This window comes from Castanea sativa, chromosome 8 (genome assembly GCF_040712315.1).
Source record: "Castanea sativa cultivar Marrone di Chiusa Pesio chromosome 8, ASM4071231v1".
NCBI classification, from domain to species: domain Eukaryota; kingdom Viridiplantae; phylum Streptophyta; class Magnoliopsida; order Fagales; family Fagaceae; genus Castanea; species Castanea sativa.
In genome coordinates this window covers 33,340,458-33,412,546 of record NC_134020.1, presented here as the reverse complement: position 1 = coordinate 33,412,546, position 72,089 = coordinate 33,340,458, and the positions used below count along the sequence as shown (strand labels likewise).

Sequence of the window (72,089 nt, the reverse complement as noted above, 5' to 3'; positions counted from 1 at the left end):
GGTCTAGCATCTGTCTCATCTTCACAACACTTGAGAGCCAAAGTCAAAAATTTCACCACACATTCAGAAGGATAAGACCCCATTCGATCATCAATAACTGAAAAGATCATACCAGATTGATATGCGACATTAACCTGGAATGGATAAAGACAGTTAAAAACTACAAGAGCTCATTTTATTACACCAAATTTAAGCCACTGTTGCCTAGAGGATGATATGATAACAACATTATGACAAAGTGATCTTCACTGTATAAAATTCTGTTTGGCAGAGGATTGAAAAAGGATTTCAATGTTTTTTTGAAGTTAAAAACTGAAACTTGTAACTCAAGATCTCACTCTTGACTATTACACCTAGTATAAAATGACATATGGCAGAGGAGAATTTTCATTATGGATTAAACTGCAAGGGTAAAATAAATTACAGAACAACAATTTCTTTCATGCCCAATCACCTAATGTACCATTGGGCTCCTATTGAGTCTAAGGCAAACAAGTCTATAATGTTTTACCTCTCTAACAATGTTTTTGCCATGTGAGATCGGATGCATCCCTGTCAGGAGTTCCAGAAATTCAACACCAAGTTTATAAACATCACTCTTGTCCGTCAGTTTATGAGTTAAGAAATACTCCGGATCTAGATAACCCTGCGAATTTAATACATAGAATGAGAGAATAAAGAAATAGGTATCAGTTATATCTACTACCACACACTATTAAGTCTTTTCTCAACAAAAAAAAAGTCTATTTCATCTAGTTTGAGTTTGACTTATTTATTTTAATAAAAAATATAAATTGTATAAATTTATAATTTAGACAAAAATGGAAATGGAAGACACTATTATTGTTTCATTTTTATTTGTTGTACCACAAAGCATTGGAAGCCCAGGCTAGATTGTCAAATGTAGAAAGATAATGAGAGGGTAGGTAATTGTAACTTAATCTTATAGCTGGAAGAATATCACCCCATCATTAGGCAAACTCCAAATTTTGCTGTTCAAAATTTTATACCATTCCTCTTCATCTAGTTTACGGTGCAACAGAGCACCAAGTGCTTTTGCTGTTAATGGTAGGCCATCACACTTCTTAATTATTTTTCTACCAATTTTATCTAATTCTGGATATGCATTATAGTTTCCATTTTCAAAGGCATGATTTGTGAATAAACACCAACAATCTTCATTGCGTGTTGTCACAATAATTTTACTTCCCAATGTTCCGTATTTAAAGGGATTCTTCAAGAGCTCCCAGTCGCCATAATTTTCATTCCATACATCATCAAGAACTAGCAAAAATTTCTTTCCCATCAAACCCTTCTTCAATCTAGTTTGGATCATAAAGTCTGTAGTGTCACATTTCTGTGAAGTGACAGCCTCAAGAATTGATTTTGTGATCCTAACCACATCAAATTCTTCTGAAACGCAAACCCAAAAACTAATGCTAATATGTTCGGTGATTCTTTGGTCGTTGTAAATAAGCTGAGCAAGGGTAGTCTTGCCAATCCCACCCATGCCCGCAATGGGAATCACACACAGGTGTTCATTGCCTTTTGCATCATTTGAGAGCAGCAAGTTGACTATGGGCTCTTTAATATCATCCCTACCAATAATTCTAGTTTCTTTTACCAGAGAAGTGGTGGGCGATCTTATTCTTGGTAAAGGCTTCCCTCCGAGTCCAACACGTTCTCTCAGACCTATAAGATCCATTTGCCTTGCTAAAACATCTAGCCTGACAAGGACTTCTTCTATCTTTGATTTCAGTTTTTGTTCAGAACAAGTAAATGTACAAGTGATGCAATTCCTTACCTTGCTCTTAGCTTCCAACTGGCACTGCAAAGCTTCAGCAATCAGCAGCTATATCAAAAGGTCCTCTGCGTCGTAGACAGCATCTTTAAGCTCATCAAGCCACTCTTTGATCTGTAGGATTGTGAATTCCTTTTCCTCTGCGTCATTGAGCACTGTATGAAGGGCAAGACACGTTGTCTTCAACTTCTTCAGCAGTGTATCGGGGACTTTTCTTCCCCGGATGAAGTCAACGACCTCCTGTGATGCCATCTTGGCAAACAAGACTTTTGAGGGCTGCAGACAGAAATGCTCCTCCCACTAGGCTCGCAGCAGCCATGTCTTTCGTTTTTGCAATGGAAATAAATTGGGCAAAAGAGCTCTAGGAAACTAAAAGAGATGAGTTTGTTTGTGGTGTGAACTGCATGTGAAAGGCTGAAAGCTCTTTACCGCTTCTTTCCTGCTGATTTAAGTAGATGCAGTCCTTGTCCTTAGCTTAACTAGTCGCAGACCCGCCAGTAGAGCCTCAATAATTTTTTTTTTTAAGGTAATCTCAATAAACATATATATATTTTTATATTAATATTATTGTTTTTACTTTTCTTTATTTTTTAAGTTAATAAAAACCTTTTATATATATATATATATGTGTGTGTGTGTGTGTGTATGTGTGTATGTATTAAGATGGCGTTTGGTACAGGATAATGTTTTAGGATTCTCAGGAATGTTTGAAGATTCTCATGTTTGGTTGAAAATCACGTTAAGAAATTAGATGCCAAGAGAATGTGGATTCCCCTCTTAGTAGGAATGTGGATTCCCTTTAAAACAGGTAGGAATCCAGATTTTCAAGCTTAAAGGAAATTGTATTTTTCATAAATTGACAGTTTTAACCATTTTTTATTATCATTTAAGCAATTAAGATAAAATATAAAACAAATTATTATGGATTAAAATCTTTTAAAATTATTATTAAGGATAAAAGCATTTGAAATTTAAATAGTTATTTTTGTATTGTACCTATCATTTTGAAATATTAGACTATAATTTTAATGAATTTTTTATAATTAATAGTTTATATTTAGTTTTTCATTATTTATTTAGAGGAAGATTTTTTTTAAGGACTTGGTAATTCACATTCAAATATAAAAATAGAATAGAAAAAATAAATAATTTATTTAAGATTCTTGGGAATAAACTAAACATTATCATCTCACATTCCTAGGAATCTTAAGATATTTCCAATGAAACCAAATATAGGAATAACTACATTTTTTTTAATTTAATGTTTCTAAATTGGCATTTATTTTGTATTCCATGTTTTCTTTGATGCATTGGGTGTGAGAATGAGTATTTTCTAAAGACTACAAAAATTTATCAACCTAAAGCAGGAATACAAGAAAAAAAATACACCAAAAATTGGAGAGAGAAAGAAAGAGAAATAACTTTTTTTTTGAGGGAAAATTATGCATAAAATGAAAGAGAGAATGACAAATTTATACTAAGATGGAGAGTGATATTAAGATAAAGGGAAAGATGGAGAGTGATATTAAGATAAGGGTAGCAAGAAGATAAAAAGATAAAGGGAATGAAAAAGGTCAGAGAAAGTGTAAATGATAAAAAAATGAACACAATTTTATGAAGATAATTTTATTTATTTGAATTTAAGTAAAATATTATATGTTTAGTTTTTTTTAAATAAAAAAGGAGAGAAAATATGAATAATTGAATGATATGGAGAATGTAGCTAAATTTAAATGTTGAATAAATTAAGATGAGAAGAAAAAAAAAAGATAAAACAATAAATATCGAATTATCCAAATCATGCTATGTAATTGAATAATTGTGGGTTCCAGTTAGCTTAACTGGTAAAATTTCTGATTATTGAATAAGAGATCTGGGGTTCAATCCCCACCTACACCAAAAACTGATTGGTGTCTTGGTCTGATGACAAAGAGCGTTCATCAGAAATGGACGCCATAGGTTGTGACTCTCTTAAAAAAAATTGAATAATATTATATTCTTATATACTATCTTTAATTTTTTATAATGCAATAAAATAACATTTAACAATCAAATAGAATAAAAAAAACTTAAAACATAAAACTAAGGCAACCCAAAGTAGAACAAAAAAATTTTGTTAACCTAAGGCAGAGATGCAAAAAAAAAAAAAAATCCACCTAATAATTGAGAGAGAGAGAGAGAGAGAGAAACTATGCAAAGAATGGAAGAGAGAATGATAAACTTATAGAAAGAAGAAGTAAACAAGAAAAGACAAACTAAAGGAAGACGAAAGGAAAAATGAATAGTAATATTAAAGTAAACGGAAGTGGGAAGATGAAAATGTAAGGAATGATAAAGGATAGGCAAAGTGTAAATATTAAAAAATTAAAAATAATGGAAAAATTAGAAAAAAGAAAAAGAAAAAGATAACAACGTAATGTGACTCAACTAAAGGATAACAATAATAAATATTACATTTTAGTTTTAGATATATATTGAATATAGTTTTATTTTTTATTTTTTTATGTATATATAGAATATAGATATATAGCAGTGGAGTCAATCTCGTATCGTACCGGCCGGTATGGCCGGAATATTTCGTACCGGCGCCTGAGACGGTACAGAAATGTGTTTGTTTCGTAACGGTTTAAATACTGGCAATACCGGGTCATTCTGGTCATAGGAAATAAATCGGATTTCGGCCGGAAACTTCATACCAGTCCGAAATAACAAAAAAAAAAAAAGAGGGAGATGAAGAAGAAACCCAAAAAAACAAAAACAAAAACAAGTTTTTTGAAAACACAAAAAACACTCTTTTTTTTTTGGTTTTTACAAAACAACACAATGACACTCTCAAACACAGCCACCCTCTCAGCCAAAACCTTGTACAGCAACACCCACGCGTTCTCACACCAGCAACAACAACCCAGTTTCACTCTTGTCCCCACCGCCAACACCAAGCCACGTTGCCTGTAGCATCTCATTTGGCGATCTTCTCTTCAGCTCCTACTGCTGTTGTTGCTTCTTCTTTGTCTGCTCAGAGTACATATGTTTCTTCTCCTTTCTTTTCCTTTTTTTTTTGGATGCAGTTTCTTCTCTTTTTTGCCTTTAATGTTTTTTTTTATTTTAATCTTTAAGTTTTTGTTGTTTTGTGTGCTTGACAAGTGACAAGTCACTGAACCGACGTGAACATCAATCAAAAATTCAAACTCTACCTTCTTCTTCTTTTCTTTTTTTATTTTTATTTTTAATATAACATTTTAACCATTTATACGTGTTCTGCCCACACATCAGAACACTACCACTAAAAGTACAGTGACTAAGACTACTTATTTGAGGCCTATTTTAGTATTATATATATATATATATATATATATATATATATATATATATATTTAATACTTAGCGATAAATCTGAAACGGTACACCGGTATTGACCGGTATCCGAAATATATCATATCGGTGGCCAAATCGGTACAGCCTCCAATACGGTATTGACTTCCTTGATATATAGATCAGGTTTATATGCGTTCATAATCATAATTGCACATGAGACAACCTTGCGGTGTGGCTGACTTGACTTCACGTTGCCAATCTTGAATTTTTCAGTTTAGACTTTAGATGAATTCAAGCACCAAAGCTGTTGAACAAGATAATATAAGCTACAGTAATGGCAGTTGGAGGTTTGACCAACGTAATTGGCGCTACTCTTTGAACTAGTCCTACTCTTTTTTCTTTTCTTTTTTTTCTGAAAGTTATTGGAAATTCTATGAATCTTATTCCAAGCATCTATATGCTTTTATCGCACCAAATTTTTTTCTAACTCATTGAGAAGGGTGTACGGCAAAAGTTGTTGCAGAAATGATATTAAGTTGGAAATGATATTCTTTCTTCTTCTTCTTCTTTTCAAGTTCCTCCAGGTGAACCGTTTCATGACTGATAGATTCAAAATAAATCTATTCATTATTTTTCACTTCCGTGTTGAAAGTTTGACTTCAGACCCACAGGGTCATTGAGCACAGGAATATATGTGGGGTGGCCCAAGAGTATTCTTCGGGCTAGAAGCCTAATCCGAGGACACTGAATGGTCTGAGGATGTATGAATGTTAACTCATAAGGCAATACTAAAAAAAAAAAAAAAAAAGATAATGTCTGAACAAGTATGTCCAAGAAGTTAGTTTGATGAAGATTATGTCATCGGCCATGTGAAGCCGAGGTAGGAGAAGGGTTGGTTAACATCCACAGGCTATGTTCTCGAAAATCCTACAGGTAAGGGTAGACACGGTAAACGTGGAGAATAAGAAGAAAGGCGGTGAAATATCTGAAATAAAGCTGTTACCACCGCTCCCGCATTGAATGCTCTGCAACTGCTATTTTGGCCGCATTAATGGGAAAGTGAGACCTAAACATCAAAGTTGAACTTTGCTCCTATCTCCAAAGACTTCAGAGGAGGTGGATGGGATAAGCATCTAAACCAGCAATCTAATCCTGATGTGGGGGATGAAGAGGAGAAGAAGGTGGGAGTATAAAGGAAAGAAGAGACCTTCAGCAATGGGGGTCCGAAAAAGGAGAGAAAAAACACTGTAGACCTCACTATCCATAATTGTAATCTATCTTGGGAAGAAGTAATATAAGTCATCCTCGACTTGTGTCCAATGAGAGGATTTCTTTCATACTCATATAAATAGTTCCTTATGTGTACCATTGTAGTCAAAGCCCATCATTTTTGTTATCTAAATATCATTAGAATCTAGATTTCAAGCACACTCTCTACAAATTTTATTGTAAAAAGGTCTTTCAAGTCCATCCCCTTCTGACTGTGGGTTTGGGCTCAAGTTGTGTCCTTACAAGACCCATAACTAAAATGAATAAGGGTTACTAAAAGTCTTGTAGCTTAACTAGTTGGCACATTCTTGTGTTTCCAATAAAGATATTCAAGAGTCAAATTACCTTCCTTAACTTTAAAAATAAAAAAATAAAATAAGGGTTATTTATTTTAAATTTTGGGTGTCATAAATATCAAACCAGGGAGCACGCAAATCCCAAAAACGCATAGTTTCTCCCCCAAAAATTACTTCTCCAGTCGGAGAACGCATTAGATATTTACCTAAACCGGTAGGTCCTTGGGCGGACCCCACGTTAGCCCCAAGGCGTTGGTCTCTAACCAGAAAAGTAAATGCTTGAGCTTAGGGTCCGTTTGGATAGAACTTATTGCTGAAAATTGAAAACTGAAAATACTGTAGCAAAATAATTTTTAAATATGTGAATAGTGCTGCAGAACCCATTTTTAATGAAAAAGTACATGAACAATATGTGATTAGTGTCGTGAACAGTGTGTGAACAGTACCATTAGTGGGTAAACAGTAATTTTTGTCCCTTAAAAGCTGAAAAGCTGCCGTAGTAAAAAAAAAAAAAAGAGCTGAAACGTGAACGTGGTAAACGTAAACGCAATAATTTGTATCCAAACGGATACTTTAAAAGCTTCTAGTCCAATAGGCCCGTAAAACTCACTAGGATAAGCGGTATTATTGAATCAAACAAAGCAACAGGCAATAAAACCAAAAACAGTTAAAGCACTTATATTTTGAGAAACAAGGTGTCAATTAAGGTTGCGTTTGACATCGGTTTAAAAGGCTAGTTTTTTTTTACTATTTAGCTTATTTTTACTACTATTCATAGGCCCCATTATAATATTTCAACTACTTTTTAGTTTTATCTACAGTATTTTTAGCAACAAGTTTTCAATTTTAGTTAAATACGTTATTCTCAAATGGACTCTAAATATCCCATCACAGAGTCTATTTAGGAACAGCTTATTTAGCAAAAACTAAAAACTGTTTTGTTGAAAGTACTATAGATAAAGTTAAAAGGTAACTGAAATAGTACAGTAAGACCCATTAATAGTATCAAAAAGTATAATGAGACCTATAAATAGTAGAAAAATAAGATAAATAGTAGCAAAAATAAGCTAAATAGTAAAAAATAGGTTTTTTAAGCTAATATCAAACACAACCTAAATTTTCCATATTCAAGGCTTATTTGTCATGATGAAAAAGTGCACTGACCGGAATTTTTGTAGGCAAACAAGTATTTGATCGATTCTTGAGTAAATTTCACAAACCCACCGTAAGGTTTGTGATAATATTAACTAGGTTCAAAACATTTTAAAACCCACCAACTTGGTCTTCAAAAGACAACTTTGTCCTTAACGGACCAAACCCCATTACTTCTCTCTCTCTCTCTCTCTCTCTCTCTCTCAAAAAAAAAACTCTCTTCTCTAAGTTCTCTCTCTCAGAACTCTCTCTTACTCTCTAACCAAACCTTATCCACGATGAAACCCATGAGCTTGGTCATCAGTATCAACAACACCACCATGCAAGGGTCTTCCCAATTCCCACCACAAGTTTGACGCCATCAGTGCCGTCAATGGACTTCCGTCCCTCTCTCTCTCTCTCTCTCTCTCTCTCAAATTGAAACCCACGCAATGGTGGTGGCAAAGCTTCAATCTAGATCTCGCCTTCAACATACTCTCTCATCCTCTTTGCGACGACGTCTTGGATTGCGGCAAAAGGCCTTTGGATTTCAGATTTGGGTAGTGTTTCTTCAGGAGATGATGAAGTCAATCTTGTGATATGGTGTGTTTTTTCTCTTATGAGGTTGACAGTTGGGGTTGTGTTGATCTTCTGTATTGTTTGGCTGGGATTTTTGCTAGTTTTTGGGGGTTTTGTTCATATTTTTGGGAGATTTCATTGGGAATTTACAAAGGGATTTATTTGCCTTGTTTGGCTTGGATTTTTGTTGTTTTTTGGGTTTCTATTGGTTTTGAAATATGTTTTTTGTGCCTTTTTTTTGTAGCATTTTCAAGGGACCCTCAGTGAGATTTTGCTACTATTTTTTTATGGATTCAGAAAGGGTTGGGTATTTTCGAGTGGTTACTGTGCTGATTTTTCTGGTATTTTGGAATTATTTGTAAGGGGTATTCATGGAGGTTTTTCTAGGAGTGACCAGGGTTTGGTTAGATAGATAGAGAGGGATGAAGGGAGAGAAGAGAGAGGTCTAAGAGTGAGAGAGAGAGAGGGAGGAGAGTGAAGAGAGAATCACTAACGGCGTTTGGTATGTTTGGGACAAAATTGTCTTTTGAAGACCAAATTAATGGGCTTTAAAATGTTCTGGACCGAACTAGTATTATCACAAATCTCAGGGCAAATTTATGAAATTTACCCATTTTTGGATTGGTGAACTCATATTTGAGCTATACAGTCCGGTTTAAGCAAACTCTGCATTTTGACATTTTTGTTATCGTAGTCAATTTATGAAAGTTAACTGATGACTGGCTGATGCACAGGACTTGGCAACTACTATATAAAAATTGGACATAAACACTCGTAGATTTTGATGTGTATTCTTTTTTTCTAGTCCATTATAGTCCGTGTCTTATCAGGAGTCAGGCAAGAGGTTTTGGCTCTTTCTTATTCATGTATTTTGGGAGTGATCCACCATGCATGAGTGTCATTATTAGATTATGTTATTGGATGACTGTGATTTATGGATGTTTTTGTGATAAGAAGATTTTACATAGAATAATATGATCTCGTGATTGAAAATGATTGTTATATTGTCCCAGCATGTGGGAGCTACAAAGCACAGGCAGTTCTCTCTGATCCAGATCCACCCCTGAGGAATTCTTTTTTCTATTGACAGTCTATTTGGCAGTTTTTATGGCCGTGACATACGTCGTGTGTTGACTATTGATGGGATAATGGTTAGACTAAGGTTCTTTGGTAGTCTTTCTGTTCTCACACCAATGGATTGTCTGTTGTCCTCTACCATTGCATTTTTTACTAGGCAAAAGATAATACAATGAGTGATGCGGTGACGGAAATAAGAAATTAATAAGAAAAATAGTCTTCTCATGTATGAATTATTTAAGCATGATTTAAGTTATGAAGCATAAATAAATGAGACAAAATATGTTAGACTATGAAGCATATACAAATACCTGTTAAGAAATATGTTTAGGCTACTATAAGCAAGGCAATCAAGTAAATTTGATGGTATAAGCACAAATATATTTTTCTATGCCCAAGTTATATATATATATATATATATATATATATATATATGAGAGTTAGGTTCAAGTTATACTTAGTGTAACTCTAAGCAATGTTACACCACTCAATAACTAGTTATTGAATTCATATTTCAAAAATTTAACCGTTGGATTATATGTTCTAAATGTTCTTAACATACATACTAATATTCATACTAATCAGTTGTTATTTATTATTTGATCCATAGACTCATATTTTAGTCATTATTTTAAACTACAAAAACTTGAATTTAAACAATTGATTGATGACATGACTATTGATAATTAATCATTTTGAAATTTTGCAAACATGGAGAATGCACAAAGATAATGTTATCCAACAGTGGATTTGTTAAAATTCACATTCAATTAAAAAATATTGAGTGATGTAACATTGTTTAAAGTTAACTAGGTGTAACTGGAACTCAACTCTCTCTCTCTCTCTCTCTCTCTCTCTCTCTCTCTCTCTCTCTCTCTCTCTCTCTCTCTCTCTATATATATATATATATATATATTGCTTGAAGATATAATCAACCTCATGCAATTTATTTAAAAGTAATGACATTAAAAAAAAATGAGTAATTTCCCTAAGGTACATTTGTATATTCATAGCCTTCATATTTAGAAAGACTTCACTTAAATTTAGTTGGATTGAAGTGAACCAAAATGCTACATTAATGTGGCCTAATAGGAGTGCAACAATAATAAATATTATGCTTAAGATTTCACATAATATGAATTTGAGATCAATATTTTTTTAAAGTTGGATTTAGAATAGGTGCTCGTAACCTAAACCTGTATTTTCCCATTATGTAAGTGCACAAAAATGGACCAAAATAGACCAAAGCAGAGGCGGAGCTAGGAGGGGTCGAGGGGGGGTAGATGCCCCCCTTGGCCCGTCCAAAACATTCCCCTAGTTATTATAGCTAATACTTATTAAATACCCTTGTCTATTTTTTGTTTTTGGGTTTATTAAATGTCACTCTATTTCTTTGGTCTTGAAACAAAGCAGAACTTCTAAACGAACCATTGAGGAATCTTAAGTCTTCCACTAGCATGCCTTTCGTTGAATTTTTTAGTTTGTTTGTACCATGTTATAATTTGAACCTTTTATGGGACTACATTAACCAAAATAATAGAAATTCTTATATATTACACTCAGTCTTTATCTAACTACTAATAGTTTCATTCACAACTTGAGTTTTGGCTCTAAAAAAAAAATTAAAAATAGATCATTCTTGTGAGAAATATCTCAATAGATAAATACAATATTATGAATAGGCATTGTTTTTTTTTTTTTTTTTTTTTAGATTTTTTTATTGGTATAATTACATTAAAATATCACTTAGTATTTAAATTAATAGCTTTTAATTTTTCAAATTGATCTCAAATATTATATATTCACATAATGTGTGTAAGTACATGTATCATGTATAAATTTTGCCCTTTCTCAACTCAAATCCTAGCTCCGCCACTGGACCAAAGTGGATCAAATGGACTGAAGTGGATAGAATAGGACAAAAGGAGACCAAAGTCAAACGAATATAACCTAATGGACCGAATAGGATGGAAGTAGACCAAATAAAACAAAAGTGTATAGAATGGATCAAATAGGACCAAAGTGGACCGAATAGACCGAATTGGACTGAATAGAATCAAAGTGGATAGAATATGACCAATTGGACCAAAATGGACCGAATTGGACTAATGTGGACCAAATAGAACCGAAGTGGATTGAATAAGACCTAATGGATCAAATAGAACCAAAGTGGATAGAATTGAACTAAAGTCGACCAAATAGAACCAAAGTGGACCAATATGACTATTGATGGGTTACTACCAATTGGCACTTTCAACAGTTTCACCCAACTTTCGTTTTTTACACATTTTGGACTTCTTTTGGGCATTTTTCAAAGTTGGAGATTGTACTTAAATGTGTTCTGGACTTGTATTCCTGATAAAATTCATCTTAACTTGATAATTAAATCTTTAAAATAATTATTTTAGAGATAATTACCATAAAAACTTAATTATCAGTTCAATTTTAACATTATCAGATTATTTCTTTTATACCCATGCAACCAATCTTATTTTAACAAAATAAACCACCAATCACAGAAATTCATTTAATTATTTTGAATTGTTAACCAATCAAAATTAATTTCAATTAATCACGTGTGATCAGTTTCACCCAAATAAATGCATGCAGACCATTAATCACTTGTTGTTGTTGTTGTAAGGACTAGACACTGACCCACAGCCCACGATCGATGGATGAGGGCCCAACAAGCCCAACAACAATATATTTTGTAGAGAGTGGATTTTACAAGAGAGCGATTTGCAAAACAAATATGGGCTTGGATTGACAGGATGCAAGCCGGTAAGAAAATACAATGTAAGAATTACACTCCTCGGTCAAGTCTGAGGATCAAGTGCCCCATTTTTCGTGAGGGTCCTTTCCTTATATAGTCCTCTCCCTTTATCCTAGCCTTACACTTGTTGATCTTACAGGTGATCTATTGGGTGCTTGTCCCATCCAAAACCTCCTGGAAGCTTTGTGAATGGCTGTAAATTGAGATATCACTATTTCAAGTGTCATTTCCACATAAATGCGACCAGTTGGTTAGGTGTAGAGCATTTATTATAGTGGTATCAGCCTTCTTCTCATATATTTCTTCCTTTATTGTTGGCTTCTTTCCCTAAAGCTTATCCTCTAAAGAATGGTTACGTTATGCACAATATTCTTTAGGCGACTGGGCTCCAGCCTTTCACAATGATTTCTCGAGGAAGCTCGGATCCTCAGGAGATACCACCAACTCGTTATTATCTTTCCTTATCCTCGACTCATTGACCCCAACATTTTTTAATCCTTTTGATTGTTCTCAGGCTCCTATATATCCTGGGGCAAGGCCCCAGGCCCAACACTCCTGCTCGGCTCAATTATCCTCACAATTATTATTATTATTATTATTATTATTATTATTATTATTATTATTATTATTATTATTATTATTGTAGGGGTGGATTTTGGATCCTATGCCCAAAAGATAAATGGATTAAGGTCCCAAGAGCCCAATACAATGAATTTGTAGAGAGTGGGCTAAAAACTAGGCTTCAATGAACTATACAATACTCACAAGGAATTGAAGATGGTATAAAAGCCAAGAAAAATAAGTTTTATGCAAATAAAGTCTTCCTCAGCTAAGTTTAAGGAGAGTAGTTCTTGATTATATAATTCTTAGACTTGGATACAATTTCAATTGTCAATGCTACAGTGCTTCCTTTACAAATTCTCCAATCCCCTCTACAATGGGATTTTTCTTCCTTATATTACCCTTATTCACTCCATCTCAGCCATCCACATGTTGATCAGATGTCTAGCTTTTACCCTTGTCTCATTAGCATGTTTCTAAAGCTTTTAGAGGTAGCTGTAAGGTTGAATACCACTGTTTAGGTATCACTTCCACATTAATGCGGCCAGAAAGTTAGCTACAAAGCATTCAATGTGGTGACAGTAGCTTTCCCTTAGATATTTCTTGTTTTCCCATTGTCTTATCCCTTCTTAATGCTTATCCTTACCAGTAGAACTGCCTAGAATGTTGCTCTTAATGGCAGGTCCACCATTCTGGCCTCTGCTTTTTTAAGCTGAGGTGGCATTTGTCCTCGGACTTCCTTCCTGAATCCTTATGACCAGCCCCCTTTCTTCATTCACTAATGTGCATTTCCATGATAATGTTTACCCGTCTTCGGACTATTAAGTATATTCAGACAGGGCCGATCTCCCAATATACATTTTTGGGCCTGTCATCCCTACAATAGCCCCTCTAAATTCTCCTCTTTTGCTCCTAAAAAAAAATGAGGATTTCAATATTACAATAATTATTCTACTATTCTCATACGCTACCTCTATTTGTGCAGGTGTCTTTTCGACTGCCCAAAGCATGCTCCTGATGCTTCAGCATCCATTTGCGTCTATATCAAATTCTTACAGCTCCACATCCCCCACATTTTACGGTACGATGAAGATCCAATGGCCAAGGACTTTGTTGGAACTTAGGCAAAATTCTCCCACCTGCCTTTCCCTCTAATACATATATTGCTTGAAGACCTCATTCGCTTCACTTTTTGCACTCTTAAATATCAAGAACCAGTCTGAGGAAACCTTCTCCCTTTTCGTAAGTCTTTTCAGTATTCTCACTTATTTTCTCTTCTATTTTCTTTATCTAGAACCCTTTCCTCCTTGGCTCCCTTAATTTCTCCTCGCCTTACTTCCGCTTCCAACTTTTCTTAAACATGGGTAGATTTGCTTACCTAGTAGACACCCCAGAGGGTATAGAGAGCTTTAAAGCTCAATATCGAATCCCACTAGGGGTTTCGATTAGGTACTGTAAACATAGGGAATGGCATGCCCAAAGGTAAGAGGGAGAAGTTGTAATCCCTATAATTGCTTTTATAGAGGGAGGGATGAGAATCCCTATGGGTAGAGTAACTAGGGATTATCTAATAGCTCATAGGCTTTCCCCCACGTGTGCCCCCAACATATTTATGATTTTAGGTAGTGTAAACGCCCTTAACAAGAGAATGAATGTAAACCTATCCCACCATGATGTCAACTGAATTTACAACCTTCACAAACTAACAGAGGAGGGGTATTATCGGAAAACCAGAGTCTCTGAGGTTAGGCTGATATCATGTCTCCCTAAGTCCAACAAGGGTATGGACAATGATTACTTAATCATCTCAGGAGAATGGCATGATAGACTTCATTGCCCAACACGAGAGGGTACACCAAGTGGGGTACTTAGGTTTAGGTTCATTGTTCTAACAATAACCCCTTCATTACTAATGTTTCCATGTTTATTTCCTTAATTTTATTTGCAAGTGGTCTCTTTACTTTATCCCCGCCATTTCCTAACAACACTTTTGGTTTTTGTTGAATTTGCAGATAAACATGTTGTTATTCCAAACCTGAACCTTGTCAACAAGCCTAATCTGATAAAGATACTCAAAGCCGAAATTTTCATCCACACCGACGGGCAATTAAGAGCAGCCCACCTCATCCTCGGCTACAACCCACTCTCATCTAGTTTCCAGGCGCCCCAAGTGCGTGATCAAGGCGAAAGACCTGCGCTCGAACCAAATTAATATGCAGTCCCTAGTTTCCTTGTCACCGGCCTTGTTCCAGAAGGCGTACAGTTGGTAGAGCCACCTTTTCTATGTGCAGCTGAGAAAGAAGCAGCTCCTTCCCAAGCAACTGTCAAGGAAGAAGAAGAAGTAGTAGTTGAAATCTCAAGATCCGAGGACGATTTTGAGATTTTTAACCAACCTCTACCTTCGGAACCTTCTATTGCTGACATCAGCCATCTCCTTCCAGCTCAAGTAAGCCATACTTAAGAAGATTTCACCATCCCTGACGCCATGGTGATACAACTTTAAAGTAGATCAAGTTTACTGGACCTGCTTGAGTCCCACACCGGGGGTAATGTGCTTGAAAAGGCCATTCAAACCAAGCTCCCCACCCCTCCCTCTACTTAGGCTTCCCAATCCGATCCAGTTGATAAGAAAAGGAAGGGGACCAAAAGGGAAAAGAGGTGGTGGAAGAAGGAAGGGGCCTTCCCTCCAAGAAGGCTGAGCTCCAGAGGGGAAGCAAGTTAGCCAAAACTACCCATACCCGATCCTCAAGTGAAGGGTCTATGGTGGAAAGGGGGCCTGATCACTAAGTCAAGGTACCAGCTTGGAACCCTCCTCTGGTGCTGGACGGAGCTCCCCTTCCAACAAGTGCCTCCATAAGGGACTTCCAGCACGAGAAGGCCAAGTATGTGGCCAATGCTATAGAGTAGGCCTTTCTCTTGCCCGAAGACATGGCTGACCTTAGGTCTATGAAGAAACACGAGGTGTTTCTCAGTCTTGAGGGACCTAGCCTTGGTAAGTATTTCACACTGCTATCTTTTACTTAAAGTTGTAATTGCTTTTTCTAACTATTGTATTTTGTCCTTGAAAGGCTGTCCAAGCTGCGCATAGGGCCCATGAGCTGGTGAACAGCTCCCATAGGCAGATGAAGGAGAAGGAAGGCAAGCGTATTGCTACTGTGGACGCCATCAATGTAGATGAAAAAAGGATTCAAGAGTTAAACAACAAGCTAACAAAGGCAAAACGAGACAAAAAGTGTGCCGAGGCTCCCCTGAAAAGAGTTGAGAGGTAGGCAGAGACTCAACACAAACAACTCTGCCAGACTGAGGACTAGTTGTCTATAGCTAGGGAGTAGATTGGGGTCCTGAAGAAGAAGTTGGAAGAGGTTGAGAAGGCCAAGGATTGGGTCGAACAAGATGGCTCTGAAGTAGGGGTCGTAGAGACCGAGGAAGTACTCAGGGCTGAGGTCTCGGGGGTGTGTAAAACATACTACCTCCAAGTATGGAATGTGGCCCTCAACCAGGCCGAGGTTAAGGCCTCCTCTGGCCTTAGAAAAATAGAGAATGCGTACTATCCTCCAACGATCCGTGACTCAAGCTCCTTGGATCCCCAGGCCGACAATATTCTTAAAAAGGCAGTTAATGATAAGGATAGCCTCACCAAGGTCCTCCCCTCTTCCAATAGCCCTCCAAAGGAAGCAGAACAAGCTAAGGTGGCTAAGAAGGAAAAATATACAACCAAAGGGGTAGTCCCTGAAGCTACCAAGCGCGTAGCTGCACCCAAGGACCCTTTTAAGGGTGAAGAAGCCTTTCAGAACCTTGAGATTGTTCTAGCTACTCTTCCCATACCAGCCAATGAGGACCCCAAGGGCAAAGGTCCAGCCTCCACAGTAGCTAAAACTGCCAAGCCCACCAAGGCCCTAGGAAAAGACAACCCTCTACTAAAGATCAAATAGGGCTTAGGTTAAAGTGTATAGATCCTTTTTTTTTATGTAAATGTAGTTTTTATCTTTAAAGTTGTACTTATTTTGCCCCTTCTTCAAGGCTTTACCTTAATGACAGTACTGAATTTTCTATTATACACATGGTACTTGTGCAAATCCTAACATAACCTATGCTTTGTTTTACACTTAATTGACATAAGAATGGGATATAACCATATCTAAATTCAAATCTGCATATATCCTTGACTTCAACAATCATCTGTTCAAGTGGTGGTATAACTGCCTCAATTTACATAATCAACCACAAATCAAGCTAAGCTTTCCAAAGCTACAATCTTCAATAAAATATGATTTTAACTTAAAAGACATACCTTCATATGCTCGGACTAAGTTATTAACCTGCCAATAGGTGCTTTAGGCCTTTCGTTTTAACCTTGGATAATAGTAGACCATGCACTTGCTTGCATTTTTCCCTGCTCATCCATTTAATAGAATATCACAACGATGATAGATGTTAATTTACCCATAGCATATGGTCCAAAGAATCAATCGTGCCTATGGTTCTATTTAACACCTAGGGAGCTACTGAATAGTGTTAATTTACCCAAGGCATCTAGTTCGAGGAACCCAAATATGATTGAGATCTGTTTAACATCTAAATGATTGCTTATAGAGCATTAATTTACCAAAGGTATGTTGTCCAAGGAACCAGACATGACCATGGTTCTGTCTAAAACTTAAACAGGTAATAAGGAATATCAATTTACCTAAGGTATATGGTCCGAGGAGCCAAGCATGACCAAGGTTCTGTTTAATACTTAAACGAATAATAAGGAATATAAATTTACCCAAGGTATGTGGTCCAAGGAGCCAGGCATGATCAAGCTTCTGTTTGATACTTAAACAAATAATAAGAAATATTAATTTACCCAAGGTATATGGTCCGAAGAGCCAGACATAACCAAGATTTTGTTTGATACTTAAATGAATAATAAGGAATATCAATTTACCCAAGGTATATGGTCTGAGGAACCAGGCATGACCAAGGTTCTATTTGATACTTAAACAAATCATAAGGAAGAACTCAAGGTATGTGGTCCAAGGAGCTAGGCATGACCAAGATTCTATTTGATACTTAAACAAATAATAAGGAATATCAATTTACCCAAGGTATGTGGTCTGAGAAGGCAAGCATGACCAAGGTTCTGTTTGATACTTAAATAAATAATAAGGAATATCAATTTACCCAAGGTATGTGGTCCGAGGAGCAAAGCATGACCAAGCTAGGCATGACTAAGGTTCTGTTTGACACTTAAACGAATAATAAGGAATATCAATTTACCCAAGGTATGTGGTCCAAGGAGCCTAGCATGACCAAGGTTCTATTTGATACTTAAACAAATAATAAGAAATATCAATTTACCCAAGGTATGTGGTTCAAGGAGCCAAGCATGACTAAGGTTCTGTTTGATACTTAAATAAATAATAAGGAATATCAATTCATCCAAGATATGTGGTCTGATGAGCCAAGCATGACCAATATTCTATTTGATACTTAAACGAATAATAAACACAACACATAACATCATAAATAAGAACATGGTAGAGTTGCTTTTCATTAATAGTAATACCTTCGCATGTTATTTACATTCTAAGGACGTGGTATAACATTTTCATTTAAATCTTCTAGGAAATAAGGCCCTATACCAGCTGACGTGATAAGGTATGGCCCTTCCTAATTGGGCCCTAACTTTCCCCATGCTAGGTTTTTTGCAGTACCCACAACCTTCCTTTATACCAGATCTCCAGGGACTAACGGTCTTAACTTCACACTTGAGTTATTCCCCTGTTTGAGTTTATACTGATAATATGCTAATTGAACCATAGTGATTTCCCTCTGATCTCCTCGAGTAAGATGTTATCCTTAAGAAACAACACAATAGGATCCATCCAACTAGGTCTCACCCTAATCTGGTGAATATGGACCTTCTCCTCCTTCTTCTCGGTGGGTCTACATTGATCCTCAACCAAGATAAACCAAGGCAAACTCTGTGCTGAGGAGGTAGCGAGAGTGGCAAGAGAATCAACATGCGTATTTCTGCTTCTAGGGATTTGCTGTGACGAAAAAGAGTTAAAACCTGGTTGCAGGTGCTTAACCTGGTTCAGGTATTCTAGCATTCTCAAATCCCTGGCTTCTAGTTCTCCCTTTACTTGGCCTACAACCAATCTTGAGTCTGAAAATACCTCCAATGTATTTCCTCCCATCTTCAGAACCATAGCCATTCCTACCAACAAGGCCTCATACTCAGCCTCATTGTTCATGGCCAAGAAGCCTAACCTTAAGAATTTTTCAATGATGATTTTCTCAGGGGACACTACAACTAGCCCCATTCCAGATCCTCTTTGATTTGATTTGATTTGATCATTTCACCATTTTCTTCTAACAAAGGCTCAGCAAACTCAACAACCAAATCTACAAGGACCTAGCCTTTTATAGAGGTGCGAGGCATGTACTTAATATCGAAAGCTCCCAAGATTATTCCCCATTTTGCAATCCTCCCTGTGTAATTAGCTTTTCGAAGCAGTGATTGAAGAGGGAGTTGGGTTAAAACCACAACAATGTGAGCCTGAAAATAATGAGGGAGCTTTCATGTAGCATGTACCACTGCCAAGATGGCCTCTTCTAATGGTAAATAACAAACTTCTGTCTCATGCAATGATTTGCTTACGTAATAAACTAGTCTCTGCACCCCATCATCAACCTGTATCAGTACTAAACTCACTGTATGAGAGGCTACAACAATGTAAGCAAATAGAACCCCTTCCTCCTCGGGCTTGGACATGATTAGTGGCTGAGAAAGGTATTCCTTCAACTGCTGGAAGGCCGAGGCGCGTTCTTCAGTCCATTCAAATCCCTTCCACTTATGCAACAACTAGAAGAAGGGCCTACATATGTTTGCATACCGAGAGATGAATCGATTCAAAGCAGCAGTCATTCCTGTCAACCTCTAGACTTCTTTGGGATTCCGAGGAGGCTATAGATTATTAATTGCTCTAATTTGATTAGGGTCAACTTCAATTCCGTGATGGGTAACGATATAACCCAAAAATTTGCTAGAGTTAACGCTAAAAGAACACTTAGAAGCATTAAGGCACAACTTGTGTTTCCTTAGTATCTCAAAAATACTCCCGAGGTCATCTATATGCTAGGACCTTGCTTTACTCTTCACTACCATGTCATCTATATAAATCTCCATGTTTTTTCCTAGCTGAGGCTTAAACATCCTGGTCATCATCCTCTGGTATATAGACCTTGCATTTTTCAATCCAAATGGCATCACTTTGTAGTGGTAATTCCTAGTAGGTGTAACAAAAGTAGTCTTTTCCTAATCATGCAATGCCAACGGTATCTGATGATAGCCTTGAAAGGCGTCTAAAAAACTCATTTTAGGATGGCCTACAGTTGCATCCACTAATTGGTCTATCTAAGGCATAGGGAAAGAATCTTTTGGGCAAGCTTTATTTAGATCCGTAAAGTCCACACATACTCTCCACTTCCCATTTTTCTTCTTCACCACTACAGTGTTAGCCAACCACTCGGGATAAAACACCTTTTTTATGGCCCCAGCCTGCTTAAGCTTGAGCACCTCCTCCTTGACAGCATCAGAGTGTTCCTTAGATGAGTGCCGAGGAGGTTGCTTTTTTGGGATGACAGATGGATTGACGTTTAAATGATGGCACATGAAACCTGGATCCACTCTATGAGCCTTGTATGCATTCTATACAAACACATCAATATTTTTTCTAAGAAAAACTATCAGTGCTTCTCTCTCCCAATGAGGCAACTGAACTTCGACCTGGAAAAACTTCTCCTCATCATCACCAATAAAAAAAATTTCTATTTCCTTACACTTTGCCCCCTTTATTACTGTGTCCGTAGACAGCACTGGCACCCTTGATTACTACAAATCCTTCATAGCACAGGCCAAGGACTCACCTCTAGTCTGATGTCTAATTGCAGCCACCAAGCACTACCTGGCCATAGATTGGCTCCCAACCAGCTCCTCAATCTGATCCCCAAACAGATACTTCACCTTCAAGTGTAGGATGGAAGAAACAGCCCCCATGGCATAAAGCCAGGATCTGGCTACCATGGAAATGTAAAAGAAGTAAGCATCAACCATAATGAAATCTACCTCTACCACCTCTAATCATTCCTATACAGGTAGCCTGATTTGGCCTTTTGGGATAACAGTTTTCCCATCAAAACCCACCAAAGGCGAATCATAGCAGGTCAGGTCTTCGGGCCTCAACCTAAGCCCCTTATACAAATCAGGGTAAATTATCTCTACCCCGCTGCCCTGATCGACTAGTACCCTCTTCACATCATACCCCCTATTCTAAGGGTAACCATCAAGGCATCATCATGTGGTTGTGAGATCCCAACCTTGTCTTCATCAGGGAAGCTTAAAGCTAGTCGAACATCCATTTTGCTCCTCTTCAGATCAGGAGTTAAGTCCCCAGTAGATGGGCAATCTATGGACATCACTCAGGACGGAAAGGAACCGGTTCTCCCTAGGGCAACAAGAATAACATTGATTGTGCCCAATGGAAGCCTTGAAAAAGCATCTCTCTGCATTCCTGCCCCCGCTTGACTGCCCTGCCCATTAGGCTAATACAGGAATTGTTTCAGCTTCCCCATCTTAACCGATTGCTCTAGACGACTCCACAAATTCCTGCAATCCTCAGTAGTGTGCCCTTGTTCTTGGTAGTATTGGCAATGAAGGCTCTGGTTGAGTTTTGTGGGGTCTCCCCCCATCTTATTTGGCCACCTAAAGTATGGCTCGTTCTTAATTTTTCCTAAAATCTGGTGCACGGGTTCTAGGCATACAGTGTTAACCGCTTGAATAGCAATTGAGCTAGAATGCCCAGCAAAATCCTTCCAAGGTCAGTTATTATTGTACCTACCGACCTGAAATCCCTCCGATCCTGGGGGATTACCCTAGTTTTTCCCTTTCCTTGTTATTGATCCTCTTCGACCCATTTATACTCATCAATACGATCCATGAGCTAACGCACACTCCTAACAAGCTTCCTTGTCAAAGACTTTCTCAAATCATGCTTGACGGGCAGGCCAACCTTAAAAGTCCTTATGGCCACATCATCAAAATTCCGATCAATCTCATTGAACATCTCCTAGTATATGTCACAGTATGTTTTCAGGGTCTCCCCCTCTCGCATGGTCATGGACAACAAAGAGTCCAAGGGCCGAAGGACTCTGTTATAAGTCACAAAACGAGATCTGAATGCCCGAGTAAGCTCTTTAAAGAAATTAATAGAACCTTCTCCTAGGCCACCAAACCATCTCATCACCACATGCCCCAAACTGGATGGGAACACCTTGCACATCAAGGCCTCATTCTTGGAGTGAACAGGCATTCTCTAGTTGAAGTGGCTCACATGCTCCACAAGGTCTGTTTGACCATTGTACATGGTGAATGTTGGCTAAATAAACCGCCGAGGAAGTTTTCCTCCTTCAATTCTACATGTGAAAGGTGATTTGGAAATTTGGTTCAACGCCCTACTCATAGTGTTGTTTCCAAGACCTTTGTTAGACGGGCTCTTATTCATGCACCTATGATGGTGATCCTCATCACATGAGACTCACTTAGGGGAGTCCTCGACCTAGACCTGTAACTACCATCTCCATCATCATTAGAAGAATGGTCAGAATTTGAAGGAATCCTTCTTTGTCGCTCGTGGCGTAGCCTCCTCCACAAGCGGTCAATCTCTAGCTGCATACTTCTAGCATTTTCTTCATAAGAAAGGTGACTCCCACTTCGAGACTGACTCCTACTAGTATGCATGGTATGCACACTAACCTCTCAGTCTCTCCTACGCTCAAGATTGAGAAACTGATCTTGACATTGGGAACCAACAGACTCCTCCTGGTTTGGTCCTGAACCTACCATAGTCGGACATTGAACTCACCAAAGCTTAAGCCTTCCCACAAACGACACCAATTGTAGGGGCAGATTTTGGATCCTAGGCCCAAAAGATAAATGAATTAAGGCCCAAAGAGCCTAATACAATGAATTTGTAGAGAGTGTGCTAAAAACTAGGCTTCAATAAACTATACAATACTCATAAGGCATTGAAGATGGTAGGAAAGCCAAAAAAGACAATTTTTATGCAAAGAAAGTCTTCCTCGGCTAAGTCCAAGGAGAGTAGTTCTTGATTATATTAGACTTAGATACAATTTCAGTTCTCAATGCTATAGTGTTTCCTTTACAAATTCTCCGATCCCTTCTATGATGGGATTTTTCTTCCTTAAATTACCCTTCTTCACTCCATCTTAGCCATCCACGTGTTGATCAGATGTCTAACTTTTACCCTTGTCCCATCAACACCTTCTTGAAATTTTTAGAGGTAGCTGTAAGGGTGAATATCACTGTTCAGGTATCACTTCCACATTAATGTGGCCAAAGAGTTAGCTATAGAGCATTCAATGCGGTGACAGCAGCTTTCCCTTAGATATTTCTTGCTTTCCCATTGTCTTATCCCTTCTTGATGCTTATCCTTACCGGTAGAACTACCCAGAACGTTGCTCTTAATGGCATTTCCACTCTTTTGACCTCTGTTGTGTTAAGCTGAGGTGGCATTTGTCCTTGAACTTCCTTCCTAGAACCTTATGACTAGACCCCTTTCTTCATTCACTAATGTGCATTTCCACAATAATGTTTACCCATCTTCAGACTATTAAGTGCACTCGAACAGGGCCCACAGCCCAATATACATTTCTGGGTCTGTCATCCCTACTGAAATATTCCTAAACTTTAAGGGTCAAAAAACTACTTTAATTAGAAGAAAATGAACTACGATTGAACATGTAATCTCATTTGATATTGAACTTGAACTCGACTAATGATTGAAATAAAATTAAATGAAGAATCCTAAACTTTTAATAGTCCCCTTCGACTCTACTTGTTTGCAATCCTAGAACTAACTAGAGCTCTCTCTCTCTCTCTCTCTCTCTCTCTCTCTCTCTCTCTCTCTCTCTCTCTATATATATATATATATATATATATATATATATATATATATATATATATATTTACACATATCTTATTTATACTTTTTTTTGGGTACATTACATATTCTATTACCATTCCTTAAAATATATTTTCTATAACTTTTAGTACTCTTATGATTGCACATTCCTTCATTTTTTACCTCATTAATATCAAAATCACTTTGTCAAGGATGACAAAATACCTCAAACCCATTTCATCTTAATAGGGTAGGGCACCTTGATCCAACCTTATCCTACTCTATTGTGATCCTTAATTACATTAAACTAATCACTTGGAAAGTTCTAATAATAATAATAATAATAATTGTAGGGATGACAAACCCAAAAATGTATATTGGGCTGTGGGCCCTATCTGAGTACACATAATAGTCCGAAGACGGGTAAACATTATCGTGGAAATGCACATTGAATGAAGAAAAGGGTTTGGTCATAAGGTTCCAAGAAGGAAGTCTGAGGACAAATGCCACCTCGGCTTCACAGAGTCGAGGTCAGAAGGGTGGACCTGCCATCAAGAGCAACGTTCTGGGCAATTCTACTGGTAAGGATAAGCATCAGGAAGGGATAAGACAATGGGAAAACAAGAAATATCTAAGGGAAAGCTGCTGCCACCACCACATTGAATGCTCTGTAGCTAATTCTCTAGCCGCTTTAATGTGGAAGTGATACCTGAACAGTGATATTCAGCCTTACAGCTACCTCTAAAAACTTCATGAATGTGCTGATAGGAAGGGGTAAAAGCTAGACATCTGATCAACACGTGGATGATTGAGATGGAGTGAAGAAGGGTAATATAAGGAAGAAAAATCCATTGTAGAGGGGATCAAAGAATTTGTGAAGGAAACGTTGTAGCATTGAGAACTAAAATTGTATCCAAGTCTAAGAGTGTGTTTGGATACCGTTTATTTTGCTGAAATCTGAAAACTGAAAACACTGTAGCAAAATAAATTTTAAATGTGTGAATAGTATCATGGGACCATTTTTAATGAAAGTTTTGTTAAAAAAAAAGAAGTTTGTGGATCCCATAAACAATGCACGAGACCCATTAGAAAAGCCACCACAACTACAAAACGCTTAAAAAAAAAAAAAAAGGAAACGCCAGACACAAGACGCTCCTCTGTAGACGCAATCCAAACACGTACTAAGAATAATATAATCAAGAACTACTCTCCTCGAACTTAGCTGAGGAAAACTTTCTTTGCATAAAACTTGTTTTCCTTGGCTTTCCTACCATCTTCAATTCCTTTTGAGTATTGTATAGTTCATTGAAGCCTAGTTTTTAGTCAACTCTCTACAAATTCATTGTATTGGGCTCTTTGAGCCTTAATCCATTTATCTTTTGGACCTAGGATCCAAAACCCGCCCCTACAATTTCCATTTCGGCCTTTTACATTTCAAAATCTTCATTTTTCCCTTTTTATGTTTCATTTTGTTTTCTTATTTGTCTTGCAGTTCATTTTCGTTAGTATTTTTTTCCTATAATTGGCAATTCATTCTCATTAGTAATATGATTGTTAAGTGCCCTCTATGTTTAACTATTTCATGAAATAGTAGCTCTAAAATGTTGTGGGAATACATGAATTTCATTATTGTAAGCAAAAAACATGTTATAGACGATTAGATAACTAATGAAAATGAGCAATATGTCCAACATGAAAACAAAATCAAACATAAGTGGTTAAAAAGAAAATTGTGAAACTTAAAAGACAAAAATGAAAATAATCCTAAACTATAAGAGCCAAAATTATATGTTCTCTACTTTTTATTTTATCAAACAAGCTCGAACTTGTTCATGAACTACTTAAATTAACTTATTCACTTCTCAGTGGGTTCCAGCTAGCTAAATTGTTAAAATCTCTGATGGTTGAATAAGAGATCTGGGGTTCAATCCCCGCCTACACCAAAAACTGATTGGTGTTGGTCTGATGATAAAAAGTTATCATCAGAAACAGACGTCATAGGTTGAAACTCTCTCTGAAAAAAAAAACTTATTCACTTCCCATATAATGAACAAAAAAAAACATTACATTAATTTTTTTTTCCCAATTTATAAGAAAATGCTAATAATTAACAATTATGTTATCACTCTAAAAAAAAATAAATTATGTTATAGTTAATATTATATTATTTGAGTTAATTAGATAAAATCACATTCATTTATGAACTTATAAAAGTTCCATTCACCAACCTCCTATTGGTAAAGGTGGAGTGCGACTCAATTTGTTCCACCACTTTCAATTTTGGATATACATCACTATCAATTTATTTAAGACCTTCTTCCATCTTCTTGTGTGTGTGTTAAAATACATAATATTCTCAAAAACCAAAAAAAAAAAAAATTGCCCCACTCTTGTTTTGTTCCCAAGCTCTTCCATAACCCTAGGCTTAAATGGGCCTTATTAATCTAATCTAACCAGCCCATTCTTATAACCGGGCCCAATCATGTATTTGATGGCCTTCGAGGATCCATAGCAATTCAATGCTAACTGAGTGACCACCCCCCTAATCATACCAGTGTGTATGAAGCCAGTAAAAGCTTTTCAATCAAATCTTCTTTTTTTCTTAGCTTTAAGACTGCTCAATGTCCCGTAAATTTTATGTTTATATTGAATCAGACAGCACATACTCCATAAAGTTTACGTTTCTTATCAATGTATTTCAAAATTTCACTATCAAGTATCAACAACTTGGCATGTGAGTATATTCCCTTATCTCATTCTCCTTCCCATATATATATGTGTGTATGTGTGTGTGTGTTTTTTTTAAAAAAAAATGTATCAACAACTTCATTATTGAACGGTATACATTTTTACAGTGACATTATTACACCATCTACAGCTCTAACTAATTAGTTTACAAAAAAAATGTCTAACTAATTAGTTTACCAAAAAAAATGTAATGAATAATGAAGAGTGAGACATTACACAACATCAAGATCATAGCATCTCAGGTTCTAATACAATCTATTTTAGAAATGTTTTCTATCTAGGTGCGATAGATGGAATGTCTCCACTAACTAGTTCAATGCCAGATATCTCTGATGCATAAGGATCCTTCACCGTAGAGGATGATGATGGTGGAGTTGCAACCTTTTCAGCATTAGTGACCATAGGACCTACTGATATAATGTCGGAATCAGGCATCATATGCCATATACTTTCAAGTTCTCTAACCGCCTCTGCCATTGAAGGTCTAGCATCTGTCTCATCTCCGCAACACTTGAGAGCCAAATTCAAAAATTTCACCACGCATTTAGGAGGATAAGATCCCATTCGCCCATCAATGACCGAAAATATCATATCAGATTTACTCGCAACATTAACCTGAAACAAATAGAAACCATATAAAAACTATAAGAAACCATTTTATTACACAAATTTAAGCCGCTGCAGGATTAAATAATATGATCATTATGCCAAAATGATCATAAATGTTATACAAGTAAATGAATGTTTCGCATAAGGACAGATGTGAAGATATTTTTTTTTAAGATTTCAGGTTTTGAAGTTAAAACTGAAACTTGCAAATGAGGATATCTCTCATCTTTACTTTTAGAATAAAATGACATATGGCAAGAAGAAGAGAAGAGAGAGAGAGAATAACTAAAAGCTGTCGTCTTTATTCTACACAATAAAACAAATCACGGAAGAACAATTTTCCCTTTCATGCCTAAGCACCTGATGCACCATTAGGCCCCATCAAATCGAAGACAAACAAGTCTATAAGGTTTTACCTCTCTAACAATGTTTTTTCCATGTGAGATTGGCTGCTTCCCAGTCAGGAGTTCAAGAAAAACAACACCAAGGCTATAAACATCACTCTTGTCTGTCAATTTACGAGTTAAGAAATACTCCGGATCAAGGTAACCCTGCAAATTTAATCCAAAGAATGAAAGAAAAAGAAAATAGGCATCAGTTACATCTCAAACAACATACTACTAAGTCTATTTCATAGAGTTTGAGTTACATTTTTTTATTTTTTAATAATAAAAAATGTAGAAATTTACAATTGAAAAAAAATGATTAGTTTCAAAAAAACCACCCTAAATTATGGGGATTGCCGATGACCTGTAGCTCAACTGGCAGTTCCATATCCCACAGTAATGAGATGGAGGGTGAGGTTGTGGATTCAAAACTTATTGGGACCGTGTGTAACTTACCATATATATATGGGGGATCTTGCACTTTGTACCCTGTTAAAGAGTTTATATTGTATAGGTGGTACCCTTGCATTGTGTTGAATCCTTCCAGATTAGTCTAGAGTATCCCAGGGGTGGGTGTTGCTGCTGAAGTATCCCTCACCAGCTATCATATTGTCTAGAATATTCTTTATTCCTTGTAACCAACTCTCACATATATAGGATTCAAAAAAACAAAAAACTCGTGTATATATATATATATATATATATATATGGAATATAGTAGATGAAGGCTATAAAAGATTTTTAGCTTCTCTTTTGAACCTCTCTCATTTAAATAATTTCTAATACTTCTCTAACATGGTATCAAGCTATCAGTTCCTCTTTTTAGCACAGTTGTTTCAACCAAATTTTCAAAGTTTGTGATGTGCAAGTATCTCATAGTTTAGGGTGGTTTTCTGCAATTTACCCTTACACAAAAATGGAAATGAAAATCATTATTATCAATTCATTTTTATTGTTTCTCCAAGAAGAGTCAGCAGCCCTGGCTAGATTGTCAAGTGTTGAATCATATAAAATTTATAGGCAGTTAAAATGTGGCACTTGTGCCACAGCTGGAGAACACTAATAAGAATTCACTCATCAACCTAGAAAAATATGAAGTTTATAATTCTATTAGTTAAACATCAACTATAAGAGTCTTACTGGTGTCCCCTTAACAACTGTGGATACATGAGTAGGCACCATCCCTTCAATATCTGGAACTGGTGCAAGTCGTGAAAGTCCAAAATCAGCAACTTTTGCCATATACTTGGAGTCCAATAATATGTTACTGGCCTTGATATCTCGGTGAAATACTGGAGGATCAGCTTCAGTATGCAGGTAGAGGATGCCCTTAGCCGATCCTAGGGCAATTCTCAATCTCGTAGCAAAACTCAGAGGTTCTTTACACTTGGCTGTATTATTGCACACATGAACCCCTAATAAGTTCATTAGAATGGATATAGAATTTGAAAGTAAAAAAGTTACATTTAGCTATAAAATATATAAATAAAATGGAATTTGCTTTTTTGGTGGTGGTGGTGGGGGGGGGGAGAGAGGGGGAGAAAGTGTATTGTTGCAAGTTATATATTGCAATCATTCGTGATGAGGAACACCTAGAAAATACTATAGTGAGATCAATAAAAGGCAAGTATAGAGAATGATTATAAGGCGTACCAGAAAGGTGATCCCTCAGAGTACCATTTGACATAAACTCATAGACCAACATCTGCATGCAAAACAATACTTACATGAAGCTCCTCTAAAGAAAAATTTTCAAAACAAATTAAGCAATAGTGAGAAAGAAAAGCTAGTCCCCAGGGTGCAAAAGCCAAACAATTTTGAAGGAGCAACATATTGCTCATGAAGAAGAACAACTGTATTCTCCCAAGTTCATTGCGAAAGCAGATATTTAAGTCTTTTATGCATTTCTTAGAGCCAAAATAATCCTTACTTTATGAAGAATCATCTATGCTTCTACATTATTAAGCAACTAATTTGGCAAAATCTCATCTGTAATGTCTCTAAACCGAATTTGATTTCTTCCATTGTTTGCATATTCAGAGCAGCTATGTACACGGTTTTACATCTTTCACTTCTTCTTTTTTTTTAAAACTCTTACAGCTCATTTGGCGTAATTGCATCAACTTCCTAAGTAGATGGGAATCATCTCCCTATGTATCCAAGAAGATTGGTGGATAATCCAATCTTTTATTTATTATGTATATGGGTTAGGTTCAAGTTATATCTGGTGTATCTTTAACTCTTTAAGCAATCCTACACCACTCAATATTTATTTCATTTGATGCAAATTTTGACAAATCCGCCATTAGATTACATTTTCTTCCAATACTCTCCATGTTTGCAAAATTTCAAGTTAATCTGAGATATATAACTATTCTATCTACTAAATGTTTAAATTTCAAGTTTTTGTATATTAAAATTATGCATAAAAGATGAGTTTACAAATCGAATAGAAAATAACATCCAATTGGCTTGAAATTTGGAAAAGTGTTAAGAACATAGAGAACATGTATATATAAATTCGAGATGAGAAAAGTACCTGTTCACCTTCTTCATCACAATACCCAATCAAAGACACAAGGTTTCGATGATGTAACCTTGACAACAATTCTATCTCTGTCAAGAACTCTTTTTCACCCTGTAAAGATCCCTCTTGTGCACGTTTTATGGCCACAACTACACCATCAGCTAGAATGCCTTTATAAACCTTACCATACCCTCCTTGGCCAACCTCACTGGAGTTGTCAAAACTGTTTGTAGCCATAGCCATTTCTCTATAAGTGAAATCCTTTACACCATCAATTTTTATGGAGCTCATAGACGCTGCATATTTAATAGGACCAATGTTAAATATAAAAACATAGAGATAAGTGCTGCATAAAAAGGTGCAGTGCCATTTTTTTTTAAATACCTGATAGAATTATGTATTAATTATCATAAGATTTTATTTATACTTACACAGACACACACACACATACCCTTGCATCTTACTAGTCAACTAAGAAGCATGGACACAGGTACATATACAGGTGTGGGTATGACACAGTTACATGGCAATTTTTGAAAAAATAGGACACGGGTACAACTGTTAAATAATTATTAAATATATTTTTATTTTTATTTTCTATTTATTATTAAGCATATATTTTTCATGTAATATTAAATATATATCAAATTAAGAGTAATAATGGATAATAAAGAAAATCCATGACTATTAAAGGATGTTTAGAAATTAGAATTCAAATCAAGAATAAAGATATTTATTAATTCTCAAATGCACTAGTGCTGTTCAAAGCATAAATGCTCTCTTTGTTTTGTGAAAGAGTATTTGATTCCTCTTGTTCTTGTGTCTCAGCCATGTGCTTCATTTTTTAAGGGATACTGCTGGGACACACGTGCAAAAGTGCTCCACACAATGCAAGTGTCCTACACAAGTACTGCATTCCAAATGAAGTGCCTAGTCAACAACATTTTTAACATTGTGATGATGTCCCAATTCAATTGATTGTGTGATATGTGTGAGTGTGTGATGAGTCTCACATCAGACATATACTAGGTTAAACTGGGCTTTATTAACAACAAGAAGGAGCCTCAATTGTGACTAGTCCTTTTGAGCTATAGCGCAGATGTGGTTAGCGCAAATGTGACTAGCACTTTTCCTTGGGTCGTTACAAACATAGTTGGTAACTGGATTTTCTTCAACTTAAACATGGTTTGAGCCAGTATGCAACCAAGTCCTATGCTAATTTATCTTTAACCTTTTTTCAACTCTATATGATGCTTCTAATCACAGGCCAGTCCAAAATTGACTGAATCTCGCCCAACATCATTAGCTGAGATAGGGCTAAGATATTGACCAAGCCCAGGCTGAGGCCTCTGTAATTGGACTAGTATCACCCCGGCCCAATTGACAGGCCTAAATTCAGGGTGTACGATAAAAACAATTACAGGAAAAGTAAAAAATCGTGACATATCTACCGGGTACCCCTAAGTTCATAAAAGTAAGATACTCACAATGGCGTCTTCTTGAACGCGCATGGTAATTCCTCACACGCATTCTCAGTATCAGAAGAGTAACAACTGCAGACAATGCAACTGCACCTGCAATGATTCCCAATACTAGGCCAGCCAATGCACCTTTGCTTAAACCAGAACTTGGAGAGTTGGCATCATCTGTGACATTAGTGAGAACTATCAGCACAAACAAAATCAAAGCTTTGCAACAAAATTCATCTCATATATGAATACACAAAATAAGGCTTGTGACTGAGTTATAGTTCATCCATCTTTGGGGTCAAGTCATAAGTGATGATGTGAATTTGAAGCTGGCTTCTTGATCAATATAGAACACAACTTAATTGCCAGGAAAATTAACAATCATCTTGATCCGAGCATTGAAGCTATTTACTTATGTGCTAATCAACTATATCTGTTATTCCACAGAACTTAGCATCACCATGGTGAAAGCATTAAACTGGAGACCAAGCCTTTCTTCAACATTGTTCACAACAAAAGAAAAGGTGATCTCCACTCAAATGTGCCCCCCACAGATATTCCCACAAGTTACTCAGACAAATCAACAACAGAGAATAATGCCACAAGCTTAAGTGGTCTTCAAGTATAGAAGACTTCAAGGTGTAGGTCAAATAAATTAGAGAAGAAAGCTGTACATTACTCAACAGCTAAATAAGCATTAGTTCCCACTCAAGAAAGCTCTGTTGCAAAAAATATCAAATAAGGGTTTTGAGACGAACCATATTTATAGAAGCCCAGTATAGGAAAGCTGATAAGTTCAGCAGGTCCAAAAAGGTCATTATTGTGAATTTTCCATGATGTGAATAAATCAAAGATTCGCTGAACCTCGCTCTTATTGAAGGTAGGAGCATTGTTTACAGAATCAGATAAAGGAAAGAACTTCAATTTCATTCCCAATCGAGGTCCTTCTTCCCATGTAAATGAATCAATGTACAGCTGATAAAGAGATAACTCAAGACGAGATGTCAGGAACTCCTCAAAATAATTTCTGTACGGACGAAAATCTGAGAATGCGGGACTTTTCAACCGATATCCAACAAACAAAGGAAGAGCACAGAAACAAACTACTGGAGATGTAGGGGAATATTCGTAAGAGGATGGGCATGCTTGAGCCGGAACCGGACAAACAGAAGTGGTATTCGTTGAACTCTGACTGTTTTTGTCTTCCTCAATTTCAGGTCTACAGAACTGGGCTAGGTTGGAGTTCAAGCATAAGGGATTCTCTTGAAGCCTGAGAGTTAAAAATGAGATTTAATCACATCAATGTGCTATGTAGGTTACACGTTGCAAAACTAAAATTAAAAAGATCACATCCACAATCCTTTACCAAGTATTTACATTTTGAAGATGCATTTCATCACACATGATGTTCTATATGAAACTAATCAGGAAGCAAAAATTGGGGAGGTATAGAAGCAAACCAGACAGAAACATTTGGAGGTAGATAAGTAGTGCCACTGATATTTGTAAGATTATTATTCTGCAACTCCCTGTAGTACCAAAGGGAAAAAGGCAATATCTTAGACAATCCAGTATGAGAGTAAATTTAACAGTCAACCCGGAAGGTTAAACTTTGAATTTTACAAAAGGCCATGCTGTAATCAGAAAAAGGAATCAACTTTATTTTTTTTACCATTACAAGGAAAAGATGGTTGAGAGAATGAACAGATGCACACAACCATACCAAAATATGATGACACTTCTAAACAAGGAAATAGCAACATTGTCATTCAGGTCTTACACTGTAAATTTCTCCATTCCATTAAAAGCCCTATTTTGCCAAATGAAGGATGGAACAGAGCCACTTAATGAATTGTTTGCAATCGACCTGCCATGGGGAATAATTTACCAAATAAATCCAATTATTTTATTGACAGTTTAATTTATTGACTGATATTAACTAGTAACTTTAAAATATAATGGTTGAGATATAAGTGGAAACTCAAATTTAAATTAATACAAAATAATTTACAATAACAATGAACCATAGAACTAAACACAAAAGGAGGAATAAGCAAGGGAGACTACTCACAGTCTTTGGAGACGAGGAAGATAAGAAAAGTTGGTGGGAATTGTTCCAGAAATATGGTTGTGGGATAACAAGCTGAATATTGCTCAAATAGTAGACAACAAAAGTCAAGGGAATTGCTGTTATAAGTTGTCTTGAAATATTTCGCAATAACTAGGAATTAAATTCAAACAACGTGAAAAAAAAATACAAAATTTGACATCTCATTCAGAAGATAAAAATCTTACATAGTCGTGATATTCTGAGAAAACCTATCTGAAGGTATGGTTCCATTTAGCTGATTTGAACTGAGGTCTCTGAAATTTATACAAAGTAAAACATAAAGAAAGTATAAGTAGCTATCGGAGTTTTTAGATAAAGAAAAGAGAAAATTCCATACAGCCTGGTCCATCTATTTTTCAGATTTAAAAGCCATAAGTGATCATCCCAGAATGACTCTTAAAAGGACAAATAAAAATAAAGAAACTTACAGATAATAAAGGCTTGGTATTTGGCTAAAATCAGGAATTGGTCCTTGCAAACTGCAGTTCCTAAGGCTCCTGGAAAATCCAACCAAAACACAAATATAATAAATCTTGAATATCACGCAACATGTGAATGTGTTTACTCCTTAATTGCCGTCTTGTAAGCATATAAAGCTTCTAAGTTAATGAAAGTTCCGTGATATCTAATTAAGATAATCTAGCTTCTTTACAACTTGAGAAATGCAAAGAAGTACATTCATGCCACCTAAGTTGGATTAAACCAACAACACTTCTAAGTTGAGTAACTTCCCGTTTGTATTCCATTTCAATTTCCAATGAGCCATAGCTCAACTGGCACTTTCTTCTCCCCTAATATTGGGCTGGAGGGTGAAGTTGCAAATTCAAGACCAAGCGTGTGTGTGTTAGTGTCAATAATTTAAAAAAAAAAAAAGCAAATTACAACTTACCCACTTGTGGTTTGGCCGAAATTTAAGTTGCCTATTTGTGGTTTAAAATTTAACATTTTACCTATCTAAGGTTAACTCAGTTAGAGTTCTATGACCCACTTTTGTTAAAAACATGGCTAAATATGTAATTTTGCTCCACTTTTATGTCTATCTCCTCCAAAAACACAAAAAACATAAAATACAAAATCCAATAAGATCAAAAAGAATCCAACGGAACACTTGCATCATGGGATTTCACACCACAGGTAGGCAACTTAAATTTCAGCCAAACCTTAGAGGGGTAAAGTGTCAAATTTCAAGTAACAGGTAAGCAACTTAAATTTCGGTCAAATCACAGGTCTGTAAGTTGTAATTTATGCTAAAAAAAAAGTATTCCTTTTCAATCAATGTTAAAATAATTTATGTATTTTCCCAACAAAATGCAAACTACTCTGTCTATTTTATAGTACTTCTTATCTTGTTGGTATTTTCCTCTTTATTATAGTTTTGCATTTTAGGTGGAGGGAAGAGCTTCTTTAATCATTAGCCAAACATTGATAGAGTAGTTTACATTGATCCTTACACTCACTCTCTCTCTCTCTCTCTCTCTCTAGCACCTTGCCCACATTTAGTTATGGAACATAGTTACAAACATACAATAATAATATGAACTTACAACTTCAGCAATTTAGACATCTTGCTATAAGAAGCTGGAATTGTAGTCCCATCGAAGTTATTGTTATCAAATTGACTGCGAAACAAAGTAAATGAAAGTATCAAGAAACTTGAAACAAGATTACTAGAGTAACGTCACTGTAGAGAAAGGAAAATTTAGAAATTATAGCCTTGTTCAAGATGAAAAGCAAAAGAAAAAGAAAAGGAAAATATTTTCACAAATTTTAAATGTAAAGAAAATTATGTGTAAACATAAATATATATATGTTCTAGGAAAGTGAAAACCATACAGTATCTGCAAATTTGGCAGTTCGGAGAACTCTGGTGGAAGATACCCTGATAAGTTGTTATTATCAAGAAGGCTGCAGGTGCCAAGTTGAAGGTCTTCAATGGTCCTACAGATGACTCGTATGAAATTTAAGAAAATGACCAAATACTTACAAGTGAATAAGACTCGGTAATCTGGATAGCTCAGGCGGGATTTGCCCACTGATCGAATTGTTGTTCATGTGACTGCTCATAAAAAAGAGAAGTAGAAGGGTTAGTTATTGTAGAACTGATTTTAGACAGTATAGCATCAGAAGCACACTCACAAGTGCTTTGTTTTGGTCAAGTTTGCAAATGATTTAGGTACTGGTCCTGATATATGGTTTTCGTCAATTTGTATTCTGTCCAAGTTTGGAAAATAACCAAGCTCTTCAGGTAAGGAACCTGTTAATTGGTTTCCATTTAAAAGCCTGGAAACACAGAATATTATAAATGGAATTAGAGACAAAGAAATTGTACTGCAGCTTTACAATATCAAAATATCATGTATTCAGAAAAGCACCAAAACATAAAGTAAATTAGTTCCGAATCTTCAGATACAAGGATTATCTCTTGTATCAGAATTCAAAGGATCTAAAATGCACAAACTTGTAGCATATCTGCATTTCTTAATGCTGTAAGCATGTAATCCTGTGATAACAATATTGAGTGTCTAACCTATCCAACAGAGAACTGCTCAACTTACAAGAGTTCCAAAGTCATAATATTGCCTATCTCCTTAGGTATACTCCCACTTATGTTATTCCACATAAAATCCCTTCAACAGAGTAGCAGAAAAATATATCAGTAGGATAAGTAAATAGTAATATAGAATGCTACCATGGGATTCCAGAATATTGAGTGAAAGAGGTCTCCGAAAACTGTGATACAGATAAAGATATTTGTATCACAAAAATTATTCTTCAGATATCCTTTGCCTTACAATATTTTCAAATTTGATAAGCGGCCAATCTCTGGTGATAAAGTTCCTGACAAATTCATACGTAGTAGTAGCCTGCAGAGAAGCAGCCCAAAACAAAATTATTAAAGCACCATTGCTAAGTCTTCATAAGAAGAGCCTACATGCAATTAATAGCCGAGTCTTATCAAAGCTTGATAGTTTTATAAGCGAACTTGTGACTAGTGTCAAAATCTATTATAATGCTAAGCATGAGATAACAATTGTGTTTGTAGGCAATAACTTATAATAAATTAATAGTTATTAATTTTCTTCACAAATGAAAAGAACAAGAAGATAGATTTTAAACTCATTAGGAAGTTTGTTCCATGCACCAACCAAAATGAGTAGATATCAAAGTGGAATAATATTCATCTCATCATATGCAGGGGACAAAATAAACAAAGTGAAAAAAGTGTTCTAAGTGAAAGAAAATATGCAGCATTATTCATGTCAATAGTGCTTTCTGATAAAAATAAAAATCAGTAAAGGTTAAAATCATACAATCGTTCAACATGTTGATATTTATCGTCTAAAGTTGTATTGTAGCAGAAAACCCCGGTCCAAATTGATGTACATGGGTCTTCTTGATCCCAATCACTCAGATTCCCATTGGGATCTATCAAACTGCTCTTGATGGCCTGCAAAGCCTTCACTGCAAATTAATACAAATGTTAATCACCATCTCATCAACATGATTGCTGGTCCTTCTGTTTCTATAATTCTAGAATCAGGGTATCTGCATACTGCATTAAAGGAACGCAATGTTATCTTAAAAACATGCATCAAAGTTATTAACAGCCTCAAGTTTTGAGCACACCCAATTGATGAATCAAAAAATAACTACAACCTAACTACATGCAATACAAACCACTCCTAACTTGGTGGAAGCGAACAAGAGTAATTGTTTCAGAAAGCACACGTGAGAAATCTAAACAAGCATCCTCCTGAGCACTTAATTTTGCAAAAGAACCTTGTGACTCATGAAATGCAAAAGAACAGAAAACTAAAGCAAAATCACCTTCTTGGGGGCTGGTAAGCGGTTTCTGAGCTCCAATAAGTAGTGAAGAACAACACAACCATGCAACAATAAGTAATCCACACGTCCAAACTCTTGATAGATGCATCCCACTAACACAAGGAACCCCAGAACTCTAAAATCCCTCCAAGTACCCAATACTACACAAATTGTGGTAAATATCCATGTACTAAAAAACAACCATCAAAACTCACACATTTAAAATTCTAAAGCAGTTCAATATATCCAAAACAAACAACCCAGGAGAAGAATAAAATAACATAAGAGAATTACTCAAGATTGAGATGAATCAAAGAAGCGAACTTGACAGCAAATTGAGCAATTTAAGGTTGACCCAATAGAGAGAGAGAGAGAGAGAGAGGTATATGTCCGTACCAGATACTAGATTAAGATAGAATCGTTGAAAAAATCAGAACAAGGCACGTAGACAAGAAAGAAAAGCTGCAACTGAATAATAACCAGAGAATACACATGTTTGAAAAAGGAAACCTTGACATTAGTAGCGGTAGCTTCTTCCTGACCAGGTCGCCATAATGAGGAACACCCAAGTTGTTTGTGATGTTGGTGATCACACGATTCACACCCATCTCTTTCACAAACCGACATTTTTAGTTTCTAGCTTTGGTTTTTGGGTTCTTAGTTTCACTATTAAAAAATTACTGCATGTTGAATTTTTAGTTACTGCATGTTGAATTTAAAAATAGACCCAAAAGAGGAAGGTCGCTGACTATGACTCGGCAACAGAGAGTGGTCCCGTTGCAGTTGTGGGGACTATAAAAATTTTTTTTTTTTTTAAAAAGCCAGCAACCTCAGTCATCAAAGTGGTTGAGGCCGCAATGCACCGTCACAGAGCAGAATCCAACACCATCAAAAGTTTCCTTTTTTGCTTTTCAAAGTAACGGTGGAGTGATGGGGGACGAGACTTTGAGCTCGATCATTGATGAAGTCGAAAAAATCACCAATAAGTCGCAAGCACTCTTCAATTCGAGTCAACACCTGCAAAGAGACCTAAAAGAGAGCACCGGTATGGTGTCGACCAAAAACTCTCCGAAGGTCAAGTTAGAATTTCTTTACAACCCTAGAGTGCTAGAATTGAGTCAATTGTGCATACCTCGATATTTAGGGTTTCTGGGGTATTTATATCGGCGTAGAATTGCCTTTTCCTTTTAGGATACAATTTCCTTCTTGAATTCTTTTCTATATAGGAGTCTTCTCAAACGTGCAATGCAAGAAGTTCAAGTGTACACGCTTGCGTGGAGATAAAGCAAAAGTCGACTCAAACATATCAGGTGACATACAGCCAAGAATTTATAACCAATCCATATATGACGGATACTCAATATCATTCGTCCGTCCTATTCGCGTTTCCTACGATGTCAATCCGTCTTCTTCCTATCCGTCCCTTCAAGTCCAATGGAGATATCCGTTTCCTATTTTTATCCTCTTCAGTTGCCCCCTTCATTCCTTGGATCCGTCTATGAAACCAGACGGATTCATGGAATGATTCATAAAGCAACCTATTGAGATAGGACGGTCCTAGTGTATCATGACGAAGGACACGTGGCCTGTATTTCTGGCGAAGGACACGTGGTCCTTATGGATTGGCTGTTCCCCTAAAACAAGGCGTCGCTTCGTATTCCGTGCCCTTCGTTCTATAAAAGCCTGCCCTTTCTCCCTTCATTTTCTCTTCCTATCAAAAAGTTTGTGAGCAGAGCGCCACCGTCAGTACTACCGTGCATTCTTGTCATTCAGCTATTCTACACGTCGTTTCGCATTTGCTCGATCTCGATCCGGTATGTACTCCAAACCCTTCTCCCGTCTTCCTCTTTATTCTATTGTTTATATATATGCACTTTCTTTAGATCTGTCGGTGTCTTAGGTTATACCGTCATAAATGTAGGTAATGTCTAGTGCGTCAAGTAATCAATCGTTTGTCCACAACGGGGCGGGCTACGATGAGAGATTCCCGTCAGGTCCAAGAGATCCTGACACTTCAAATGAAGAAAGGAATCTGTCTAGTACCTCTTGTTCCCTAGATGAAGGTTTGTAGACGGAGAGTTCAGAGTCGTCAAGTAGTGGCTTAGACGGTGTGGATCCCCCCGTTCAATCTGTGATTGGCCCGAACAGTCTTAGGGAGTTCGTCATGCTACCCCTCTGGACGGTAAACGATTTTAGGTCCTCAATCACCGAATCCCATCTCAATACACTTAGGACCAAGTATCAAATACCCGATAACATCCGTCTGTGTCTCCCCCACAAGACTGAAAAATGTTACTATAGGGGGGTCGACGGTGTTGGGATCTATGAGCAAGCCCTAAAGGCAGGACTCAGGTTCCCTTTGAGTTCTCTCCACCGTCAGCTACTTCAATACCTTGGCCTATCCATCACTCAGATCTCCCCAAATGCCTGGAGAGTATTCATAGGCGTAGAAGTTTTGTACGGGGCCATGTCTGACAATGCAAGAAGGTTGACGGTGGAAGAATTCTTCCACTGTTACCGTCCGACGGAGATCGTCAAATCAAAAGGGATGTACAGTTTTGTAGCCAGGAGCCCGTTGTTGAGGCTCGTTAGTGATACACCGGACTCCAATAGAGACTGGAAGAGTAGATATTTCTTTTTGGAAGAGGACGAATGGATGTGTCGTCCAGGGGATGGCACGTTTATGCCCGTCGACACTACTTGGGGCATAATGCCTCCGTCGGGTACGCCATTGTTTTAGCTCCCGTCTGATTGAACTTTGAAAGTTATTTTATTTTTTCAAAGTCTAATAACAATTTTTTTTTTTGTGTAGCGCAAGACCGTCCACAAGTTACCTTAGAGCAGTGGAGTTTCTTGGAAAGAATTTTCAACAAGACAAAGCTCCAGGAAAGGACGTGGGCACAACTCGTCACCCTCGACACTCTCCATTGGTACTGTGACGGTCCTGATCCTTCGTCCGCCGCCCATCGTTACGATAACAGAGTTAGAAAACGTAAGTTAATTGTAATTCTCTCCGTCTTCTTTTAGCGATGTCATTTTTGCTTCTCTTCACACCCGTCTTTGATTTGCAGAGATGGACGCTGCCAAGAGAAGAGCCTTCATCAAACAACAGGCAGCGAAGAAAAAACAAGAGGGTGGTCAAGCTAAGGGGACGGTTCTATCTCTTCCGTCAAAACGGAATCAACAAGAGAAGGTGGACCGTCCTCCTAAGAAGCAGAGGACCACACCAGAGCCCGTCGTGGCGTTGGAGGCTAAGAAGGCACCCGTCAGGCACGGAAAGGGCAAGGGCTTGATGAAGGGTCCAATTCCCACCGGGGAGAAAGCACCGGTTCTTTTTAGGGAAGACTCAAGCTACGCCCTTGGAAAACTCTTGTCCATCCTGATGGCTGACGACTATGAAGACCTCGGCAATCACGCGACGGAGGCGATGGGAGAGACGGGTCTCTTTAATATTGCACAGGTAATTTTGAATCCGTCCTCTCGCTTTGTTATGCTCATTCTCATCTGTCATTTACATGGTGTTGTATTTTCCTTTCAGGCCATGCTGATGATGAAAGGGTTAATGGGTCGTTGCCTCAATCATGAGACAACAATGGACCGTCTGAGGAAGAAGAACAAGATGATGGAGGATGAGCTTCACGACTTAAAGACCTGGAAGATCAACATGGATAGGAAGCTCAAGTGCTCGGAGCAGGTCAGAGGTGAGCTGGAGACGGAGAATGAGCGTCTACGCCAAATCTTGAAGGACAAGGAGAATGAACTGACGGAGACTAAGACTAAACTCTGCAACGCAAAAGAAGTAGCCGTCCAGGAGTATCGTGACTCCGACCTCCTTCTGGCTGAGCTTGGGAGCTCCTTTGCTGACGAATTCGACGACGCCATCTGTCAGGTGAAGTCGTCGTATCCTGATCTAGACGTGTCCCATGTCTCCATTAATGCTCAATGGCAAACACTCGCACAATTTGTCCGTTCAGAAAGCACAGACGATGTGTTTGCCGTCGCTGCTCCAGTCAATGAAGGTCGAACTCTTCCTCCAAGTCAACCAACCGACGGTCAAAATATTGAAGACTCTTCTGCGAAGAATTAGTAGCCATCTCTCTTTTTTTTGTGGTCAAAAATTTATCCGTTGTAATTAATTTTGTGAACCGTCGTTTAGTAATTGTGAACATCTAATCTTTATTGAATCTTATTTACTCATCTGCTTGCTTTTTATCCGTCGGGCATTTTTAATTTACTACTGCATGCTAGTCTGATTTGTCGCAAGGGTCCATCCATTGCTTAACAATTTTAATCCATTGGGAGACCCGTCCACAATGTTATCTTTGATAGGTATCCGTCCCTTACGCAGACAAAATAGCGATCCGTCCAGTATGTAGTTAGCCCATTTAGATAATCCCGTCTACTGTGAGGAATTTGTAGATGTCCGTCCTTTATTTGGGCTAGATTTTCATATATATTTTTTAAGACCCGTCCACTTTGTGGACGTGGTTATCGTCCGTCCACCATGTGGACTTTGTAGGTTTGTCATCCAATGGGTGACCCGTCCACTTTGTGGACTTTGTAGGTCTTCATCCCTTTGGGATGATCCGTCCAATTTGTGGACTTGTAGGTCTTCATCCCTTTGGGATGATCCGTCCACTTAGTGGACTTGTAGATTTTGAACACCATGCATTTCATATTTTCTAAATAAAAATTCCTCTCATTATATCAGTTCGATAGACCATATTGTTAATGGAAAAGAAAACTTGGGTTCTAATAAGTAAAAACTATAACTGTTTAAAAATAAACTGAAAAGAGGGCTATAGATATTGTCTTATGCTCGCTGCACTACCGGTAGTACTTCTTCAGGTGCTCTGTGTTCCACGGATGGCTCATTTTTCTTCCGTCCAACGTCTCCAGGTAGTACATTCCTTTCCTATGCCATGAGATAATTCTGTACGGGCCTTCCCAGTTAGGACCCAGTTTCCCCAGGGATGCATCCTTCGTAGCACCAAGTACTTTTCACAATACCAGATCTCACACCTGGAAGTCCCTGTGTCGGACCTTGGAGTTGTAGTGTTTTTCCATCATGTCTTGGTACCGTGCCAGTCTTTGTGCTGCTGCTGCCCTGACCTCATCTACAAGGTCAAGTTCTAAACACAATGCTTCATTATTGTTGCTCTCGTCATAGCTTTTCACACGGTAGCTCGCTAATCCCACTTCTACCGGTATGAGGGCCTCAGTACCATACGCCAATCGAAACGGTGTCTCTCCTGTTGGTGTTCTCGCCGTTGTCCTGTACGCCCATAGAACACTTGGTAGTTCGTCTGGCATATGCCCTTTGCCCTCTCGAGCCGAGTCTTGATAATCTTTAGCAAGGACCGGTTCGTGACTTCAACTTGTCCGTTGGCCTATGGGTGGGCGGGCGACAAGTAGTGATTTTTAATTCCCAGCTGAGAACAAAAGTCCCGAAACGCATCGTTGTCGAATTGCTTCCCGTTGTCTGAAACAAGCACCCTTGGAATTCCATATCTGCAAATAATACTTCTCCATGTAAAGCTACGAATTTTTTTCTCCGTGATAGTAGCCAGAGCTTCTGCTTCTACCCATTTGGTGAAGTAGTCAATACCAACCACCAAGAACTTCAATTGTCTTACTGCTATAGGGAATGAACCCATGATGTCTAACCCCCATTGTGCGAACGGCCATGGAGCCGTCATAGGTGTGAGTTCTTCCGTTGGCTGTCTAATGAGATTGCCAAATCGTTGACACTTGTCGCAGGCTCTAACGTACATATGGGCATCCTTTTGCATTGTCGGCCAGTAGTATCCCATTCGGAGTAGCTTGTGCACTAGAGACCTTGATCTAGAATGGTTCCCATAAATTCCTTCATGGACCTCCCTCATCACATACTCCGCTTCCTCACGGCCGAGGCATCTTAGATATAGTCAGGAGAACCCTCTTTTGTAGAGGACGTTTTTAATCAGGACGAATCGGGCAGCTTTAACCTTCAATTTCCTCACGTCTTCTTTATTGTCTGGCAGCTTGCCATCTTTAAGGTACACCATAATTGGAACCATCCAACCGTTCTCAGTGCTTACCTCCTGCATTTGAACATCATCTAACAATGATGAAATTTGGACAAATGACAATACCTGTTCTGCAACAATCATATGTTCGGCCGAAGCAGCCTTTGCGAGTCGATCCGCTTCTTGGTTCTCCTCTCTTGGGATCTGAATTATCGTAAATTGGAGGTCATTCGTCCAACCCTTCACTTCCTCGAGGTACCTTTTCATCCTCTCATTCCTACAATCATAGCTCCCATTAACTTGACTGGCTACGATTTGAGAATCGAAATAGACGACCGCTTTCCTTGCCCTGGCCGCTATTGCGAGCTCCAGTCTCGCAACCAAGGCCTCGTACTCCGCTTCGTTGTTAGTAGTGGCGAAGTCCAGACGGATCATGCATTCTATCTTATCTCCTTCTGGGGAGTGTAGTACGACGCCGACACCCCCAGCGTGTTTATTGGAAGATCCGTCTGTGTGAATTTTCCATGTGGGCGTCTCTTCTGCTCCCTGCTTCTCAATTGGAGTGAATTCCGCAATGAAGTATGCCAATATCTGTCCTTTCACAGCCGTTAGTGGCTAGTATTGGATATCGTACTCACTCAGCTCGATAGCCCACAAAGCCATCCGTCCTGCAGTTTCAGGATTGCTCATTGCTCTCCGCAAAGGCTGATCCGTCAGGACATTTATGGTATGTGCTTGAAAATAGGGCTTGAGCTTTCAAGCTGCAGTCACAAAAGCGAAAGCGAGTTTTTCCATCCGTGGGTATCTTTCTTCTGCTCCTCTTAGCACCCAGCTGATAAAGTACACGGACTTTTGTATCTTCCCTTCCTCTCTGATGAGAGCTGCACTTACCGCTGCTAATGAGACGGCAAGGTACAGGAACAATTCCTCCCCTGGCGCGAACGGACTAAGCAATGGCGGGGCAGAGAGATATGTCTTCAACTCTTCAAATGCCCTTTGGCATTCGTCCGTCCACTCGAAAGATCTCCTTAGTGTTCTGAAGAAGGGGAGACACTTATCCGTCGCTCTTGATACGAACCTGTTTAAGGCTGCTATCTTCCCTGTCAAGCTTTGCACTTCCTTTACCGTCCTCGGAGGAGATAGTTCCATAATCGTTTTTACTTTCTCTGGGTTGACTTCAATGCCCCTCTAGGACACCATGAATCCTAAGAATTTTCCAGCGGTTACTCCGAATGCGCATTTGCTTGGATTCAGCTTCATTTTGTACGTTCGAAGAGTGTTGAAAGTCTCCTGGAGGTCCCTCAGATGATCAGCCACCTTTGCGCTTTTCACCAACATATCGTCTACGTAAACCTGGACGTTTCTGCCAATTTGGTGCTCGAACATTTTGTTCATCAATTGCTGATACGTGGCTCCTGCGTTCTTGAGCCCGAACGGCATCACCTTGTAGCAAAAAAGCCCCTGGCTTGTCACAAATGATGTTTTATCCTAATCAGTCTTATCTAATTTAATTTGATTGTACCCAGAAAAGGCGTCCATGAAGCTCAAAAGTTCATGTCTTGCGGTGGAGTCTACTAAGGTGTCAATGCGCGGGAGCGGGTAACTGTCTTTAGGGCATGCTCTATTCAGATCCGTGAAGTCAACACACATTCTCCACTTTCCGCTTGATTTCTTGACCATTACTACATTTGCCAGCCAATCAGGGTAGTACACCTCCCGTATGAAGTTTGCTTCTCGTAGCTTCTGCACTTCCTTTGCTATGGTCTGATCCCGTTCGGGGGCGAACACACGCTTTTTTTGTCGAACCAGAGAGAAAGAAGGTGACACATTCAATTTGTGAACTATGATTGTCGGATCTATTCCCGACATGTCGTCATGGCTCCATGCAAACACGTCTTGGTTCTCTGTGAGGAATAACACGAGCGCATGTCGAACCGTTTAGTCAACTAAAGTTCCGATTCTGGTGGTTCGATCGGGCCTAGAATCATCCAATCGTACCTCCTCCAATTCTTCCACAGGTTCTGCTACTGTTCTCTGTTCCTCGATGTTCATTGCTTGTAGGTGGTCATCCATCTCCATCATGGCAACGTAACATTCCCACGCAGCCACCTGATTTCCTCGCAGTTCTCCAACTCCGTATTCGGTGGGAAACTTGATCATCATATGGTAGGTAGAGGTAACGGCCTTCCACGCATTGAGAGTGGGTCGTCCGAGTATGGCATTATATGCTGAGGAGCAATCAACTACAAGAAAAGAAACATCCTTGATTATTTGCTGCGGGTAGTCTCCTACCGTCACCGCCAACGTGACGGATCCTAAAGGATAGACCCGGGTTCCTCCAAAGCCAACGAGGGGCGCGCATGCTGGGATCAGGCGCTCTTTAGCAATTCCCATTTGCTGGAACGCGAGGTAGTAAAGGATATCTGCCGAGCTCCCGTTGTCCACCAAAACTCGGTGGATGTTGAAGTCCCCTGCTTGTATGCTAACCACGAGCGCGTCGTCATATGGGTGGTGAAGGCGTCGCGCCTCTTCTTCCGAAAACCCGATGCTGGGGCTATCTCGTCGTGTTCCTTCTAGCGAGGAACCTGTCGACTGGACGCTATGCACCGTCCGTAAGTAGGTCCTTCAGGCCTTTTTGGATGACCCTACTGAAGTAGTGCCCCCTATTATCATTCGTATGTCTGTTACAGGTGGTCTGGGACGTTCATGTTCCCGTCTGGGGTTCAGCTCCTGGCTTTGATCCGTTCTCTCCTTCCTTATGAACCTCTGCAACCTTCCTTGCCTAATGAGGGCTTCAATTTCCTGCTTTAAGTCGTAACAGTCTGCCGTATCGTGACCATGATCACCATGAAAGCGACAGTACCTGTCTCTTGGCCTCTTATTAGGATCTCCCTTTAGCTTGCCAGGGAACGTCAAAGTTCCTTCGTCTTTAATCTGCATCAACACCTGGTCAATTGGGGCTATGAGGGGGTGAAGTTTGTAAAACTTTCTGTAGGCGGCTTAGGTCGCCGATCCTCCCGTCGTTCTCTGGTTCTTGCCCTTTTTTGCCCTTGTCTGGTTGCATATCTTCCGGCCTTTCCCTCTTTCTGGGCTTGTCTTCTCTAGCGAGCAAGGCGTCCTCTGCGTTCATATACTTTGTTGCCCTGTAAAACACGTCGGACATAGTCTTTGGGTCATTCTTGTATAAAGAGAACAGGAACTTACCCTTCCGTAGCCCGTTCGTGAATGCTGCCACGAGTATCTTGTCATCGGCCTTGTCTATCTCGAGGGATTTCCTGTTGAATCGGTCGAGGTATGATCTCAAAGTCTCACCTTCTCGCTGCCTGATGTTCAACAAACACATAGTGGACTTCTTATGTCGGTGACTCCCGATAAAGTGGGATACAAACTGTGCGCCTAATTCCTTAAAAGTGCTAATGGAGTTAGGTGCTAGCCTACTGTACCAGTCCCTTGCAGGTCCTTTCAACGTGGTGAGGAAAGCCCTGCACATGATTTCGTCTGGCATGCCCTAAAGATGCATCAGGGTCTTGAAAGATTCCAAGTGATCCAAAGGGTCCTTGGATCCGTCATAGTTCTCGATGTGTGGCATGCAAAACTTTGGAGGAAGAGGGCACGAAGTCACGGCCATTGTGAAGGGCGAATATGTTCTATGGACTAGGTCATCCAAGTCGCTGGATATTCGTCCCCTCAAGGCACTCATCATCACGTCCATACGTTCCCTCATCTGCTGCATCTCAGCTACGATGTGAGGTGGTAAGGTGTCCAAGACGGACGGCGGGTTGGTCTCCTGCCGCTCTGGTCTAGTCGATGCATTGCTACCTTCAGGCCCAACGGCGTTCCTCCCTTCCGGGCTAGCGACTTCCTGGTCTTCCTCTGGTGCACTTTGGTGTGCATTCCTTTGTCGTAGTTGCTCTTCTAAATCATGATTCTGCTTAGTGAGGCGCTCAACCGCCGCCGCAAGCATTTGGACTTGCCTTTCTAGCGCTGTGGCATGCGGTTCTTCGCCTTGATTGTTGATTGTTGCCATCGATCTGGTGAGTACCATGCAACCTTTTTTCTTAAGAATAGAGCAAAGGCTAAATAGTCTTCCCTACGCTCTCGATTTCCCACAGACGACGCCAACTGATGAAGTCGAAAAAATCACCAATAAGTCGCAAGCACTCTCCAATTCGAGTTAACACCTGCAAAGAGAAAACAAAGAGACCTAAAAGAGAGCACCGGTGTGGTGCCGGCCAAAAACCCTCCGAAGGTCAAGTTAGAATTTCTTTACAACCCTAGAGTGCCAGATTTGAGTCAATTGTGCGTACCTCGATATTTAGGGTTTCTGGGGTATTTATATCGGCGTAGAATTGCCTTTCCTTTTAGGATACAATTTCCTTCTTGAATTCTTTTCCATATAAGAGTCTTCTCAAGTGTACACGCTTGCGTGGAGATAAAGCAAAAGTCGACTCAAACATATCACGTGACATACAACCAAGAATTTATAACCAATCCATATATGACGGATACTCAATAACATTCGTCCGTCCTATTCGCGTTTCCTACAGTGTCAATCTGTCTTCTTCCTCTCCGTCCCTTCAAGTCCAATGGAGATATCCGTCTCCTATTTTTATCCCCTTCAATCATGAATGGGTTTAAGTGGAAAAACCCATTCAAGATTGATTAGTAAAGTAAGTATTTGATCAATAATTGTGATTTTCAGGATTTTTTTTTTCTTTCCCAGAAAAAAATAGGAAAAAACAAGAGGGAAAGCGATTTTTTTTTTTTAAAGAAAAATACATTTGTGTCCCTAAAAATCAAAAATAAAAGTTCATTATCAATCTAGTCTTTGCTGTCATGATGTCGTCTTACTGAGGAAAATTATTTATACGGCACATAAAAGTCACAGGTGCCACGTTAGACTCTGAGGTGACCATTAAGATAATAACCAATGAATTTATTTAGTATTTTGAAATTTTCAGGTCAGTATCTCAAATGTCTTCTTGAAAACAGTAAAAGATATTAATCGAGCTACGAGGCTCATTTTTTTTTTTAATTTTAATTAAAATTTAAAAAGAAAAAGTCACGGGTAAAAGGCCTTCCTCCCTTCCCATGATCAAAGGCCCAAAATTTTATAAAATAATTTTTTTTTAATAGGTGTACACTCTTTTTAATTAGTAATGTTAGTATTTGTTTTTTATCAGCTTAATTTTTAGTCTATAGATATAGTTTTTTTTAAAAAAAAAATTTCTTGCATTTTCTCACTTTTTAAAAAATAATTCAAAAAAAATGCTCTGACACTTCCCTAAATTTTAATGTAAATGTAGTGACGATCACACCCTAAAATTTTATTTTTTAGCTAATTAAGCCAAGTGCCAAATCAGTACTTCAGTTGGTCAGCTGTTAATAAACTAATAGAATACTCACGTGACACGCACGTGAGTATAAAAATCACCAAGCTCAATCAATTGAGACCCATAGAGATGAAAGAGAACAATATTGAGAGAGAGAAACTTAGGAGAGAGACGATCCACATAGTCAAGTGTCCATTTGAATCCTAGGAGAGAGAGACGATCATGGTCCTGCCAACAATCTTAAAGTGGAGGTTAGATTTGGGTTTAAATCTGAGAGGCTAAAGCTTGAGAATTTCAGATATGGAGGCTAAGGTTTTGGCCGGAGAGAGAAAGAAATTACTAGAGAGAAGTTAGAGAAGAGACCCGTAGTGGCAATTAAGGTATTGAGTTAGCCATGGTGGCTGATTTGATTGTTGGTTTAGAGAGAGAAGTTGTAAAAGAGGAGCTTTAGTTTGGGTTTGAAAACCACCCTTATAACTATTTTTTGGGAGTTTGTACGTGTATTTATAATTGTTGTACAGATTACAATTTATTTGAATATGCAAATAACAATTGATTACAATTTATTTGATAGAGTTTGATTTGATCTGGTATGCTCTTGTGCTTAAGCTTTATCTGCAGTGGGAGATAAGGATGACTGGATGAGGCCACCTTTATTTTTTTTTTAGTTTTTCTCTTACCCCCTCCCAAATGGTATAGAGGTTTGTTTTTTGTTTTTTTAATTTTAAAGATAGTTCTGTTAGTCATTTGACAGTTTAGCTAAAAGATGGTCCTATTTGGCACATATGCAAAGTTTAATGAGCAAATTGACTAAAATAAAAGTTCAGACTGAATAATGGTCACTACGTTAAAATTTGGGAGGTGTTTAGCATTTTCCTAATTTTGTCAAGATACAAGTATACTTTAGCACATTTTCAGCAAATTAGCATATTATCAATCACAAAAAAGTAATTTAAACATTCATTAATTAGATTTATGAAATTCATCAATTATAGCTATTGTCACATCATATTGTGAACAATTAGTAGTACTTTTAGGGCATTTTTTTCTTTTCATTTCTATCAAGACTTCCAAAGTATAAGACCAAAAGAAACCTAACCAGATTGAAAGCCTAAAATATTTCAAAAAAATGTTGCAAATGTATTAAATCATCAATTATAAATTAATCTCCCATAATAGTTTGAGATTTTAATTTTTGTAAACCGATATCCTACAAAGTCACGTACCAAATAATATCTATCTCTATCTCTCTTAAAATCAAGATATAAAATTTAAAATTAATTTACAACTTTACTTAACTACGCATTGTTATATATCTAGAATAAAGTATCTTTTTAATCATAATATATTTTTATTTATTTTTATTAAAAATTTTGGTTCAATCATGATATTCAATTCTCTATATGAAATTGAAATTAGTATGGTTGGTATTATTCATCAAATTATATATTTAATGTATCAAATTAACCTTGATGAGATTAGTATTAAATATGTTTTTAGCTAATATTTACATATAAAATGTCACACATAAATTTTTCGCCTTAAGTTTCAAATTATGTTGGGCCACTTCTGGCCACATTTATTTTATTAGAGAGATTTAATAGATGTTGGCAAAAAGACTAATAATGATCACTTAAGTTTGATAGGGACTAAAAGTGATCACTTTAAAATTAAAGTACTAAAGTATCTCTAGCAATAGTTCATAATCTACTACTATATTTTTTTACCTTTAAAAAAAGTTTGTCAACTCGGAAACAATATCTCCTTGTGGGCATCCCAAACATCAAAGAGAGTGAAGAGACATTGGGAGAGTGTTTGGGAATGAGCAAAAGAAAAAATTGTTTCTTATTTTGCAAATAATCTAATCTTTTTATTTTTTTATATATATAAAAAAAATAAAAAATAAAAAAGTTAGCTTTCATTTTCTTATTACACATGTAACATAAAAATTACCAAAAATTATGAATTTTAATAAACAAAATGAAAATAAACCACTTAAAATTGCAGAGTACCCAAACAAGCACTAACAAGACGTTTGTCTATCAAAAAAAATATATCTAATTCTCTTAGTTAAAAGGTGTATCAAATTGGGGAGAATGAATAGAGAATACAATGTTGGGGAGAGTATTAATTTTTAAGCCGCCTAACTTGAAACTTTTTGAAAGTTCTTCAATAAACTATCTATTCTTCTTCAATAAACTATCTATTCTGTCATTCCTCAAAAAAAAAAAAAATCTATTTCATTTCGTTTTCAACAATCAATTTTTAAATATTTGTTCTTTTCCCAAAAGTCTTTCTTTTGATCTTTCGTGACTTTCCATATATCCTCTCCTCATGCCGCATCTTCCTTCTGCTTTGACTTTTTGATTTTCCCGTTTGAGTTTTCACTATTCACTTATCCATTACACACTATTCATTCCCATAATTTGGGGATGATTACAAAGTTTTAAAGTTTTCAATTAGAACCCCTTCTTTTTTTTTAAAAATTCAATTTGCCCCTTTGATAGTCATAGCTAGTTTAAAATCACCACAGAAAAAAAAAATATATATATATATATAAAGTAAATTGCATACTTATCTCTATCTGGAGTTCTGGACACTAAAACCCGTCATATGAACACTAGGTGGTATTTTATTTTATAATTAAAAAAGTCACAAAATAGTCACATCTTCATTAAAATTCATCTACTACGATTTTTCTAAGGATTTTTTTTTTTTTTACTCTCCAAAATATATTGCACTTAAAGCAATTTTTGTTTACATAGGTTTACTTAGAGTATGTTAGTACACTGAATTTGGATTACAATAGGAATGGTAATCTTTATTACCGAGAATAAAATGTGTTGCAATGGAATAATTAAACCTATTCATTAGTTTGGTTATGAGTTGGAATATTAGAATAAAACTTATGATCTATTTTAGGAAATATCTTATTCATACAATTATATTTCCTAGAAAATAATATATTTTAAATTTTAGAGAGATGAGTTTTTTTTTTATGATTTTTCATTTCCATAATTGTTAGGTGGATATGAAAAGTTTATTTATTTGGAAATATATTAATGTTAGAAGTTATTGTATCTACTAAGGAATAGCTATTACAACTCTTTTAGAGAGGAATAGTTAGTCCTTATTTTAAAAAATAGCTATTCATAAGGAATTACTATTCCCTGTAATAAAAATATAACCAAACTATTGAATAGCTAAACCATAAGAATAGATGTAACAATGTCTATTATAGTCTACCAAACGTGCCCTCACAATTTATATGATTTTCCATAAACTGTTGTTAATAATAACTCCATGAGAATTTCCCAAAAGAAAAAAACTCAATGAGAGACAAATTGAAACAGTTTAGAAATTTATATACCATTTTGATCAATAGAGTTATAACTTTGGGTGGTCTATCGTGCATTTTAATAATTCAAGGAATTTAGCGTAATACTTTTTTAGAAGATTAAGCATAATCAAAGTAGTAATTTATGGAGGAAAAGTATAATTTGCTTCAATTTTAATTGAAACATATTAAACTCTAGGTTTTAATTGGAAATAACCCCTATACTTAGGGGGGAATTATGTAATTTGTCTTCTTTTAAAATTATACATATAATCACATTTAAGGATTATTATATTGACTTTGCTCTTTTTATGAGTTTGAGATCTATATTTTTTAATAAATTCAAATTTAGAATAAGTAGTCTCAACACAAACTTCTATTTTCTTATTCTTAGTAAGTGCAAAGAAATCAATTGAATGGACTGAAATAGATCAAATGGACCATAAGAGACCGAATTAGGCTAAAATATGATGCTAATCTAGCTCAATATGAGCGTTGTAATAATAAATGTTATACTTCAGTTTTTAAATATTATATAAATTTGAATTTTTTTTAATGTTGGAAGAAAATAAATTATTTTAATTGACAAGGAAAGATGTCCTCATAAATCTTGAAAAACAAAATTAGAAATAAGAGTACGTTTGGCACACTGAATGTAACTTACATTAGGAATAGTAATCTTTATTGCTAGGAATAGAAGACATTGTAATGGAATAATTACTACTTTCAATAAGTTTGGTTATTACATATGAAAAGCTTGTAAAAGATGATGTAGAAAGAAATTTTATGTTTTTGGAAACATATTAATTTTAAAACCTATCATATACACTAAGAAATAGCTATTATATCTATTCTAAAGAGAAATAAGTATTCTTCAATTTAAGGAATAGTTATTCTAATGTAATAACTAATCCATGTAATAAAAATGGAACCAAATAACCGAATTGTTATTACCATGAATAACTATTCCATTACAAAAGCTATTACAGCATACTAATCATACTATTTATACGTGCCATTCAAAATGTTAATTGTAGTTTATTTTATGGCTTTTATTATTTTTCTCATTGTTATTTGTAGGAAGCCACATAATGGTGATAGGAAATGCGTTAGATAAAAGTGTTTAAATGCCTAAGAATTGCTAAGGACTCTTTTTTCGGCGCACATGGCATTACTTCATTGGAAACCCATGCCACATCAACATATTATTAATTTTTTTGGGTAAATCTCTTTAAAGTCCAAAATAAGCTCATATCTCATTCAATTACATGAATTGAGCTCACATGGCCCGCAAGATCCTTACTTCGAGAGGCGGATTCATGGTCCACATTTTCTCTTCATCAATTGGGATCATAACCCCACAACATAATCACCATCAACATATGGATCGAGCTTAAGCAATGAATCAAAGCTCATGGCCCATATTATCTCTCTTACACTCATGGCAAGCGGCTTCTTCAACAAAAGCCCATATTCACTCAAAACAACAACAAAACCTAAGGTACGTCATCTCATCTTTGGCTTATGATCCAAACTCATAAGTCTCTTTGGAGAAACTTTGGGAGTCATGGTTTGGAAGGCCAAGAGGTATGTTCAATAAAGCTCCAGCGGTTTAAAGTTGATAAAAGAGACATATTGTTTGACGTGTCTTCTCCAACTCCCTGAACTATGACGAGTCCATGTGTAGCAGGTAACATATGGTAAACATCTCTTATCACATAGCACTTTAGATAATAAAATTCTCCATTACTCTTTTCCTAAAACTTAATATTCATCATGTGACAAATACTCAATATCCCCAGCCATATAAATACTGAGAAAATAACTGTTCATTCAATCCTCAGCTGTTGCTATACAAATTTAGAAACTTCATTATATTATTCTACATAAACTACATTATTACTTTCAGCCAAAATCCAACTCAAACACATGACCTAATCTGATTGGCTATCTTTTAACTCCAACTATATACAAAATATTCATAATATCTCTCATACCCAGCTATTGTCTACCACAATCAGACCATATATTTCTCTGCCAGCTACTAGAGCAGAGCATTAAATACTCTTCTTACTTACCAAGATTATGTCATAACACAATGAGACCTTGACTAGATCTCTAAAGCTTCATTAACTTTTAACCAATCCTTCTATTACTTGCTAAAAATGTATTGTAATGGAACCTTGTAACAAAAATACATACACCCGAAAAAGGAAGTATTTCCAACAGAACCACAGCAATGCATTCAGCACTTGACACCTAACTAGAAATGATATCACCAGCCATTTAATACTGAAATCCCAACTGCCAGCTGCTATACCCAAAATAGTAAGATACCCTTGAAAGAGATCTTACTATTTTCAACTAAATCCATAAAATAAATGTTGAATGTCCTCTCTAGCAGTCTGAAATCACTTAACTGACCTCATCTGCTTCTGTCCAAAGTAACAGCTGTCTCATGATAACTGTCACAACTTTTCCTGATAGTTGGAATAGCTTTTTCAAAACAGATGTAACAGTTAACCCAGCAGCCTGAGCATAACTAATTTTTCCTCATTTGTCTAACACCAAAACCAACTAAAATAACTATCGTTTTCTTACCAAAATACCTTCCTTTTTTTCTGCTCTTTCCTTAGCAGCTCTTACCCAAAACAACAAGAATACCGTAAAGTTAAACATACCATTTTTGCTCAAATCTTAAGATGAATTTTCTGAAAATTCATTACTATTTTGAACAGATTTTGGCTAATATTCTTTGCTAAAGTACCCCCTTAAACGCAGCTAAATAGAACCCCTCATCAACACCTCAAGGGGACAACCAATGGAGAAGAACAACTCTCTCAAAAAACTTCTCTATTCTATCTCCCTCCAATTATCTTCTTAAGCTCTTAATGAAGTTTTGAGTTTTTAGTTTCCAAATTAGGAACTAAACTCTTCAGCCCTTAGCTCATAAATGCCCTTCTTAAGCCTTCGTACACCCTACAGCAGAAAATCCCAATAGTAAATCCCAGCAGCGTTGCTAAACACACTACAATACTATTACTCATCTTATACTCATTCTCTCACTCTCTATATTCAGAAAATACACATATCTTACTGCTTCTATCTCCAAATACCTAAACACATCTCTATACTCTTCTCTTACAAAATCTTTTCTCTTGGAAAGCAATTTCTACAACTTCTCCAGCAGTTATAATCTCATATTTTTACTATCTTTAACCTCCATATCTCTCATACTTTTATATATCATACATATTACAAGTACTACATTCCACAAAGCAATTTCTACAACTTCTCCAGCGGTTATAATCTCATATTTTTAATATTTTTAACCTTCATATCTCTCGTACTTCCATATATCATACATATTACAAGTACTACATCCCACAAAACATCTATATCTTTTACTATCTCCACACTTCTCAAAAGATATCAAACACTCATACTCATGGAAGGCACAAACTTCTAATGCTAAAGTCCTTCTTCTAGAAGGCACCAAGATCTCATATCAAAGCCCTTCTCATGGAATGCACAAATCGATCTTACATAAAACCCTTCTCTTAAAAGACACAAATACTCCATACAAAAGTCTGTCTCATGAAAGGCAACACTATTCATAACTTCACAACAACTAAAAGAGCATTGTCAAGGGAAAAACTTATTTAAGTGCATGATAAGAAGGGCAAGCTTAACCAGCCCCTACACACAGCTGGGCATACTCTCTCTCCCTCCAATTGAACCCATTTCCCCCCCCCCCCTCAATCTTAAAGCTATCATGGCAAACTACATCTTTATCGCTAGGGTCACTCTGCTAAGATATTATCAACTCATAGAAGCTGTACAGCTGGGGCTACAAACTATACAAAGATAAGTGACTTTGCTTCTTTATCTTTAAATTTACATTATTGAGTACATGATTACTTCTCATTTAAATACATATTACTTTATTCCTACTACTATTACAACTATTAACCAAGACTTAAACTCATTTAAATGCATGATAAGAGGGGCAAGCTTAACTAGCATCTACTTCTGGCACTCTGCTGGAATCCTATCAGCTCACTGATGCTACATAGCTGGAGCTATAAACCATACAAAGATAAGTAACTTTACTTCCATATCTTTAAATTTACATCATTGAGTACATGATTACTTTACCTCTAAATAAATACTACTTTATGTCAATTGTTATTACAACTACTAATTTTAAGCTATCATATCAAATGCATATTATATATTTATTCGACCATTATCATGATTCTTAGACTTTGGCTTTAATGGTTTTGTAGGCTTAAAAATACGCCGATAGACATTGGACCACATAGCCCAATGTTGAGTTCCGAATGCAAGTCCACAAATAGAACCCGGGTCTAGCAAGGTCACCCCTCCAAAGGACCACATGTGGCCGAGCAATCGAAAAAGGCCCCCGAACAAGAATATATTGAGAATAAAAAATTAATATCTAAGGATATTTTGGAAAACAAATAAATAATGTCTATAGAATCATTAGGAATAAATAAAACATGTGGATCTTATATTTATAGGAATATTACTACGTTCTTAATCAAATCAAACATTAAAATAATTACATTCTTGAAAATCCATATTTTCTTGTGTATCCCCAAGAATTTGAATATCAAAGGGTATATTAGATTTTAATACCAAACACTATGTTAGATGCTTTTTTTTTATGCCGTTGAATAATTTTAAGGTACGTTTGGTACACTAAATGGGAATTACGACATGAATTGTAAGCTTTATTACTAGTAATAAAGTGTGTTGTAATGTAATAACTAAACATATTCATTAGTTTGGTTGTAAGTTATAACATTAGAATGAAACTTAACATTTATTTTAGGAAATATCTTACTCATACAACTATATCTCCTTAAAATTTGTTATTTTTAAATTTAAGAGAGATATGTGTTATTTATTATGATTTTTTATTTTTAATTGTTAGATGTATATAGAAAGTTTGTTTATTTGAAAATATATTAAGTTTTGAAATTAGTGCACTTACTAAAGAATAGCTAATACAACCTTTTAAAGAGGGGCAGTTATTCCTCATTTTGAAAAATAACTATTCATAAGAAATGACTATTCCTTGTAATAAAAAAAAAAACCAAACAAAATGATAGCTAAACCATAAAAATAACTAATACATTATGATGTTTATTACAATCTACCAAACATGCACTAAAAAAAGGAAATAGAGAGTTACAGTAGCACTGGGAAAACCCAGCAATGCTATATCGGCATCCAAGTAACTAGAGAAGCTAAATCTAACACATTACACAAAATGGTACATAGATGGTTAAACCATGTTGTGTTAGATAATACAAGTCTGTCATCATAGATTGTTCCTGACGTTAGAGGCCGGTTGTAGCAAATAAGGATCCTTTGCATTTTATAAAGTAACTCTATTGTAGATTTTTTTTTTTTTTTTTAAATCATTTGTTAAATGAGTGGATTAGATTTTATGAGTCATAAATTATCTAAATGAACATTACATACCAAAGTACTATTAGTAAATGTTTAATTAGAAATTTCAATCCACTCATTTAGCAATGGGTGTATTAACAACTAACTCTAGGGCCTAGGAAATTAATCAAGAACCTTTGAAATTCATGATTAATTTCATAAGAACTATATAATTATCATTTTTTTTAATGTTATATTGTAATTTTGCAGTTGCTTGTAATTAGGTTGTTGCCTTTATCAAATCATGCACCCCAAACGGGCTTGGTGACATGATGGTGACTCTAAGGTAAAATTACTTCTTCTTTTTTCCCCTCTTGGCCTTACATGGGGTCTCTTGAAGCATTGGACTTACTTTTTGGATGAGTGTAGCTCCCTGTTGAAGGAATCTCTTTAGGGCCCAAAGTGTTGAAGCTAAAATTACTTGAATGTGGCTATAAAAGCATTATCTATTTTTCTCCGGACCTTTAATTTTTTACCTTTAAGTGGGTATTAAGAAGCCTTTTATTCAAATAAGAGATTTAAGGTTTAAATCTTCTGTCTACATAAAAAATTAATTACTGTCTTTACTTGATAACAAAAAACAATCATCATAGAGCTAACACCATAAATTTGAAATTTTATCATATCTTTAAAAAAATTGCCTCTAAGTACTGACTTGATTTTAAATTTTGACTTTGAATTCTAATAAGTACTAACCTGGTTTTAACTTTTGACTTTGAATTCTACAAGTAAAATTTGGTGCTAGTAATTGATGAACCAAGAAATTCTCGTCGTCCAGATGAGATACTGGACGACCAAAACCCCCCATAAAACAAGCATTTAATATGAAGCCCTTACGCATAGATCAATGCAAAGGACGTGACCGTTGGGAGAAGCCTTCATGTCACCTGATTGACTCACTGGAAACGTTACAAGAGAATATTTAAGTCACCATTGAATCATTTGAATGCCTCCAACGGCTAGAAGGGTAAAACCCTATATAAACCAAATAAGGCCTCAAGCAAAGGTACACATTGAAAAATAGCAAAAATCTCTACCAACCTCATATCATTCTTCTCACTCAGTATCTGACTTTACCATTAAAGGCTCATTGGCTGGCACCACGCCAGTGACCTTACGAAGGGAAACCTAGTTTTCTGAACTTCAGCAAGGTCTTGGGTCCATTGGACTCATACTCCATCTGGATGAACACATCAACTAACGAATTTAGCTTCATCAGCAATAGCATCAACGGCAAAATTATTAATTTAAGGGAGAGTTGAGGAAGGACATATCTGTTTTTGCAGTGCTGGTACACCAGAAGGTTTGATTTCATTCTTTCAGGAAATTCAAAATAGTTTACTGTGTAATGAATGTGTTAACATTGTCATGTTACATGTTCTTCTAGTGCTTACAATGAGCCAAGTTATTAGTGGGTACTTAAAAAAAAAAAAAAAAAACAGCCATTTTGGAGGGATAGTGGTTTGACCACATCCATTTCAATTTTTTTCTAGTTTCTTCGACATATTAGAGGACAATAAGGTATCAGTACTTGATGGTCTTCATGTTCTTAAACATTGAGCATGCTGGGGATATATGTTAGGCCAGTCTAAAGGTCCCCAGTATGTGGTTTTTGTTGTACAGACAAATAGACAGGAAAAATAGATAATATAAACTGCAAGATCACAATAACTTAGGATGGCAAGCGTTTATTCTCGGACCCTGGCCCTTGGAATGAGAATTCAAGAGACCTGAATATTGAATGATTCTGTCTCCTGAGGCAGGCTTCCCTACGCAAATGTATAACATGCAACACCGTGTCACCATCAACTTATAAAAAAATGCAGGCATCGATGTTTATCAAGTGGTACCTCAAGTAGGGGGGTTACTAGAAGACAAAGGGAAGTAAAGTTTCCCCAAACATGATTTGGTAAAGATGGTTCTAGGAGTGATGGCTTTTTAAAACTGGTTCATATGGATAGTGAGTAAAAGGAGTTAGAGATGATGATGTACCCTAGGATGCTTCTCTTATTTGTGGTAATGATACTTTTGCATTTTTTTTTTACATCTAATTTTTTACATTCACTTTTATGTTATAAATGTGGATATTTCTCTGTCAATTATGAATATTGATAAAAAATAAATAAATAAATAAAATAAAATAAGTAGTAGAAGTAAATGAGTGTAAGAGAATATTTTTCCTGTTTATATTGGCATAAATTGATCCACCTAGCTAAGCAAGTTTACTTGGACGAATATATAACAACACGACTTTTGGGATTTGGAGCAACAATTTGCATAATTGCAAGGGTTTGTCCTAGTTTTTATTACCTGATCTAGTGTGTTTAGTTGCATGAGCTTAGTTTGGTTTTATGGAAAGCACACATCATGGTCAAGTGGTAGACCCTCAAATTAACAGACCCCTTAAAAGAGAATGATCAAGAATACACAATTACACTCTATTTTACTACTTTTGACCATTACATGTGCTAAGAGCATTATAGCTCAATTGGTTAACATTTCTTGGTGTTTCCAAATAAGACACTCAAGATTCAAATATCCCCTCCTCTACCTATCAAAGTATCAGGTTATAAAATAAAATAATTGCCCCTAAGCAAGCATGCAATGGTATGCATGACTAGACTACCACCATGTTGCTAAACTTAAAATTATGTCCTTCACACCTACCAGACCAAGTCACCTCGTGCCTTAATTTCAAACCCACAGGCTTGGCTAATCACCAATGTTGGAAAAGAGCTTTAAAAGTGATTGCCCAAGTATTTGGGACTTAGAACACCAGTTGCATTGCTAGAGACTAGAGAGTTTAGGTTGAAAGTGCTCATGAAGGTTGGCTCTTTGGAAGTGAGATGGGCCGTACTGGGAGGCTCAATACACTTTGGTTTATAGATTGTGTGCCCCAGAATCCCAAAACTCTAGTGGTGAGTCCTTGTAAATTCGGGGCCTTCCTCCATCAGTTAGGCTAGAAGAGCACAATATCACGTTGTAGAAATTTTTTCTTCCATTGGGTTTAAAGGCCCGATACCGTCCAATATCGTTTTCTATTTCATTGGACTTTGAGGTCTAATGTGTGTAGTGTTGTCCGTTAATATCATTGGACTTCGAGGCCCATTTCAGTGTTGTGTCGTCCATCAATTATATTGGGTTTGGGCTTCATTGAATAAATTTGATATAAGAAATGAGCTCCGAACCACTTTTTATTTTTATTTTTATTTTATTTTATATATATACAATATAGAAATTTTACCCTAGCCTAATTTAAACTATATATATGCGAACTTCCTCCTAAAAACTTAAACCTTGACCCTTACTCCCCACATCCCACAAGCAATTATACTTATAGAGTAAGTATTGCGCCAAAGAAACACGATGATCTCTAAACAAATTTTAACTAGACTTTAAGAAGATCAATTCACAACTATGAATTATGGAAATGAGTAATGCTAGAGATACAAATTTGTTTACAAAATTTTTTACAAACTACTAATGTGGTAAATTATTATTGGTAAATGAAAAAATGAGGTTAATTGTGGACCTAGATGAAAACTAGTAAGAAGTTCACCACAACAATAATTTGTAAAAATGTTGTAAAATAATTTGTAACGGTAACATTACTCTTATGAAGAGTAATGCTAGAGATATAAATTTTTTTACAAAATTTTTTACAAACTGCTGATGTGGTAAATGGTTATTGGTAAATGAAAAAATGAAGTTAATTGTGGGTCTAGATGAAAATTAGTAAGAAGTTCACCACAATAATAGTTTGTAAAAATGTTGTAAAATAATTTGTAACTGTAACATTACTCTTATTAGGTACTCTTGACTCTTGAGAATGAGAATGATATGGTGGCAATGGTGCATGATTAATCGATTATTGTGGGTTTTAAAAAATATAAATTGATTTCAGTGCAAGGAGCCGTTCAAGAGGAAAATGTTTTACCTTTTTTTTTTTTTCAAATTTTACACCACTATAAATTATATTTTTTGGTGGACAGTAACATTTTTGGTTTGACCAAAATTTAAGTCATGCGGATCACTTGGAAACATTGATGTTTTGTGTTTAGATAGAAGGATTTAGGCATAAGAATTTGAGTTTGAGTAATTAAAATTCAAATAACTTGTTTAACACTTAGGATTTGGATTTAACAAAATTCACTATAGATTTTAAACCTTAAAATCCTTAGATTTGAAATAATATATAAAATCAATATATTTGAAATCAAAACATTATAAATTAATGATTTCAAGTTCAAATCTAAATTCAAATTCAAGTTTTTAAGTGCCTGAAACTATTCCATGTTTGTTGAAGACTTGAAACCAAAACTAATTACGCATCTTTTCTCACAAATTGTGACGGGAAAACATAACAAAAAATCTATAGAGTGTAGACTTCGCCAATCACTCATTTATAACTTGAGCATGTTGTAAGGAAGTACCATGAAATTCCCAACCTGTGAGAAACAAAATATAGAGAAAAACATACACCAAAGAAAAGTAATCACACGCACAAGACAGTATTTATGTGGTTTGGCAATTTGCCTACGTCCACGGAGTTGCAAGGATTTCACTATTATCAAGGGAAAAAAATACAAAGTGTGGCTACAGTTTTTTTCTCTAAAAAAAAACAACAATAAACCCTAATCACAAAAACAATGTTTTCTACATCCTACGCATAGGATTCACAATGGGCTACAAAACGGGCCAAAATGAGCGCTATGGCTTGGGTCTGTCAGCCCAAGCCTCCGCTCCATGGACTAAGCCTCAAAAAATCTTCCATTAAAAACCACACAACATTATTTAGGTCAAGTCGGGTCGGGTCGTCAACCAAATCAAATACAACTAAGCTCCACAAAACCCAGCACATGTGTCAAGTAGTGCTTAAATTACCAATCACCAAGTACTAGTGATGGTTCCATCAGTAGCAACTTCAGGAATTTTGTTCAAGGTGTTCCTATTTCACTTTGAAAAAATTTTGGGTCATTTCGGGTTTTTCGGGACATTTCGGTAAATACCGGCCAAAATTCAAAATTTGGCAAGCATGAAGTTTGTACTTTAAAAAAAAAAATTCTTAAAACCAAAACAAATTTGCATTATGTACACTGAAAAACCTCAAAAGGAAAAAAAAATTTAAAAAAATAAAAAGAAAAGAAATTAATGAACAAAGGTACCGATACAATAAACTATAAGTTCATTTGAAATATTAATAAAATTATTAATTATTGTTGTTTAGTTGTTTCATAAAATTGTTTGTCTTTTATAAACTATAATTTGTTGTATTGTTGTTTCATTAATTATTAAATTATTAATTGTTGTTTAGCCTAACATAATTTAATTTATTTGTTTTTTATAATGTATTAGTTAATTAAATTATTAATTATTGGTGTTTAGTTGCTTCATTTATTTTTTTTACTAACTATTAGGAGTCTAGCACACACTCCACTGTGCGTTAGCACACACCTCATATGTGCACACATTCTTGCCTCTGCATGCCTTTTAATTCAAAATTTGTTTGGCATAAAAATTTTGAGGATGTTCCTGATATTGCCTGAGGATGTTCCTATTTTTTTTTAAGGGTAAACAAATAAAAAAAAATTAAATTATTATATATAAAAAAAAAAAAAAAAATCAAGCTAGGGCGTTGCCACTGGGTTCCATGTATAAGTAATATAATTCAATCAAAAATTAACAAATGTACAAATTGTGGTAAAGTGCATGGTAAAGTGTGTGTCCTAACAAGAGTTATTGAAAAAAGAAAAACATGACTGTATGAGCACATCAATGACAAGGAATGAAAGGCCACATCGTAGTCAAGCAACTAATGCAAAGTCTATCACTTTTTTTTATCATGCCACGTGACATTTGCTTGCAGGATAAGATTTGGCAATTCAATCTAGAGAGAGAAATTTGCTAAATTTATAAAATATCCCAACAATTTAATCACTTGAAAATGAGATTTTTTTTTTTTTTGGGTGCAAAATAGCACCATTTTGTTAATAATTTTATTAGTTAGCAATGTTTTTAAGCTATTTAAGAAACTAGCATCTCAAGTCTTATAGACTCAAGTGCACTGTAGTAACTCGAGTCTCTAAGACTTGATTTCTATGTTGATAAGGCAAAAATGGATTAACCCCTTTGGCAAATAAATCACTTAATTGTTTTAGTTAATTAATTAAGTCAATTTAACATGTAATGGCATGATAGCACAAACAAATCACTAACTAAACTAAATGCAGCAAAAAATAAAATTGACACGGGTGGAGAAAACCACCAAGGCAAAACCCCACCGGGTGAATTTAAGGTCATCACTCCCGAGAATCCATTATTATCAATAACAAGCAATTACAAGTAAAAGGAATCTCAATACCTAATACTAACCTACTATTGAATCATTACTCCAATACCTAATTGGACTTATATTATAGCGGCAATCTCTTCGTTCAATGCACGAATTCCAATACATGATTAACTAATGATGCACGGATCCCAATACGTTACTAACACGCCAACTTAAGGAAGATGTTGGCTATAAAGTTTTTCAATTTATCAACAATGAAGATCAAGAAGCTCCTTGGGCACAAAACCTTTGGCGTAAAAACGCAGTAGCTTCTACAGAGAATATGATGAACTAGAGCCATTTCTTTCTCCAGTCACAATGTGCATGTATTCTGTTTGCAACACTTTGCATCACTTGTAACGACTCTTAAAATAATCCTTATATATGTCTAGGGTTGTGAGAAAAGAAACCCTACACAAATACTCAAGGATATGCGTGTAATCAGATTTGAAAAATCTGATTTTGTAATTCTCGACAGATACAACTTGTGTCGAGCTTTAATATTAAATCTCAATAGAAGTCTATCTGTCGAGATTGTTGTCGAGCTTTAATGAACAACACTTCCTTCACTTATTTCTTGGTCAGACTTACATGGCTTCAATACTTAACTTGAACACTTGTTTCTTGAACTACTAAATACATCCTAGATCTATCCAATTAAAAGTAAAATGCATTTTGTCAAAAGATTAACTAATTACATAAATATGTCCCTAACATATGTGTTGGCAAAGTTGAGGTGGATTAAAATCCACATGGAACTTGAGTTTTATAAACTCGAGTTCTAGTTCCTGCACTGAGCTCTCGTTTTTCTTTTGTTCTTCTTTCTTTTTTTCTTTCTTAAGACCCAAATCAAAAATTCAAAAAATACCCTAAACCCAAAGGCTCAGGTTTTTGCAAATCTAGTTTAGAGAGAGAGAGTGAGTGAAAATCCGATTTTCTTTCTTAAGACTCAAATAAAAAATTGAGAAAATACCCAAAACCTAAAGGCTCAGATTTTTGCAAATTTGGTTTAGAGAGAGAGAGAGAGAGAGTGTGTGTGAGAGAGAGTGAGAATTTAAAGTAGAGAAGTTCATTTCAAGCCGATTTCCCTCACCTGGAGCCTTTGTTGCCGCCGCTTAAAGCCTTCGCCGCCTGGGTTCAGTCCGAACCATTGCTTCATCGCTTGGGTTGCTTCGTTGTTGCTTCTCTGGTTTGCTGGGTTTTGCATCATTACTTCTCTACTAGGTTTTGCATTGTTGCTTCTTTGCTGAGTTGCTTCTTTCTTCTTCGTTGTTTCTTTTCTTTGTTGTTGTTGTTGCTTCTTTCTTCTTCATTGTTGATCTAGTGTTGTTTCTTTTCTCAACATCTCTACCTTATTTGTGTTGTTTCTTTTCTTAGCATCTCTGCCTTCTTCTTTCTTCATTGTTGAAGTCCACATTTTTTCTTTAGGAACTCGAGTCTCAAAGACTCAAGTTCCACATGGAAAAATTTTCCACCTCAACACTTCCAGCACATAAAACTCAAGTCTTTGAAAATCGAGCTGCTACAGTAAAATCGAGTCTAAAAGACTCGAGATGTTAGTTTCCTAAATAGTTTGGAAACGATGCTAGCTAACAAAATTATTAGCATTTTGGTGTTAAATTGCAAAAAAAAAAAAAAAATCCATTGAAAATGCATCTTTGAAAATTTTTTCCCCTTTGGAAGAGAAAAAAGTCAACAAGGTCCTAAAACATCTGGTAAAGTTAGCTCTGTTGGTAAAATTTTTTATGATTAAATAAGAGATTTAGGGTTCAATCCCTATCTACACTAAGAACCGATTGGTGTCTTGATCTGATGATAAAGAACTATCATTAAGAGCAAATGCCATAAATTAAAACTCTAAAAAAAAAAAAAGTCCTAAAACATCTATCCATTCACAATTTTCACCATGTTAGTTTTTTATAAGAGAAATAATATGTCCACAATATTTTTATAACAAATTTTAAGTGGTAGGTTGTTACTAGCTGTTATTGTTGAGGCAAAAAAGTAATCTTAGTATTAAGTTCAAATTTAAACCAATAACAACTGACCACCTATGATTTATTGTGAAAATTTTGTGGATCTCATATCTCTATTTTTATAATAAGCTTCTACAAAAGCATGTCTTGCGGCATAGAGATGTTGATCATTTTATCAATAAATAAATAAACAAATAAAGCGGTCGCCCATTTTTCTACAACCAATGTCTACCATTTCGAGAAGTTCTTTGGATATTCCATTTGCCATCTATCTGCCAACTAACTGGTCAAAGTACTTTTTTTTTTTTTTTTGCTTCCCTTTAATTGTCTAGTAACAGGAATTAGAAAAAAAAAAAAAAAAAAAAAAAAAAAGAAAAAAAAAAAAAGAAAGGTAATATCAGTGGCATGAATTTGGATTTAGGAATGTTGCATTATGCAATTATGGTTCAAAAGGTTCAGAAAAAAAAAAAAAAAAAAAAGATAAAAAAGAGATAAATTTGATACAGAGATTAAGATTAAAAGTAAATTTTTTTTTACCTTTTAATCTTAATTATTAAAAGTGCGATTGGATGGTAAAATAACTTATCTTAACGATTACACTATATCTCAATCATGGTCCCTAACAAAACGATGAATCATGAATCAAATATTTTGCCGTCAGTTTTAAAACTTATATCCTAGTCCCTATAAACTACTCCATACACTGTAGATTCCGTTGAATCATTGTAAGAACTATGCTCCCGAAAATTTAAAATGAGATCGAATGACTTGTAGAAGATAGTATTTAAAAGACTTCATTAACAATGGGAAGAAATTGTTGTTCAAACTTCAAACCCAAATGATACGGATTGAGTCTTTAAATATTATATATATTTAAAAATAGAAGAAGACCAACATGCACCCTTGACGCGATGGTCACAACACAAGTATTAAGTGCTTATTAACTTAATTTTTGTAGCTACTTTTATTTGCAAGTTCATGATCAATACATATATATATATATATGTGTGTGTGTATGTATGTATGTATGTATTTTATTACCCCTAATTTATTTATTTATTGTTCGATTTATTTTAGAATTTTGAGAATTAGTTGTAAATTGTGATGCATTTAGATATTCGAAATATAATATAGACATATTATGTGAATTATAATAATTTATTGGAAAAAGTGCTTAAATGATATCAATCATATACATATACTATATAATAAAAGTTGGGCTTAGAAGCCGAGATTACGTCAAATGGTTTCACCAAATTACAGAAATTTTTTTAGATTTAAAAAAAAAAATAGATACAATTTTTTTTTTGTTACCTTATTCTCCAATAATTTCTAAGTTGATAAAAATTTTAATTTGATTCTGTGTCTTGAGGCAGGCTCCCCTAAGCAAATGAATAACATGCAACACCTTGTCACCATCGACTTATGAAGAAATCCAGGCATCCATGTTTACCATAATCACAACAAGAGCGCATTGTTAAGAAGACCAATCTGCGATCATACCAGTTGCGTGTAATATATCTGAAGCCATATCTCAAAAACTTCAATCAAATATTTTTGTCGTTACTTCGGGGCTGCTCAGATTTCCATTGTGTCAATTAGACATTGCATACTCCATAAACATATAAATGATAGTATTATGTTTCTTATAAATATTTTTCTACTACTTTGCTGTAAAGTACAAGGTTGATATTTACACCAATATTATTAAACCATCTACTGCTCTAAGTACATAAGTTTTCCAAAACAAATTGTAATGAAGATTTAAGAGAGAGAACCATTTCCCAGTTCAAATTTTCAAGACATTCGTAAAGACCATTTTCCAGTTCAAATTTTCAAGACATTAGCAACCTCAGGTTCAGATACAACCAATTTTCCAAACGTTTCCTATCTAGGCGTGATGGATGGAACGACTCCACTAACAAGGTCACTGCCAGATACATCTGATGACACAAAAGGATTCTTCACATTAGAGGATGATGATGGTGAAGACATTGCCTTTTCAGAACCTGAGAGCATAGGATCCGTTGTTTTAATGTCAGAATCAGGCATCAGAAGCCATATATTTTCAAGTTCTCGGACCACCTCTGCCATTGAAGGTCTAGCATCTGTCTCATCTTCACAACACTTGAGAGCCAAAGTCAAAAATTTCACCACACATTCAGAAGGATAAGACCCCATTCGATCATCAATAACTGAAAAGATCATACCAGATTGATATGCGACATTAACCTGGAATGGAAAAGACAGTTAAAAACTACAAGAGCTCATTTTATTACGCCAAATTTAAGCCACTGTTGCCTAGAGGATGATATGATAACAACATTATGACAAAGTGATTTTCACTGTATAAAATTCGGTTTGGCAGAGGATTGAAAAAGGATTTCAATGTTTTTTTGAAGTTAAAAACTGAAACTTGCAACTCAAGATCTCACTCTTGACTATTACACCTAGTATAAAATGACAATGGCAGAGGAGAATTTTCATTATGGATTAAACTGCAAGGGTAAAATAAATTACAAAACAACAATTTCTTTCATGCCCAATCACCTAATGTACCATTGGGCTCCTATCGAGTCTAAGGCAAACAAGTCTATAATGTTTTACCTCTCTAACAATGTTTTTGCCATGTGAGATCGGATGCATCCCCGTCAGGAGTTCCAGAAATACAACACCAAGGCTATAGACATCACTCTTGTCTGTCAGTTTATGAGTTAAGAAATACTCCGGATCTAGGTAACCCTGCAAATTTAATACACAAAATGAGAGAATAAAGAAATAGATATCATTTATATCTACTACCACACTATTAAGTTTATTTTATCTTTTCTCAACAAAAAAAAAAAAGTATATTTCATCTAGTTTAAGTTTGACTTATTTATTTTAATAAAAAAATACAAATTGTACAAATTTATAATTTAGACAAAAATGGAAATGGAAGACACTATTATTGTTTCTTTTTTATTTGTTTTACCACAAAGCGTTGGAAGCCCAGGCTAGATTGTCAAATGTAGAAACATATAAAACTTATAGGCACCTAACATGTGGCACTGGTGCCATAATAAAGAGAACACTGATGACAAAATCAATGATAGAAGGTGGAAAAATTCACTCATCAACCTAGACTCATGAAGTTTATAATTCTATTTAGGAAAATGTCATGAATAAGAGTCTTACTGGCGTTCCCTTCACAACTGTGGATACATGAGCAGGCAAATCCCCTTCAATATCTGGAACTGGTGCAAGTCGGGAAAGTCCAAAATCAGCAACTTTTGCTATATACTTAGAGTCCAATAATATGTTGCTGGCCTTGATATCTCGGTGAAATATTGGGGGATCAGCTTCCATATGTAGGTAGAGGATGCCCTTAGATGATGCCAGGGCAATTTTCAATCTCGTAGCAAAACTCAGAGGTTCTTTAGACTTAACTGTATTATTGCATACATGAACCACAAATAAGCTCATTTGAATGTGATGTAGAGTTTGAAAAGTAAATTTGTTAGGAGAAGCAAACTTAAAGGGTGTATGTAAGGTGTACCAGAAAGGTGATCCCTTAGAGTACCATTTGGCATGAACTCATAGACCAACATCTGCATCCACAACAATACTAACATGAAGCTCTTCCCAGGAAATATTTTAAAACAAATTCAGCCACAGAGAATGAAAAATATCAGTCCTTGGTGTGGAAGCCAAGCAATTATGCAGGAGAAACATACTGCTCATGAAGAACAGTACTATAGAAAGTTCATTGTGAAAGGAGATAATAAGTTATTAATACATTTTTTTTTAATCAAATCATCCTTAATTTATGAAGAACTCTGCATATGCTTCTACAGTATTAACAGAAAAAAAAAAAAAAAAAAAAAAAAAAAAAAAGGAAAAAAAAAAGTTGGCAGCATCTCATCTATAATGTCTCTAGATTGAGTTTGATTTATTCTATTATTATTATTTATTTTTTCTTTGACCACTTTCATGACCTTGTGATTTAATTGTATCAACTTCCTAAGTTGATTGGAATCATAAACTCGTGTTCATGTATTCCACTATGAGAATGATGGATAATCCAATCTTTTGTAAAAAAAAAAAAATCTGTATGTCCAATCAAGATAAGAATAAGCACCTGTTCACCTTCTTCATCACAAAATCCAATCAAAGACACAAGGTTTCGATGATGTAACCTTGACAACAATTCTATCTCTGTCAAGAACTCCCTTTCTCCCTGTAAAGATCCCTCTTGGGCACGTTTTATGGCAACAAGTGTACCATCAGCTAGAATGCCTTTATAAACCTTCCCATACCCTCCTTGGCCAACCTGAGCAGAGCTGTTAAAGTTGTTTGTAGCCAGAGCCATTTCTCCATAAGTGAAATCCTTCACACCATCAATTTTCATGGTGGTCCTAGACGCTGTAACTGAAATACAGGTCAAAATGTTAAAAATGAAAGATGCTGTGCCCAATTGTTTTAAAATAACTGATACAATTATGCATACTATCAGAATGCTTTATTGTATACATATATGTTGTGTGTGTATATATTTCACTTTATAAGTGAGAGGCTGAGTGGTTATTGTTTATCTTAGAGTGGGTTAGAGCCAGCATGCCACCAAGTCTAATAGTATTTTTCATTAAAACATTTCGTCCCTAAATGATGTTTCCATTCATGGGCCAGCCAGAACTTGGCTGAAGCTTTCCCATACCAATAGTTGAGAGAGGGCTACAATATTGACCATTTCAGGCCAGTTTGAGGCCTTTGTACCTCATGCTGAGCTTGGACAAGTGTCAGCCTGGCAAGCTTGACAGGCCTAACTAAAACAATTACAGGGAAAGTGAAAAATCATGATATGTCTACCTAAAAATCCTAACTTCATAAACAAAAGATACTCACGATGACGTCGTTTTGAAACTGCATGGTGCTTCCTCATGTGCACTCTCAGTATCAGAAGAGAAACAATTACGGACAATATAACTGCACCTGCAATGGTCCCCACCACTATGCCAGCCAATGCAGCTTTGCTTATACCAGAGCTTGGAGAGTTGCCAACTTCTGTGACATTAGTGAAAATTATTAGCATAAAAAATTCAAAACCATCCAACAATACTCATCTCATATATGAATATATGAAATTAATATGAGCCTGACACATAGTTCATCTATGCTTGGGGTGAAGACATAAGTAACATCAGGTGTGAATTAGAAGCTTCCTTCCTGGCCAATATAGAACACAACTTAATTGCCCAGAAAAAAAAATATAAAACCTCTTGAACTGAGGGTATTGCAGTTATTCACTTGTGAGTGCAACTGTATCTACAATACCACTGAACATAGCATCACTATGGTGAAAGCACTAAACTGCCTAGATCAAGCCTATCTTTAAAATGGTTGGCAGCAACAAAAAAAAAAAAGTTGATCTCCACTAAAATGTGCCACCCACAGACACACAACTGCTTAGAGTGACAAGCATAGGCCAGCTCTGTATGGACTCAAACACAGGTATAACCACTAACAGAAAATAATGCTACAAACCTAAGATTATCTATTTAGTATAGAGGACTTCAAGGTGTAGGTCAAATACATTAGAGAAGACAGTTGTACATTCTTCAACTGGTAAATAAGCATAAGTTCCAACTTCAACAAAGCTCTGTTGCAAAACATATCAGACAAGGGTTTCAAGACAAACCAGATTTATAAACATCCAGGAGATTGAGGCCGAGAAGTTCATAAGGTCCAAATACATCACTATCAGGAATTTTCCATGATGTGAAGTTGCTCGTGATTCGCAGAAGCTCACTACTATTGAATAAGCTGGTGTTTTCAGGAAAAAACTTCAAGGTTATCTTCAGTCGAGGTCCTTCTTCCCATGTCCATAAATTTTTAAAGTCCAGCTGATTAAGATATAAATGAAGACCTTGTGTCATGTACACTTCAAAGTCATCTATGTATGGACGAAAATCTGTGAATCCAGGACTTTTCAACCGATATTCAACAATCAGAGGGGCAGCACAGATACAACTTTGAGTAGATGTGGTGGAACATTCGTAAGATGGTGGGCATACTGTAGGGATAGGACCAGAAGTGGAATTTGTTGAACTCGGAGTGCCATTTTCAGGTTGACACAACTGAAGATTTACATTGATGTTGCATAAGGGATTCCCTTGAAGCCTGAAAATTAATTATCAA

At 36.2% G+C, this 72,089-nt stretch overlaps 5 protein-coding genes across 14 annotated transcripts in view; all 5 read right to left on the bottom strand.

Moving 5' to 3' along the window:
- Positions 1-632, bottom strand: part of LOC142607410 (putative LRR receptor-like serine/threonine-protein kinase At1g06840) — a 1,112-nt gene extending 480 nt beyond the window's left edge. Inside the window, exons 1-2 of the mRNA XM_075778895.1 lie at positions 512-632; positions 1-134 (exon numbers count right to left, since the gene is read on the bottom strand). The exon at positions 1-134 is cut by the window's left edge and continues 480 nt beyond it. Of these exons, the coding sequence (XP_075635010.1) occupies positions 1-134; positions 512-550 (173 nt within the window). The 5' untranslated portion in view covers positions 551-632. The remainder of the gene's footprint in view (positions 135-511) is intronic.
- Positions 633-943: 311 nt separating this feature from the next.
- Positions 944-2,053, bottom strand: LOC142606226 (putative disease resistance RPP13-like protein 1). The gene is made up of 2 exons (XM_075777611.1): positions 1,883-2,053; positions 944-1,828 (listed from the first exon to the last, which is right to left on the bottom strand). The coding sequence occupies exons 1-2, from the start codon at positions 2,051-2,053 to the stop codon at positions 944-946; spliced, it is 1,056 nt and encodes a 351-aa protein (XP_075633726.1).
- Positions 2,054-18,594: 16,541 nt separating this feature from the next.
- On the bottom strand, positions 18,595-19,113 carry LOC142606225 (uncharacterized). The gene has a single exon (XM_075777609.1). It carries the CDS (start codon positions 19,111-19,113, stop codon positions 18,595-18,597), a length of 519 nt encoding a protein of 172 aa, XP_075633724.1.
- A 7,479-nt stretch (positions 19,114-26,592) lies between these two features.
- Positions 26,593-38,088, bottom strand: LOC142607407 (putative LRR receptor-like serine/threonine-protein kinase At1g06840). Of its 9 annotated transcripts, XM_075778886.1 has the most exons (22): positions 37,957-38,008; positions 37,741-37,848; positions 37,450-37,559; positions 36,933-37,083; positions 36,414-36,485; positions 36,177-36,248; positions 35,758-35,901; positions 35,606-35,677; positions 35,455-35,526; positions 35,166-35,240; positions 34,050-34,118; positions 33,807-33,875; positions 33,583-33,654; positions 33,292-33,378; positions 32,972-33,040; positions 32,270-32,781; positions 31,530-31,688; positions 30,055-30,338; positions 29,169-29,220; positions 28,656-28,906; positions 27,546-27,680; positions 26,593-27,135 (listed from the first exon to the last, which is right to left on the bottom strand). In XM_075778886.1, the coding sequence occupies exons 3-22, from the start codon at positions 37,553-37,555 to the stop codon at positions 26,794-26,796; spliced, it is 2,865 nt and encodes a 954-aa protein (XP_075635001.1). In that variant the 5' UTR covers positions 37,556-37,559; positions 37,741-37,848; positions 37,957-38,008; the 3' UTR covers positions 26,593-26,793. The 9 variants fall into 9 exon arrangements, with proteins under 9 accessions (XP_075635001.1, XP_075634998.1, XP_075634997.1 ...); XM_075778883.1 differs by lacking the exon at positions 37,741-37,848 and having other exon boundaries at positions 37,450-37,474; positions 37,957-38,088; XM_075778882.1 differs by lacking the exon at positions 37,741-37,848 and having other exon boundaries at positions 37,957-38,069.
- Positions 38,089-67,522: 29,434 nt separating this feature from the next.
- Positions 67,523-72,089, bottom strand: part of LOC142607405 (putative LRR receptor-like serine/threonine-protein kinase At1g06840) — an 11,048-nt gene continuing 6,481 nt past the window's right edge. For both annotated transcript variants that reach the window (XM_075778873.1, XM_075778874.1), the window contains exons 15-21: positions 71,590-72,071; positions 70,797-70,955; positions 70,033-70,322; positions 69,451-69,502; positions 69,090-69,340; positions 68,520-68,654; positions 67,523-68,144 (exon numbers count right to left, since the gene is read on the bottom strand). In XM_075778873.1, coding sequence (XP_075634988.1) covers positions 67,800-68,144; positions 68,520-68,654; positions 69,090-69,340; positions 69,451-69,502; positions 70,033-70,322; positions 70,797-70,955; positions 71,590-72,071 — 1,714 coding nt within the window. In that variant the 3' untranslated portion in view covers positions 67,523-67,799. The remainder of the gene's footprint in view (positions 68,145-68,519; positions 68,655-69,089; positions 69,341-69,450; positions 69,503-70,032; positions 70,323-70,796; positions 70,956-71,589; positions 72,072-72,089) is intronic.

Bases quoted from the DNA above. Each gene is read 5' to 3' on its own strand.
- LOC142607407 (XM_075778882.1), bottom strand. From the start codon at position 38,054: ATGGGTGTGAATCGTGTGATCACCAACATCACAAACAACTTGGGTGTT. The intron at 36,486-36,932 runs GTATGATTTTAA...GCTTCTCTGCAG, and splicing joins TATCAACATGTTGAACGATT to GCTACTACTACGTATGAATT. The intron at 33,041-33,291 runs GTAAGACCTGAA...TTGGTACTACAG, and splicing joins GGAATGGAGAAATTTACAGT to GGAGTTGCAGAATAATAATC.
- LOC142606226 (XM_075777611.1), bottom strand. From the start codon at position 2,053: ATGGCATCACAGGAGGTCGTTGACTTCATCCGGGGAAGAAAAGTCCCC. The intron at 1,829-1,882 runs GTCTACGACGCA...GAAGCTTTGCAG, and splicing joins TTGATGAGCTTAAAGATGCT to TGCCAGTTGGAAGCTAAGAG.
- LOC142606225 (XM_075777609.1), bottom strand. From the start codon at position 19,113: ATGGGGCTAGTTGTAGTGTCCCCTGAGAAAATCATCATTGAAAAATTC.